The 71,993-nt window shown below is 39.8% G+C and overlaps 4 protein-coding genes and 1 long non-coding RNA gene across 6 annotated transcripts; 2 read left to right on the forward strand and 3 right to left on the reverse strand.

The window, feature by feature from the left end:
• Window positions 1-6,566: 6,566 nt before the first annotated feature.
• On the reverse strand, window positions 6,567-27,745 carry LOC307161795 (uncharacterized protein; the record flags this gene model as incomplete). Its single annotated transcript, XM_079876739.1, has 9 exons — window positions 6,567-6,698; window positions 6,862-7,154; window positions 7,294-7,414; window positions 25,661-25,723; window positions 25,812-26,092; window positions 26,233-26,308; window positions 26,398-26,623; window positions 26,807-26,941; window positions 27,552-27,745. 9 exons carry the CDS (start codon window positions 27,743-27,745, stop codon window positions 6,567-6,569), a joined length of 1,521 nt encoding a protein of 506 aa, XP_079732865.1.
• LOC307162363 lies at window positions 23,665-24,639 on the reverse strand. The gene is made up of 3 exons (XR_013821914.1): window positions 24,490-24,639; window positions 24,157-24,362; window positions 23,665-23,715 (listed from the first exon to the last, which is right to left on the reverse strand). It is a non-coding gene; the product is annotated as an uncharacterized lncRNA (long non-coding RNA).
• Window positions 27,746-29,780: 2,035 nt separating the features above from the next.
• On the reverse strand, window positions 29,781-30,739 carry LOC307162270 (zinc finger BED domain-containing protein 4-like). The gene is made up of 3 exons (XM_079877482.1): window positions 30,462-30,739; window positions 30,110-30,329; window positions 29,781-30,004 (listed from the first exon to the last, which is right to left on the reverse strand). Exons 1-3 carry the CDS (start codon window positions 30,690-30,692, stop codon window positions 29,838-29,840), a joined length of 618 nt encoding a protein of 205 aa, XP_079733608.1. The 5' UTR covers window positions 30,693-30,739; the 3' UTR covers window positions 29,781-29,837.
• Window positions 30,740-52,593: 21,854 nt separating this feature from the next.
• aqp1a.2 (aquaporin 1a (Colton blood group), tandem duplicate 2) lies at window positions 52,594-58,774 on the forward strand. Its single transcript, XM_079876205.1, has 5 exons — window positions 52,594-52,988; window positions 53,879-54,043; window positions 54,187-54,267; window positions 54,554-54,731; window positions 58,257-58,774. The coding sequence occupies exons 1-5, from the start codon at window positions 52,623-52,625 to the stop codon at window positions 58,274-58,276; spliced, it is 810 nt and encodes a 269-aa protein (XP_079732331.1). The 5' UTR covers window positions 52,594-52,622; the 3' UTR covers window positions 58,277-58,774.
• Window positions 58,775-63,992: 5,218 nt separating this feature from the next.
• LOC307161772 (uncharacterized protein) lies at window positions 63,993-68,830 on the forward strand. Of its 2 annotated transcripts, none has more exons than XM_079876713.1 (5): window positions 63,993-64,024; window positions 64,774-64,899; window positions 65,391-65,582; window positions 66,678-66,809; window positions 67,170-68,830. In XM_079876713.1, exons 4-5 carry the CDS (start codon window positions 66,746-66,748, stop codon window positions 68,459-68,461), a joined length of 1,356 nt encoding a protein of 451 aa, XP_079732839.1. In that variant the 5' UTR covers window positions 63,993-64,024; window positions 64,774-64,899; window positions 65,391-65,582; window positions 66,678-66,745; the 3' UTR covers window positions 68,462-68,830. The 2 variants fall into 2 exon arrangements, with proteins under 2 accessions (XP_079732839.1, XP_079732840.1); XM_079876714.1 differs by having other exon boundaries at window positions 64,001-64,024; window positions 65,320-65,582.
• The last annotated feature ends 3,163 nt before the right edge of the window (window positions 68,831-71,993 follow it).

Genomic DNA, 71,993 nt, shown 5'->3' on the forward strand with positions numbered 1-71,993 from the left:
TGTCATCATTTCTGGTGTATTGAGTGGCTACTTACAACTGCCTGGGGTTCTGTTGGGACAGGAAGCTCCAAAAGACAGATATTATCATCAGAATCGGTTGGGACCAACAAAAATCCCAACCCAAAGTAAAATAAATTGAAATATCAAAAATAGCCTAAATAAAAAATTACACATATGTAAACCTCTTACATTTTATGAAGGCCCTTGGATCTTTGGGAGTGGCTCTGAAGTCCCTCCAGGAATTCCCTCAGCCAAAAATGTTGCTGCACTGCTAGACACTGGATGCTATTTAGTTATTTAATATGTCACATGTTTGTAAAGTCAGGTAGCCTACACCCATACTATGCTCAAGCCTTACTTGACTAAATTATGTTTTTATATTTCATTTTCAGCTGCTGCCATGTTCTTATAATGCCTGCAGGATTGCACCTATACATGGAAATTAAAATTAGGTTGAATAACATACTGTTCTTCCAGTTTCACCTCTGATATTATAACAGTTGGGCAAGTTACTTGTATTACTAACTACAAATGACATCTTCAACAGTGTAATTAGATTAATGTAATAATGACTATCTTTAGAAATTATTGGTCTACTTATTACTAATTGCTAAATCCCATGTCAACCTTAAACACTTGAACAATACAAGGAGAGACAAGAAACAGCACTTTTAATGCTTTCAAATAAACAATATACAATTGCATGAATTATTATTGAATTGACCAAAGTGTGTAGAAGGTTACATTAAAAATATAACTTTTAAAAATGTATGTTAAATAGGCTATACAGAATTGTTCTACAGTCTAGTACAATTACATCAGATTTAACTTTAAATTACAGAAGAATTAAGAGTAATCCCTTTAATTAAATTACAGTATTTAGATTACTTTGTAATTAATTACACCCATCACTGTATAACAGTAATTAAAATGTGAAGAAATATGAAGACCTCTTTTTGTCTGGCGCTGTTGCCATGGTGACTCATAATATCTGTGCTCCATTGATAATGGCTTTTTATAGTTGTGGTGCACGAGCTTAACTCAGAGTCAGTCAACTCAGAGTTGATTGAACTAACTCATTTCAGCTGTTCTGAAACCAAAAACTCAGAGTTTCCCATCTCAGGGTAAGTCAACTCAGAGTTCAAGTTTTAACTCAGAGTTGGTTGAACCTCCTTATTGAAACAGGCCCCAGATCTTTTACCTGGATGTTGCTGGGAATAACAAAGCCAAAACAGCTTTTGGGTTTTTCATGGATGGAGTAGAAAAAAATGGATGGCCATCAAGGTCTTAGACTAGATAGATCTTAGACAAGATCTTATGACTACAGTTTAGACATTTCATAAGGTATCCAGAAAAAGAGCCACAATGTTATGTAGCGTTTACGGTAACAATCGTAATTAGGTCATATATGAAATATTAGCTCGAGCAATATTCAAATTTGGGGAAATATTAAAATCATAACTCATAGTCATAATTCATAAATTTCACATATGCTATTACATTACCTGCTAATTATCAAAAATATTTCGTTCTATAACTGGTCTCTCATCAGTCATTCGACCAGCGAATACTTTGATTATACCAGTTAAGAAGGAATATTTATATTATCAAACCTCAGACAAATTCTCTCCTGGCCGTGGATGCAAATTGCTGGGCTTATGAATCAAAATAAAGAGCTAGTAGCCAGATCTTATCGCAATTTCATTGACAATTAAATTGGTGGGATTGTAACACAGAGTCAGTCACAGTATAAAAGATTTATTTAATCAAAAATGACACACAAAGGATTATATGCATATAGGAAGTAATATAGGCTAATCTACGTACGTAAAATTACACAAGACACACGAACGTTTAAACAAACAAACATAAAACATGACTTGATCAGAATGAAAATAGGAAGAAAGTGAGGGAGAAAGTGTGGTAATTTACAAACAGAACCTTTTAAGACACAACGGGAAAGCAGCTTCGAGAGATTGATCATTTTTATACTTGCAAATTGTTCCTTTGTCTGTTTGTGAAGCTGGCGGAGCCGGATCACGTGCGTTCTTCTTCTGGATCGTGTCTCACCGATTTGTGCTGGCGTTTCGCGAAAGTTCTCAAAAGCTTACTGAACGTAACATTACCGAGAGGTACGGAAGTCTCTTCCCGGTGCGGGAAGGGCGAGAAAACTTGGTTACAGGACGAGACTGGATTTTTACATCCGCGGTTCGTTTGGATGAAGGCCCTGTGCCTTCTCTCGCTCCGCTGCTCGTGGTGCAGGGAGGGGTGAGAGTGCAGAGTTCAGAGTTCGGAGTCACGAGGGTGAGAGTGTATGAGAGCTAAGAGAGAGAGACGTCTGCTTGTGTTGTGGTTTTAAAGCAGCGCGGGGTAACGCCCTGTTTGATGACGGGACCCAATGAAATCTTTCGGTTCTGAGGCGGGAGCGTTTCATTGTTTGTGAAGGAACGCCTCTTCTGATCGTACACAGAAAAATGCATTAAAACTTTAATACCACATTATGTCTAGGAATAAACATTTGTGCGGAATATAGTTTCTATTTCTGTATAAAGAAGCTCATTACGATCCGTAGGATATCATACCCGACATTAATATCAGTTAATGAAACAGATACATCTCAAATGTATCAACACACGTGTCCATTACATCTGCAGAAGGGCATAAATATCTCAATTTATCCCATCACATCCCATAGACAAGAAAACTACATAAAAACATTTTGATAATGATTCATGCGTGTGTGTAACTTGTGTTTTAGGAGTTTCAGAGTGGTTTGGTGTGTGTGTGTGATTCAGAGCGGGTTTTCTGTTGAGATCGGAATGTCAGTAATGTCTTTGAAGCTCACACTGTGGAGAGGGGGGAAGTGAGTCGTAAAAGGGGGTTCAGTTACAGACTTTGCCAAGTCTGTGGGAATTAGAAAGTGTTTTCACTTTTAATTAGTATATAAATTAAAAGTCCATTTTTACCCATCGAGCCATAGTCGCTACAGTTACAAACCTTTTCTTTCAAAGGAACATTGTTAATAAAATATCTGTATAAGATCCTTTTCCATATAAAAACTTTGTTTTTACCCTTTTTACAGATTTACTGCAGAGTAATCTGTAAAAAGAGTATCTTACAAAAAACCTTTTTCTTCACAATATTTATGCTCATAGTACCCAGTCATAATCAGGTACTGGAACCAGTGATGCGCGGGTTGATCCGAAATGAGCGGGTGCCTGCGGTCACCCGCGGTTACCCGCGGTTACGAGTCATCCAAAAATATTTTTAATGATATTCGGGTCGCGGTCGGTCGGGTCGTTTGAAATAAAGATGCCAATTAAACCTTCGTAATTTATATAGTACAAGAGAGCATATGAGCGGAGTGGAGCGGTGAGAATCTCCGTTCATCATCGCTCACGGAAATGTTCGCTCCCCCGCTCAAAGCTACATCAGGCCGCTCCGCTCAGCGCTCAACGCAGTTTGCTCCGCGCTCCACTCAAATCGCCCCCCGCTCGCTCCAAAAAACGAAAAAAAATAATAATAAAATATCTACATGTATATAACTTTTAGCTTAGACCACAGCCTTACCTCCTAAAGAACTAATGAGCAACAACAACATTTTTCAAATAGAAATGTTTTATTTCAAATTACAAATTAGACCTATGTAAGAAGGAATATAGCCTACGTACACAAAGTCCTGTAAAATTAAACGAATAAATGGGCCTAATAATATAAATAACAATTATATAAACAAAAATATAGCCTACATAAAAATTTTAAAAGTAAATTTAGCCTACTATTAGGCCAGAATTTTGATAAGTGAACTTTTGCGCAACGCGCACGATTAAAATTTAAATGGGCGTATCCATTGTACACACAAACTGCTGTAAAATAAAACGAATAAATGGGCCTAATAATATAAATAAAATTTATATAAATATATATAATTTATTTATATGAAAAAATATACATTAACGTTTTAAAAGTAGGCTAAATTAGCCTAACTATTAGGCCAACATTCTTATAACTGAACTTTTGCGCAGCGCGCAGGATTAAAATTTAAATGGGCTTGTATCAATTGTTTGAATATTACGCTATATTTAATTTACTTTGTTACAGGTTACCATAGGCTATTCAATTTGCTAACCTTTTGCTTTCTTCCCAGCGTGTTCACATAACACTGCATGTTTACGAGAGATATGTCTTTTTAGATTCCAAAATTAATCTTTACTGACTGGAATGATGTCTCCACATTCGTTTTCTTCTACCACATTATAGTTAGTTTTATATTATAGTAGCCTACACCTGTGACTTTTTATTTTCCTTTTTGAAGTAGCCTACTTTTTGAACTCCATTATTGAGCCGAGTTTTGACTTAAAATAGAATCCATCTTGCAGTCATCAACAGTAGACTGAGTCAGGCTTGACTGAGCATGCTTCAGAATCGTGGTGTGCGCGGAGCGAAATTGGAGCGGGAAATAGGGCGACGCTCCGTCCTTTTAAAAATGCCGCTCTGCGCTCTGTCCAAAAATGCGGGTCAGGAAGCGGGTCGGGTACAATATTTTCTACTTTTCTTTTTGCGGTCCGAGTTGCGGGCGGGTTAGTTGAAAACGTCGGTCGGGTGCGGGTTGTTTATACATTGACCCGCGCATCACTGACTGGAACTGCCCGTGCTATAAAGATTGTTTGAGCCGAGTTTGGTGATGTGACTATCGTGGATGTGCACATCACAATATCGATGTTAAAACAATACATCGGGCAGCCCTAGGTTGTAGATTTAAGGCTCTTGGCTTGAAACCAACACATATAATACTTCTAATAATCAAAAACTGCTCTTTCTGACTGTTTTAGAGTACGAGCAGACCAAGGGGTTGAGAATGTAGACATTGCTCGGTGCATGTTTACTGTGCGAGGAATTGGCCGTGGCAGCTTTATTGCTGGCAAAAGCGTGCATAACCAGAGGTAATTAAATAGGAGAGCATGGTTAATGTATTTTTCTTATACACTTTTTTTTGCACTTGATATTTTTTAATGTAAACTTTTAAAATGCTGTTAAATCAGCACATTACACTTTTTGTTAGACTTTGTACCCTGTAACTCATTTACTATGAGGCTTTTATTCACTGTGACCTATTTATTGTAGAGTTGTTTACTGTTACCTATAGGAAATATTTGACTGCTCTGATTGCCAATCCTTATATTTGTGAATGTTTAATAAATTTATAATTGAGTACATCAGTCCCATTTCTGTTCCTTCATTGGACATAACCTGCCTAATTATCTAAAAGGGGAGCGTGGGTTTTTGGGGTTTTTATTCTAAATATCCAAATTGTGCGTCTGAGCGCCCCCTAGGGGTCACATCTGTCTTAGAGTGGAACGGCTATGGAGAGATGTTTGGACTGCTGTAACATCAAGTTACTACAATGTTCTCCACAGCTTGGAAGAGGAGGGATTAATTGACCTGTCTAATGCTGTTCACCTATTCTGTGTGAGATATGTTTTCATCCCCAGAATACACACAGATTTGCAGCATTTCATAGAGATGTGGAACTGCCATCCCTTGCGAACGGAGGGAAATTTGCCACCGAATCAGCTTTGGAATATTGGGATGTTGCAAGCACCTGTGTCAGAGCCTGATTTTGCAGAGGTATGCATTACTTAAGACAGATAAAATATACTGCCTTATGGTACTTTGTATGGTGATTTTTCTTGTAATTAATGCCTTATGAAAATAAAATTTCATATCCCCAATTGAGTAGTTTACTCCAAATTCATATGGATTAGTTTGATCTCTTTATTAACATTTTGAAGCGTTCAAAGTGGTAGTTGTGTAGCTGTCAATGGAGGGACAGAAATCTCTCAGATTTCAATAAAAACATCTTCATTTGTGTTCCGAAGATGAACGAAGTCTTACAGGTTTGAAACAACATGAAGTTGAGTAATCAATGATAGAATTTACATCTTTGGGTGAACTATCCCTTTAAAAACTTTGCAAAGAGTAAAGCAAGTAAAGAGAATGCTTTTGTTACATTCTCCTCCCAGTCTAGGGGTCAGGAGGGAAGTAACAAAGAAAAAAAGATGATATGATTTAAAAAAAAAGAAGGTAACGTAGAGACGTAAATTAAGTGGAGAACACACTTCGGCCTCAGCCCCAGAGTGAAAGCAAACACAACTTCAAGTACAAGCAAAAGTATTTATTTCTCTTATATATATGTAGTTAACAAAAGATGGGAAAAAGTCTTCAGGAGAGAGCATGGCCTAAAATAACAAACAAAAACAGGGGCAAACTAAGGTTTAAAGGAGCTATTTACCCTGTACAAAAACAAAGATGAAAATCAACAACAAAACTTTCCTGAGCTCCCTCTCTAACCAAAAACAGGAGAAAAATGTATTAAAATAAAAAGGCACCCTCTCCCTACATTTCCCAGATAATCCACAATGAACAAAGCTAATAAGATTTCATACACTACCTTTTAATTACCCACAGGTAGAGAAATCAACACTAGAAAGCAAACTCGATCACTTCTTAGCACCAAACAAATGAGTATAGGTCCACTCCTAACTCAAGGATAAGCACAGTTCTCACTAAACACACAATCTCAGTCTGAGGCTGGGGGAGAAGTGTTCCTCAGCACAGGCTTCTCTGAGTGCTGCATTAATACTGCTCAGCTCAGACTCAGGCATGCTCACAACAAGTTGCAGCTGATGGTAATTAACCTGAGTGAGAGAGAGTGAGGGAGAGAAACAGAGCACAACACAGGGCACACAAGCATTTTCTCAAAACATATTATATTAAAAAGACCCTGGGACGTAACACGATATACATGAATCAATGAATTGTGGTTTTCTATGGTAAACAATTCCAGGAAATTTTCTACACTCTGTCAAAGCTCGCCCCATATGTAACAGCAGTTTGCATGAGTATTTTGAAAGACTCGTAATCTACCATATGGACTACGGGTAATGTTATGGTATTGGTGCAAGCACTGACAATTGGGTAACACACAGTGTGGTTTGGCATGTGCTGTAGACAGCAATGGTCAAATTTAAACACTATTTTAAACTTCTCCCTTTCTGACACAAGCAGATGCCTGTGAGCTTGCCCAGTCATCCACTGCATTATCTTTGGTACAGACAAGGTTTCTCCTGCTGCTGCGTCTTCTGGTTGTGTGTCTTCAGAAGAAATAAAGAGATGTAATGAGAATTAATGTTTTAGTTTATTTATACTCTTTTACATTGGGAACTACAGTAGCATATTTACACCGGGTTATCAAATAACATAGCACATTAGAAAAACATTTTAAGTCCATACCTTCAAGTTCAAGTAGGAAATCTTGAAAGAATTCCATGATTTTTGACTCTTTCACTTGTTTAATCGAACCAGTTGGGCTCATCTCTGGGGCCAGGTGGGATAAAATGTAATGGGAGTCAACCTAAACACCAAAAGCAAAGCATAAAAATGGATTTTAACATTTGTAATTTGTGACATAATACAAAAAAACTAAAATGCTCAAAACAGAATTTCTACATTCTACATACATCAAAGAGATCATGACACTCCTGTGGCTTTTTCTGCATGACTTTGATTAGATCGTATATCTCAAGGCCCACACACAGTTGTTGCAGCATTGGGATGCGTTTTGTAGTAATATGTAGAGCAAGAGCTCTGGCAAAACAAGAATAAAGACAAAAATAAAACATTAAAATGCTTAATTTTAAAAAAGGGCATTCAAAACAAAGCAAATTATACAATTTATTTGCATAATTGAAATGAATTCCTTTTTGTTTAAAGAACAATTATAATGTATGAGTCTGTATATATAGAAAGACTCATAGCTCAAGACCCATCAAACAAGTCTATAATTGTGAGTGTGATATGTAAGCAATAAGGTACGAGAGGCTGTGCTGTATCGTGAATAAGTCACGGCAGAAGGGCGTTGTTAAGTGCCTGCAACCCCTTCAGCCATGACTTATTACCGATACAGCACAGCCTCTCATACCTTATTGCTTTTAGAAAATGGTTACCACACAATACAAATATTAAAGCAGAAAAATATTTATCTATGCAACTATCATGAAGTAAAATCATTTAAAGCCTTCCTTCCGCTGGAAAAAATAGTTCCTGACTGTAAACAGCAACAGAAGTTACATACATTATTTCACCAATAGATGGCGGCAAAGACTGTCTTATTGAGTGAGTCAGTAGAGAAGACTTTTATATTGAAAGGACTCAAACGTGTGATCACAGAGGGAAGACGCAACTGACAGATGACTATCCACCTTATTCTGCGCCCGTTCTATTTCCCATGAAGTGTTTCTTTACATGGAATGCTAGTACTAGCGTAAAGGCTATGGTGATCGTTTGTAGTTGTAGACAATTTTTCGGTCAAGATGGGAAGTAGTCGGTGGCTACAGACCGCCGATGAAATCTCAAAGGATCGTGAAGGCAACCGTATCAGAGTGCCACATCCCTCAAAATTGACAGGTTGGGTGGATGACATGAAGCTATGGCCAGGAGTTAGCCACAGGGCCTGAAATTAACTACCAAACTACAAAACTTAACTACGAAATTAACTACCAAACACCCCACAATATATGTCACATGCAGAATTTATAGATAGTGTAGACAAAGACCCAACAAAGCCACTTTTCCTGTCAGTCTATTGGGCAAGTGTTACAGTGTAAAACCAGTAGCGCAACCCTTTAGCCTTGCAAATACTGCAGTAGGTGCAAGATTTTTAAGACCCCATCAAACCCATGCCGGTTCTGATGTCACATGTGAGACATGTAAAAGTTTCTATGAGTTGTATGTTCAAGTGAGCAGTGCACAGGCTTCTACTTTAGAATCTGAAACAAGAGAGCAGAGTTATTCCGATTTGTGGCACAATGCAAGAAAACTGAGAATAACTGCAAGTTCAGCTAAAAAGGTTCCTTCTAGAGCATCCAATCCTGATAAGTTTATGGCAGAGCACCTGTACCCCTCCTTTCGTGGCAACTATGCCACAAATGATGGTAAGGAGAATGAGGTGGTTGCTGGTAATGCACTTCGAGAGCAAGGCATGAGTATTACACATAGGGGCATCGTTGTTAGTGTCACAGAGCCATGGTTGTCAGCCAGCCCAGATGGGGTAATTGACTCATCTGTCCTACTCAAAATAAAATGTCCCATCCCAAGTAAACTCCATTCTACCCTCTTGGATCAACTTGACCATAACTGCAGTGATATCAAGCTAGTAGATGGAGTACCACAACTTCAGAAAACAGGTAGCAGAGGATATTACATGCAGGTACAATAGACATGTTTTGTGCCGGTCTGAAGATAGCCAAGTTGTTTATCTGGAGCCCAAATGACACAGTTATGTTCACTGTACCATTTTATGAGCCCTATGTTCTGGAGAGAGTAGGATATCTGAAGAGATTTTATTTCTCAACAATGTTGCCCCAGCTTGTGGATGAATTTGTTGGTCAGCGACTGCAGAAACTGCAGAACAGATACATGAGCATAATGAATTCATAGAAAATATCGCTCAAAAGCATTTTATTCAAATCACAAAACAACTGTTAAGTGCTGCTGCTGTTAACAGTATGAAAACTCATTTTTTACACAATCAATTACATACATTTAAAAATGCTGAGCATAAGTATTGTTGTACATAAGTGAATATTTACAAATCCAGAATGTTGTTCATGTAAAATTGTACAATTTGTTGTTAATGCAAATCTGATAAAATCTATTGTACACAAACTCAAAGAATAACAAAAAATTTCATACAAAGAGTATATATAAACAGTAAAAAATGACAAAAGGCAGCGTCAATATGAAATATACAGGAGCAATTTATGTAGATGTGTAAAGGGTGTGTGTTTGTGTGTGTGTGTGTGATAGAGTGGGACACTCTGAAGGGTGTCAGGAGAGACCAGATAATACTGGTCTGACAGTGTCCTTTGACAGGGCTCCGGTCAGAGAGGAGGGCACGGAGAAATTATTCCAGCAAACTTTATTATTGAAGTTTGGGTACAAGCATTGGTGTACAAATAGGTGTGTGTGTGTGTGTGTGTGTGTGTGTGTGTGTGTGTGTGTGTGTGTGTGTGTGTGTGTGTGTGTGTGTGTGTGTGTGTGTGTGTGTGTGTATGGTCTATAAAAGAAACAAAGAATAAAATAATATTAATCACAATGTACAAAAGTATAAAAAAATATGTACAAAGGTATACAGTAATATCCAATACAATAATAAACATTGAATCAGAATACTGAAATATAATAATTTGGTCAAATAACCTGAAAAGAGTCATAAACAACTAATATACAGGCATACAAAGGGTTAATGAGGCAATTTAGAGATACTAAATGGATTTGGTGGTCTTCGCTTCCCTCTAGTGGAAGCGGGCGCAAATAAATTAGCAATAAATTTGAATCCCAAAGGAAAGTCTACTTAGTTGGCGTCGTCTTCATCCTCCCAGGCTGGCAACCGCACAAGGCGCACGACTGGCCGTAGGTAGGTCTGTCCCTTGATCTTAACTTCAGCTGCCCTGACTCGTCCATCCGAACCGGAACAGGTCTTCACCACTCTCCCGATGGGCCACTGAGTTCTGGGTAGCTGCGAATCAACCACCATCACCACCTGGCCAGCAGTCAGATTGTCTGTGTCCTTGTGCCACTTTGACCGCTTCTGAAGGTCCGGGAGCTGGCGACGGATGAAGTTGGACCAGAAATGGTCCGCCAGGATCTGGCTGTGGCGCCATCTTCTTCTGCTGAGAAGGTCACTAGATGCGTAGACAGCCTGTGGGAGTGATGCGTCGCGGCGTCCCATCAACAGTAAATTCGGTGTGACGGGATCTGGATCCGCAGCATCGGAGGAGATGTACCCAAGCGGTTTAGCATTGAGTATTCCCTCCACTTCAATCAGCACAGTTTGCAGCACAGGTTCGGCGACGGTGTGGTCCTGAAGAATGACTTGGAGAGCTGACTTAATCGACTTGATCTCTCGTTCCCACGTTCCCCCAAAGTGTGGAGACCCAGGGGGGTTGAAACGGAACTCGATTTGCTGTCTGGCCAGCTGTTCTTGAAGAGAAACTTCTAAAGCGGCAAAACTGGCTTGCAGCTCCGCAGCTCCACCTCGGAAGTTGGTTCCTCTGTCAGACAGGATCTCAAATGGCTTGCCGCGGCGAGCGATGAAGCGGCGGAGAGCCATCAGGAAAGCATCAGTGTCTATGCTCTCCAGTAGGTCAAGATGCACACAGCTCGTCGTCATGCACTTGAAAATCAGACCCCACCGCTTCTCTGTGCGCCGGCCTACTTTGACGTTGTAAGGGCCGAAACAATCGACTCCAGTCGACCAGAAAGGTGGCTTGTATAAGCGGAGTCTGGCAGGGGGTAAGTCTGCCATCTGAGGCACCACTGGAGTAGCGCGCCATTTCTGACATTCAACACAGCCGTGCTGATGACGCTTGATGGACTCTCTTCCCCGGAGGATCCAATATCTTCTCCTCATTTCGGCGAAAACCCGCTCGGGACCAGGATGTAGCAGTTCACTGTCATATTTCTTAATGAGCAGCTTCGTAACATGAGATTTGGGATCGAGGATGATAGGATGCATCGCATCTGGGTCAAGATCTTCTGAACTCTGCGTAGTCTACCTCCCACTCTCACCAGGCCAACAGCTTCATCATACTCTGGAGCAAGCATGAGCAGGCGACTCAGTCTCGAGATGGACTTACCAGCAGCAAGAGTTTCCACCTCTTCAGGGAAGGACTCACTCTGGGCTTGTCTGAGGACATGTAGCTCTGCTGTTTGGACATCAGCTGCTGTCATGGTAGGGCTGCTCTGGTCATCAGCCGCCCCGTGAAGGCTCTCATGGGTAGCCTTGAGAAGACTGTCCCAGTTGTCTATATCAGACCTGAGTGTCGTGGTCGGAGAGCAGGTGGTGGCTCCACAGAACAATGTCTTCCGAAGTTCATCCTCGTCAGCTTCTTGGGCTTCTATTAACTGAAGCACTGGCCAGGAGTCTGGATGTTGTCGGAGGAATGGTGGACCTTGGCTCCACCGGTTCGGCTGGCTGAGCTCGAGCAAGGGTTTGCCGCGAGTAAGGTCATCGGCTGGATTGTCAGTGGTGCTGACATACCGCCAGGTCGAGTTTTCAGTGAGCTCTTGAATTTCTGCGACTCTAGTTCCTACAAAGACCTTGTAGCGACACGAGTCGTAATTGAGCCATGGTAAAACTGTCATCGCGTCAGTCCAGAGATTGACTTGCTGGGAAGGGAGTGACAGTTCTGTCATAATGACTTTAGCCAGCTGGGCTCCGGCTAAAGCAGCACACAGTTCGAGCCGTGGCATGGATAGTTGTTTGCGAGGGCTCACTCGTGACCGAGCCATCACAAATGCAATGTGGACTTCACCTTGATTGTCTTGGGTGCGGAGGTAAGCGACGGCCCCGTAGGCTCTTTCAGAGGCGTCGCAGAAGATGTGTGCCTCTCGTCTGGGTGGCCCAGTGTCTGCTACTGATGTGACATAGCATCTGGGGATTTCCACTTGTGGAAGATGGACTAGTTCACTCTCCCATTGTGTCCAGATATCCAGCAGAGCCTCTGGTCTGATCGGTTCATCCCAGCCAACTCTCACTCTCCACAGGTCTTGAATCAGGATCTTCGCTCGTGTGGTGAATGGAATTAGGTATCCGAGGGGATCATATTGCGTTGCCATCACCTTATAGACGTTCCTCAGAGTTGGCTGTGAATACTCTACTGGTCTGTGGCGGTAACCAAGGCGATCGGTAAGGCAGTTCCAGCGAAGGCCTAAGGCTGGCTCTTCGGGATCTTGTCGAGGCTGAGAGAGCCACAACTCGGTGCTTGCTGCTTTCGCTTCCAATGGAAGATGCTCAACAACTGTGGGGGTGTTACTGGCCCACTGCCTGATGTCAAAGCCTCCAGCTGAGAGCAGTTTACGCATCCGGTTGATAATGGTCTTGGCTTCATCAGCGTTCGTGACACTGGTCAAACAGTTGTCGACGTAGAAGGCAGTCTCCACAAGGTGTAGGATGTCCTCATGACCGCTGCTGTTATCCTTCACATGCCGCTGAAGGGCGTATGTGGCACAGCAGGGACTGCATGTCGTCCCGAATGGCAAAACTTGCCACTCATACACCGTTGGTTCCTCCTCCCTCTTCATACCTCTCCAGAGAAAACGGAGAAGGGGCTTGTCTTCTGGTAGCAGGCGAACTTGATGAAACATCGCTTTGATGTCACCACTGATAGCCACACTGTGTTCTCGGAACCGAAGAAGTACACCGAGGAGAGTAGGACCTAAGGTCGGACCGGGCAACAGTTGGCTGTTGAGACTTTGACCGTTGTGCTGGTAGGAACAGTTGTAGACAATCCTCGCCTTACCGTTGTGGTGGACAACGTGGTGCGGCAGATACCAGGACTCTGTGGAGCTGTCTACTGTGTCAGGAGGTAGAGGTTTGGCGTAGCCCAACTGTTCAAGCTTCTGTATTTCTTGACAGTAGGTGTTGGCTAGAGCAGTGTCTTTGGCTAGACGGCGTTCTGTGCTCCGTAGCTGTGGGAGCAATGTGTGCTTTGGAGCCCAGAGCGTGAGGCTAGCTTTGCGCCTCAGTAGTGGAGTAGCATACCTTGTTACTCCATCCACTTCTACCTTGACTGTGCGCTGTTCCAGCAGTTCTAGGGCCTGCTGATCTTCTTTGGAGCGGATCACAGTTTTGGCGTTGGCATACGGGGTTATGTCAACTTCCCACAGTCGTTCAACATGCCGCTGCAGCTCTGAGTTAGGAGACATGGTGAAGTAGCAGTGAGAGTGCTCACCAGTAAGGTTGAGGTTGGCGGGGCCTTGCAATGTCCAACCAAGAGCAGTACACACAGCTACAGGACTCCCAGGAGGACTCCCAGGAGGACCTGCTCGGACCGGTTGTTTGGGAAGCAGCAGATGTGGAAAGTCAGAGCCTATCAGCAGAAGCGGCTGGACCTTGTCAACCTTCGGCAGAGGAAGACCTTGCAGGTGGGGGTATCTGCGCATGAGTGACTTGACAGGATAGCTATGCTCAGACAGGCTCAGCTCACCAGCAGTGAAGGCATGAAAGATGTGGTACCTTTGTTTGGGAGAATGAGCTGGGGATATGTCGAACGAGACAGCGGCTCCTTGTAGATGGATCACCTCGTGGCGGACAGTATGCAAAGGCAAGCTTTCAGGCTCTTTGGCTAAATGGAGATGCCGGACTGCTGAGGGAAGGATGAGGGTTCTCTCTGTTCCGTCGTCCAAAATAGCGAAACCTTCCAGAGAGTGCTCGGCATTGTACAGGCGCACCTTAACTAGCTTCAACATGACTCTCTGCGGATGACTAGGACGGTCAACATATATGGTGTTGGGAGCAGCACTGACCATTAACACTTTCTTAGCCTCTTGGGAACACACTTCGTGAAGCACGGTCAGGTGTTGCTGTTTGCACACTTGGCAAGGCTTCTTGAGAGTACATGCCTCAGGTTTATGGTTCCTGCCACACCTCCAAGAGCCTCTGTCTTTAATCCAGGTGGAAATCTCTGATGGAGTGAGCGTTTTGAATTTGGGACATAGGCTGAGGTAATGCTCACAGGCGTCGCAGTACGGGCAGTAAGGCTTCACACTGGGTTTACCTTTGGGTGACTTTGTGCTGCGAGCAGGATCTGGAGGGGCTACCTTAGCTTGGCTCTCAGTGTTGTAAAACACATTGGATGAAGGACCCTGGGATTTCCTTTGGCTCTTGACTGGCTTAGGCTGGTCTTGGAACATCAGAGCTGCTCGAGATGAAATGCGCTTTGCTTGTGACTTTAACTGAAGCCAAACAGAGAAGTCTTCAAGCGTGTAGGTCTGATCAGTGCCGGTCCTCAGGATGCCTCGGTTCATGCTGTACTCCACAAACGCGTCTCGATAGTTAGTAGGCAGTTTGCTGAGCAGCCTGTCGACGTGGGAGCCGCATCGCAGTTCGTAGCCATTCTCACCCTCGAGGGAGCAGAGCATGCCAACTAGACCTTGTACTGATAGGGCAAAGTTGTCAAATGCCTCTGGATCTCCAGATCTTACGTGAGGTGAGTTTAAGATGGCACCTATCTCGCTCTGCACGAGCTGACGCGGTTGCCCATATTTATCTTGGAGAGCCTGGAGGGCTGAGGTGTACGGCTTTGGATGGTACATGTAGGCTTGGGCTAGCTTGTAGGCGCTTGGCAGTTTCAAGTGATCGAGGAGGACTTGATATTTGAACTGCTCTGTGAGGTGAGCATGTGTATTGAGCAGATTGTCCAAAGCCATCTTGATCAGGGCAAAGTCTGACTCTTTACCTGAGGTGAAGTGAGGTAGAGTAGGTCTAGGAAGGCCATAAGATGTGGCAACTAGGAGCTCCATGAGGTCTGTACCCAGCGCTGCCCTGTAATCTAGAGGCGCTGTGCCCTGTCGTGGCAAAGGTGGCATGACGGGGTAAGGATAGGACAGCGTGTTAGCAGCTGATAGCACTGGCTGTAGAGGTGTAGCAGGTGGAGGCACATATTGGACCTGGGCTTGGCTATAGACCATCTGTGGCTGGCGAAGTGGGGCCATATACTGTTCTACTGACAGTGGCGGAGCACATGAGGTAACGGCACTCACGGCTGGTCTGGGAGCCGACTGCGGAGCGGGGTTGATGATTGCAGGAGGAGGAAGCTTGGTAATATACGTAGGCTGTGGCTGGGCGAGTATACTAGTAGCAGTATAAGCACTCACTTGTGGAGCGGGCTGGACTGATGGAAGACTGGTCGAGACAGGTGGACTAATGACTGCACTGGAGACTGGTGGCAGAACATGAATAGATGGAGTAGAATGGAGCAGTCCATGTCCACCTTGTGAGTGGAGTAGGAGAGGCTGAGCTTCTGATGAGGACCTTAGGTTGTACTCACATTCACTGAGGGGCCTGGAGGAACTGGGACTCTTAATTCCTTCTTCCTTCAGGAAAGACGTGATAAGAGCTGCTTGCGCCAATTCCATCTCTTTCTCTTTCAGTCGCTGTCGCAACATCTGATGCCTGGTGATAGCCTCTTTACTCTTGTATGCCATCTCTGCTTTCTCCTCCAGTCGACGTCTCTGCCGTTCTTGTTCTCTGAGAAGTTCCTCCTTCTCATCGAGGGCGTCTCTGGCTTCTTTGTCTAGAAGAGTACACTGCTCATCCACTAGCGTCTGCTCCATAATCTGCCGCTGCACTTCTGCTAATTCCATCCGCTTGACCTGTTCCTCCAACATGGCACTCTGTAGCTCGGTTAGCCCTTCTGCAACGGACCTCTTGGTTGATGATGCAGCACTAGCTCGAGATCTCGGTCTGCTACGATGAGAAGATACCAAGGATCGACATGACTCTGCTCTCACAAATGGCAGTGAATATGGATCAGGGATTGGAATGTCGTGAGCTGGGGCTGCTGCTCCGAGTTCCTCAGCTTCGGTGGAAGGAAGTACTGTGACTCTCGGTATGTACCCAACTTCAAAGTTTCCAAGGGATGCTGGTAACTGTATCTCCCGCTGGGGTCGAGAACGCACTGCTGGATCTGCAGATGGTTGTCCTAGCTCCATATTGTCTCCAGAAAGCTGTCAGATCTGGCTCGAAGGACCATGTGATAGAGTGGGACACTCTGAAGGGGATAATACTGGTCTGACAGTTTCCTTTGACAGGGCTCCGGTCAGAGAGGAGGGCACGGAGAAATTATTCCAGCAAACTTTATTATTGAAGTTTGGGTACAAGCATTGGTGTACAAATAGGTATATGTGTGTGTGTGTGTGTGTGTGTGTGTGGTCTATAAAAGAAACAAAGAATAAAATAATATTAATCACAATGTACAAAAGTATAAAAAAAAATAAGTACAAAGGTATACAGTAATATCCAATACAATAATAAACATTGAATCAGAATACTGAAATATAATAATTTGGTCAAATAACCTGAAAAGAGTCATAAACAACTAATATACAGGCATACAAAGGGTTAATGAGGCAATTTAGAGATACTAAATGGATTTGGTGGTCTTCGCTTCCCTCTAGTGGAAGCGGGCGCAACTGCACCCCATGCGCCCAGCACGTGAGGGGCGCATGGCCAGGGAGGGCCAAACTACACTCTAGGTGCGTCTGACGGCGACACAGAGGCTAAACACGATTTATCGGTAGGACTAAAGGGCATAAGAAATTAAATATAGTACTCGAGAATACAACTTACGGCTGAAATAATATAAAGGAAACAATCTCCAGTCTAACAAGGCTTATAACAGTCATGTGATACCTATTAACTAAAAAAATACACACGAAAGTAGCAAAACCATGTGTATAATATACTTAACAGGAAAACAGGTGAAAGTAGACAACATCTAAACAAGTCCGATGGCAATATTTACATCTTAGTGCAGGATGAAACTTACTTTCGCTTAGGTTACGCACACGAGAGCCACCATCCCACCGAATGCGGAGTCGGGAATGAGGAAGTGATGCGCTCGGAAAGGTAATGACATCACTACAGTTTCAAAATAAAACGACAGGAAATAAAAGACTTTCCGACAGTGTGTGTGCGCGCAGATGCAACTTCAACCTCAGAACATCACCGTTGTCACTTATCCCTCACGGATGAGATCACCCCTTAAGTTGGCGATACATACACAGAGTCTGAGTATTTTTTCAATTTTGGGGGTCATGTTTATTGGTATCATTTGAGACAAGATCTTGTATACTTTAAGTCGCCTGATTGCCCTCTCAACATGAATCCGCACATTTGCAACCCTGCGAGTTGCTGTGACTTGTTCCTCAGTTAGCTGAGCACCCCCTCTAGTGAAAGCAGGAAGAACCAATTTGACCTTTTTTTCAAAGAGTAAATCACGAATCAAGAACCCACGATCTGCCATGACTTCGTCTCCAGGCCTTAAATAGGCTAAGATACCAGAGTTCATAGTGAAATATTTGTCACTGGCACGTCCTCCATATCCAGTTGAGATAAACATGATTAAGCCACATGGGGCAACAGCAACAAGGTATTTGATTGTGTTGTGCGAGTAGTAATGGCTGTAGGACTCCCCTCTAGAGTCAAGATTTTTCGCCTTCTATAACAAACTTTCGCTGCAGTCAATGACACAGGTAGTGTTGGGAAAACACTCCTTGAATGCAGTTGGCATAGTGGCCTTAATGGTTTCTTTTGGGAGCCAGATAATAAGAGGGCGCAAGACCTCCTCCATTTTATCAATCCAGAATGAGATAACCTTACTGGCAACACTCTGAGGCACATGAAACTGCCTACCAAGGTCACCCAGCACACGATTTAATTTAAATTTTATCAGTGTCATTAGTATCTGGTCACGCACTGACAAAACAAAAGCCCTTTCAGCAAATCCATCTAAGGTGGAAACAAGAGAGTTGAAGGTTTCCAGTGAGACTCCAGTTTAGAAGAACGAATCGGCATCACTCTGAAGCATGGAGTAGCTGAAATCTTCAGTTTGTGTTGTGGCATCTTTGGCCGTCTCGTCAACACCCTGCTGTTCACCATAGATGTGGTCCCAAAGCGATGGATCTTCCCACTGGGTGGATCAATAGTGCTGTATGATGATTGTGGCACCTCAGGTATGCCCTTGCCCTCATCCTCCTGGTCTGTCACTTCTGCTGTTGCTGTAAAAAAAAAAAAGAACACATAGGCTACATGTTAAACTCTACAGTTTCTGTCCATGTTTCTCACACTGACAACATTACAGTAAAAGCTTATGATAAATGGTGATGGAAGCTCTTCGTCGCTCAGGCTAACAACTACCTGTCCCACATAACGATAGTAGCTAGCTCTACGATAGCCCTCAGTGGAGTTCATAGGACTAAACCTACAGTAACATTCAGTGGACAAAGGCATTAATGGCCATGTTTTTTAACGCATTTACTCATAATGGGCTTATTGTTCATAAAAATGTAGGTTAGACAACCCACAGACAACACGAAAATGTTTGTAGCAAGCCGGTGGAGCTCTTAAAAATGTAAACAACCGGAGGTAGCTAACTAGGTTAGCTGTGAAGTGGTGCTATCGCTAACCAGCTACACAATTTAACATTAAAAGTGGCTTACCTGTCGCTTCGACACAAACAATTGCACGTCTCTTCTTCACCACTGGTCTGTCATATCCAAGGTATAATTCCGGGTTGGGATGGTCATCCGTGGGGCGTTTGTCAACAAAATGGTGCGAACAGACATACACCTTTTTCGGTGGATGTTTCAGTTTTAACACAGCTAACCACTCTAAACGTTTACTCTCTGGCATTGAATGTATCTGATACGGAACCGGACATGGGCATTCTCTCCTTCTTATCTTATGCTCGAAGCACTCAGTTTCTAAAAAGTTTGAAATCTTCTTTGAATTGTTAAAACAACCAAAAACAGCACATGTGGAGCCTGAACTCATTCTCTCGCTTCTAGTAGCCTACAGGTCGAGTGCTACGAACCGGAAGTAGGCAACCGGAGTCGTCGTCGTGGCAGTGCGCATTGTTTAGAGCAGAATAAGGTGGATAGGCACAGAAAACTCCATGACTGTTAAATGGACAAGATATCACAGCGGACTTATTTTTTTATTATGAATATAGGACTGACCTGAAGGAAAATGCTATGTCTACTGTAAATGCAGGTACCCTCGCTTACTCGATCTCTCACAATACTCTAGCTTTAATGAACAATATCAATGAGATCAATCATGTTTTTAAGTTGCTATGTGTGTTTGCTAGGGGTGTTGTGTAGTGAAAAATGGAACCTTGGGGGAAGCGGTCATAGCCGTGTTTTATTGTGAATAAAACAGCTATTGACCAATCAGAATCTAGGACTAGAACTGACCGTTTTATAATGCTCAATTTCATCTGCTTTAAAATGTACCATATTACGACACAGCAGGCATTGTAATTCTGTTCAGAATTGATACTTATGTAAATGAACCATAACCTTTTTTTTCAGTGCTGAGTCTGACATACCTTAATATGCTTTCCTTGTGGTCAGTGTTGATCGGTCCAGTGTAGCCACAGTCCAGGATTTCTTTTGTGAAGTTGGACAGGTCGGATGCATCTTCAATCTACAAGTAAAATTTTACCTTTAATAAATATTAACATGCATGGTTCACTGCTGATTTTTAAAGCAAAACCACTTTGTCAGTGGCTTTATAACATGATAACAGCAAACTAATTTACTTATGGATAATAATTAATAGAGAAATTGTATCTAATGAAATTAAGTCAACCAGACCTACCATTTTGATTAGTGGTGATATCTCCGTGTCATGTACACCATCCCTTTTGATGTTACCGGTAACAAGGTTCTTGCATAAACTCTTGCATAAACCGTGGTGGCGGTCCTCCTTGCGCAATGCTCACAGCAAATATTTCACCTGCAACTCTAGAGATACTGTTTTATATATGGACAACAGTTCTTGGCACTAATATAGAGTGGTATACTTGTATAAATGTCTGTATAGAAGTACTATATGTTACTTCAAATAAAGAAAAGAAAAATATTTATTTACTCTTGGGCAATTCCAAACGTTTCTTTCTTTTACAGGATTTTCATCTGATTTGTGTATATTATAAAATACAGTTGAGTTTTAAACCTCATTGATTTTTATTATATGGACAAAAACAGCTGAAACTTTCTTCAAAATATATTTTCTCCTGCAGAAGAAATAAAAGTTTGGAATACCACCCTCCAAACTTGGTATTCCAAACTTTTCTTTCATCTGCAATGATTTAGAAGGAATTGTTTGAATATATGGTTAACCCAAAATCCAATGGCAAGACACATACTTGAACAGCTCATTGTCCAGATCATTGAGGGAGTGCTTCGGTGTTTTTCCTTTTGTGGCAGGATGGGTTATTACCCCTCCTAATTTGGTAATTTGAGGTTTGGCCAATGGGCTGGGACCATGGGTGTATAAGAGCACGGGCTGCCAGTCACAGGTGTGCGTCACTTTCCGGGGCTGTGACATCACCTACGCGCCCTGCTGCTTGTGCTGGAGTACAGTGCTGACATGTGCTGTTTACTGATGTTACCTGCTGGAGAATCAAATGTGGACATTTGATACGGTAAGGAAAGCATGTACGACGACGGTTGTGTAATGAGATTACTATGGGTTGCTTTAATCGAGCGGGTACTAATCTGTATGCCTTACGTAGTCCAAAGTTTGTCCGCGCTCTCTGTCGACGAGATATCTGGCTCCGAGCATCACTAGGAATTCGGGATGGTCACAATAGTGACTGTAAAAAAAAGTTTCATTTCTAAGGCTATAAAAATGATACTAAATTATCTATCAATGCATTTCCAGCAGATATTGAAATAATAAAGGGTCTCAATGAAATATGTGCAGTGTCGCATATTTACTGTAAATTGTCACATGACAATTGAAGAAGAGGATGGCAGCAAGAAAGCTCCCAAAGAAAAGGGTGGTAAAGTATGTTAACATAAAGATAGGACATAGATTTTTGGTACATATCATGTTTAAGGTGTCTAGTATTGATATATGCATTTGCAATTACTCAACTTTGTTTAATGTGGTCAAAGAACTCACAAACATGTCAACGGCAACAATAGTGACCGGTGGGATAACCCATTGTATCTACATACTAATACACATAGGCTAACTGTTCTACCTTACTTTCTACCTAATTTTACACACACACACACACACACACACGTCTGGTTCACTATCTTTGTGGGGACTCTCCATAGACGTAATGGTTTTTATACCGTACAAACTGTACATTCTATCCCCTTACACTGCCCCTGCCCCTAAACCTACCCATCACAGGAAACATTCTGCATTTTTACTTTCTCAAAACAACTCATCCTGTGTGATTTATAAGCCTTTTGAAAGGGGACCGCTGGTTGGTCCCCACAATGTAGGTGATCTCAGGTTTTACTATTCTTATGGGGACATTTGGTCCCCACAATGTAATATAAACAAGGGCACACACACACACACACACACACGGTCACGTCTCTTCTGATGTCTGATCTCCACAGACACACACAGAAACACACACACACACACAGAAACACACACACACACAGAAACACACACACACATACACAAACACACACTCACACATGGTCACGTCTCCTCTGATGTCTGATCTCCCCACACACACACACTCACACACACACACAGACACACAAAAACACACAAAAAAAAAACACACGCACAAAAACACACACAAACACACTGCATAGGTCAAATAGACCTATATTAAATCAATACAATGGTTGATACAACACAGTATCCCACCGGTCACAATTGTGACCGATCATAAAACACACTTTTTCACACACTTTTCCATGAAAATTTCAAAAAATTATGACTGATTGTTTCAAAGGGATACTAATGACACATGATTTGGATATTTTTGTGTCTGGGAAAAATTTGGGATTAAATGGGTTAATCCCGGTGCAACATGTTCTATCGTGAGTATATTTGTTCGAGCCTGAAGTCAGGGGAGAATGAATGGTAGTGTAACACTTTCTGTTTTGTTAGTAGGCACATGACAAAGGCAACGGCGGCGTTCTGGTCAATTGTTATATGCTCCGTGCTTCGTCATAGAGTTGCTGTTCGCTCCGTCTCATCATAGTTGCTGTTCTGTTTCCATCGGATTCTTCTGTTTCTACGAGACGCTCTCAACAAGTTTTTATCTGTTTCCACAAGACTGAGATGCTCTCAATGAGTTTTCATCTGTTTTGTGCTTCCTAAGATGTCTCAGTGATATGCTTTGAGTTTCTTTTGTTTTCCTTATTGTGTTTATTTCTTTAATTGATTTCAATGGTTGGGTATTTTTGAATTTGTATTTTGGTTTCAATTCATTTATTGTGATTATTGAATATATTGCTTTCATCTAACCATTTCTACAGTTGAGCTATACTGCCAATTTATTTAATCACTTGTTTATATTTAATTTGAGTTTATGCTTCCTTTTGCTATTTTTGATCTTGATTTGTGACGATCCGGCCGGAACCGAGAAGTTGGTTCCTTCCCGGAACTACATTAAGTTACTTTTTTATGTTATTTTGTTTATGCATATCTCTGCTCTCTTAACGTCTTTTTCTTTCTGGTTGTTGGCAGGACCTGGGCACCCGGGGGCAGACGAGTGACCTTTTGGTGGTGACATCCTTCACTGTGTGTCGTGGTCTTCTTCTTTGTGTGCACTGTGATTTTCATTAAGGGTGATATTCTGAGACTGCCCCTGTTGGTAACCCTGGGTTCCTTTGCCACTAATGATTGAACTTAACAATTGAGATGCACTGAAAAAAATTCTTCATTGACTTAGTTGAATTTACTAAAAAAAATTGTTAATTGGTTCCACATAATTGATTTTAGCTACATTTAAACAAATGCATTAAGTTGAACTAATTAATGCATTTGTTTAAATGTAGCTAAAATCAATTGTGGAACCAATTAACATAATTTTTTTTTGTAAATTCAACTAAGTCAGTGAATCATTTTTTTCAGTGTGATTGCTGGTCAATGCCTCTTTTAACTGCTAATAAAATACTTTTGTACGATTACTTATGTCTCTGACTCCAATGGTGATTAGGATCTGTGCGTGCCTTTAGGGGTTGAGCTTAATTCTTGGGGTGAAATTCCCCAGGTGGCGTAGTCGGAAATTATATCAATTTGAGTCAGCTCGCGCTCGCTCTGCCACACTTTCTTTGCATCACCTTCAAAGAGACGTTTTTCAATGCCAGCAACCATTGCTAAATCCCCCAAAAAAAGATTAAATATCATTAGGTTCCAAACCTGTCCTGGAGTACCCCCAACACTGCACGGTTTCTTTATCTCCCTAATCAAACACACCTGATTCAACTCATCAGCTCATTTAATCAAACACACCTGATTCAACTCATCAGCTCATTTAATCAAACACACCTGATTCAACTCATCAGCTCATTAACCTATGTGATAATGAGCTGATGAGTTGAATCAGGTGTGTTTGATTAGGGAGAAAAAGAAAACGTGCAATGTTGGGGGTACTCCAGGACAGGTTTGGGAATCACTGGGCTAGAGTTAGGGGTATTGTAAAAAACAGTACAACTGTGATATTTCAGATACAGACTGTATTTTTAAAATGAAATCTAGAAATATTTTTAAAAAATTGTACATGTCTACTAAATGTATGATTAAAGCAAACTACCCACTGGACAGAAATTCTTTCCTCAGTGCCCCTGTGTCAACTCCTGGCTCTCCCAGGAAGATGATTTTCAAGGGCTTGACAGGGCTTCCCATTTTTTGACGTTTCCACAGCTTCAGACCTCTCTCAACAATGTTATCTCGTGACACACAGATTTCGAAGGTCTTTGTGGTATTTATCTGTGCTGCTGCATGACGAATCACATCCTCCTCACTGAAAAAAAATAAATAAAAAAATAATTATATATATATATATATATATATATATATAATATCCTTTGCAATTTATTTTAAGAGCAATGATAATTTAGAGAAGCAATGAACATAGTCAGGTAGGTTACCATGAGATATGATCCAAATCAGAGCAGGGTATTTTTTTTTTCTGGCACTCCATCTGGACTAATGTATAAAAAATATATTTATATATATATATAACAATTCATGTATATACTCAGGTTTTAAACATTTCATCACTTTTAAACATTTTCAAACACTTCAGCAATAGTGTGAACAAAGATTAAAGAAATATTATACCCACAGAAGATCGCTCAACCTCATGCCATTCGCCCACAAAATAAACACAAAATAAAACGTGGCGCTTTTCTAACCGGGTAAAAAGGATTTTTTAAAAAGCGGGTTTCTCCACAAAAGCTGGCATGCAATTCTAAGTCAGAAACTGGAAAGGTTCCTAAGCATATTGGGCATCGGGTCTCAAGTGCCTAAAAGTTAAAGACAAAATGTTTGCAGGGCCAATTTTTTTTGAAGTAATTGATAATTTACAATGGCTACGTTTACATACAACCAAATAATCCATTAGTAATCGGATTGAATTCGATTTAGCTTGATCCAAATGAAATTTCGATCGGACTGAAATGGGTGGTTTATTCCTTTTCTAATCTGATCGAGAGAACATGTAAACACTTTATCGGATTGAAAAACGAAACTGGAAAGGACTGCGTATGTGCAATGACGTAGAAATGGTGCAATGGCGTACGGAATGAGCTGCAGTTGTTAAATAAAATGTCATAAATTATTGTGTTTTTTTAAAAGTCCTCCACCACTCATCGTCTGTGAAGTAGAAGAGGACATTGTTCCATCAGTCCATCTTTCATACTCATCCACAGACTCTTTATTTTGGGCGTTTTTAATGTTTGATAAATATAAGCAGCACTGCATAACAGTTCATGTGCTCATCATCTCCTAATCCGAACCCGAAATAGATCAATATTATGTCTGCTCTTTAAAACAAAGAAAAGAAGCAATGTAGGAGAATTGTATGCGCAAACAGCAGGAAACACTGAATATTCGTGCAGTGAGCGCATTTAAAATAATCATGATTTGAAGCTTGTGGCATATTAACACACACATCAACCCAATCACTTTATGTATCGTTCATGTAAACTACGTTCGGATTCATCAAACAGAATGACTTCATTCCAGTTGAAACGCTTGTGCATTAGAAAGGCGTCATGTAAACATAGCCAATGTTAAATTTAGCTTTTGCTTGTGTACTTCCTGAGGGTGATGTATAACATTAGATGATGTTGCCTCCTCTATAAACACCAAATCTTCTTCCTGCAAAAAGAAAAGAAAAAGACAATTTCTATTGTCAGCGGACAGTTCTTAAAGATAGTAACCTAAAGCCTACACAACATAGTTTTATCTCAATTTCAGAGTTTTCTGAGTTTTGCATGCTGTCACACTGGTCAACATGCAAAGCCAGTGTCTGAAGTGGCATCAGAGTGTTGCATTTTTTACAAGTTGCCTTTGGCATTCGGGCAAATGCAGGTGCATCTGGTGGCAGTGGTGTCATATCAAGTTCATCCTGCAACGGCACGACGTACAGCAAGTTCTTCCCACCACTAGAAGCACTTTTGATTACTGATCCTGTATACCCCTCTGCCTCCAATGGTATTACAGATAGTCTTCTCCTTCCATTCCCACCTATATAAGCAAGTAATACAACAACTGAAAAAGAGAATAACTCTACGGTATAATGCATTAATGTTTTCTGTACTGAATGGACTTATTCATATTACTGAATTTTAACACCAAATGTTGATAAAAGTTGTGAAAAAGCACACCTGCAGCTTTGAAAAGAAGCCACCTGTCTTCCAAATGACTCATCTTTGAGTATGCTTCCCGCAGCAAACTTGATAACTACATTAACGTTAAAGAAAACCCTTAAAACACAGACACAACAAATAATGCTATTAGAATATGTGTTTGCTTAAGATCGGACTCCTCACCTCTGCATGTGTTGTATCTGATGTTAAGGACAGGGTCCTCTTTCCTAGCCCTGCTTGCATGAGCTCCAGCTCTTCGGATATAGATGGGGTCGTATCAGATTTAGAGCCCAGCAAAGACACAGAACAATCAAAATATTTATGCGCCTTTGCTGGTACTGTTGGCCTGTGACATCTGGCAAGATTTCTTTTATTTTTGCCAGCATTTTTTAAAAATCCAGGAAAAAATCTGCAAATTATAGAACAGGTAAAAATATTAATGTGTGTGTCTTCGGTGTTTATTTTTGAGTAGCAAGAAACACTATGTTTAGCTGCTGCATCCTATGCCAAACTTATATCGCTATAAAAAAGGAATGTTTGACTATTCTGTGTAACACCTGAACTGGCCCTTTTAAATATGCTTGCTATCTACCTAGCCATTTCATGTTCCACAGTAGGTCTTCCTGACTGCTGGATCTGGCTCTGAGTCTGACCCTGCCTTGAATTTTCCTCAGTGATTGCTCTGGCCACCAAGGAAATTAAATGTTGTGCTGCTTCGGTTATCATACTGGGGAAAAAAGGTTTAGGTGCAAAACACTAATATTATAATACTGAGCAAAACAAACTGTCATCTGATTAATTTGTAGAAATAAGCTAATAGCTTACCTGTGGTTGTGATCTGCCTGTTTGGTTTTCAATTCTGCCATTAAGTAAAAAAAATAAAATAACTCAAATTCAATGTAAAACATAAAAAAATAAATAACTCAAATTCAATGTAAAACATACAATAACTATATGCAATACAGTGAATACACTATGAAAATCAAAAGTACAATCCATGTGGCTAGATCAATTTACACACACTCACACTACCAGTGACGTTAGTCCACGTGTCCTTTGGTCATAGGTTGGAACTGCCTGCGTAAACGTGGAGAAAACATTAGTCATTATTAATACTTGCTCCTTACCATCCCTTGAACGCTCCAGGAAAGTAAAATCAATCGCTAGAATTTGATTTGGTCTTGCAGCAATCAAGTGTCCCATTGGTGCCTTCACAGGAGGATGTGCTGATTTAGCCAACGTACAACGTTCACATTCCTCACACCACTTCTTAACTGCTTTATACATTTCAGGCCAGTAACACCTTGAAAGTACAAGCTCAGTCGTCCTCTCAATACCTTGATGACCGTGCCCCTGGTGTAACTGCTGTAACACCTCCTCCTGTAGTGATTCTGGTAATACTAATTGTAGCACCTCTTCTCCTCCATCGGGACGAGAGAGTCTTACGATACCTGACCTCCTCCCTCTCCACCAAACGGTCCCATTGTCGTACCAATTCCAATACAGCCTTGCTCAATGCTTGTCGTTCCATGTGATCTGGCCTTTATTTGTTTTGCAAAAACTGAAAAAAGGCACCAATTATAGCATCTTCTTGTTGAAGATTAGAGAGAGATCGCTCACGGCATAAGCTGGTAAGACAGATATTTCTGACTGGTAAGCAATGACTGGTGTCTGACCTACAGCCTGCTCCAACCGTACTGGAACCGAAGTTCCTGGAAGAACCTGATCCACCAGAGATCCCCCATCAGGGGAGTGCTGTCTTGACATGGAGTCTGCATTTCCCTTGGCCCGTCCTGGTCGATACCGGATGGTATGGTCAAACGCTTCCAACTCTGCTGCCCACCGTAACTCTGTTGCTCCAAGTTTTGCGGTGCTCAAATGACTCAGAGGGTTGTTATCAGTCCAAACGATGCACTTATGGCCCAGCAAATATTCTCGAAATTTCCCCACCATTGCCCATTTCAGCACAAGAATCTCGAGCTTCATAGAACTAGTTTGGCAACCTCTTCTCAGTCCGACTCAGTGTACTACTTGCATAAGCAAGAGGCCTCACTTTCCCTTCTTGCTCTTGCGACAACACTGCTCCCAGCCCGTTCTGGCAGGCATCTACTTCCAAAATGAAAGGCAGTGAAAAATTAGCATAAGTCAACACAGGAGTAGTAGTCAGACGCACCTTCAGATCTTGAAAACTCTCCTCACAAACCTCAGTCCAAGCATTGCTCACAGGTCTCCGTGTACCCTTTTTGTCCTTACTCCCGCCCAGTTCTCCAATTAGATGATACAAGGGAGCCGCAATCACTGAGAAACCTTTAACAAATTGTCTATTATAACTAGCAAACCCCAAAAAGGATTTTAGTGCTGCTACATCCATTGGTCGGAGCCAATTGGCTACAACAGCGATCTTTACAATGTCAGTAGAAACTAGGGATGTCCCGATCAGGTTTTTTTGCCCTCGAGTCCGAGTCCGAGTCATTTGATTTTGAGTATCTGCCGATACCGAGTCCCGATCCGATACTTCTATAATACATAAAAAAAAAAAAAAGAACAACGAAAAAACAGATCCAAGATGTTCCTTTCCTTATTTTTTTTATTTAATTAATCTTATTTTAACATTCAACAACTTTGTTAACAAACAGAGCACTTCTGTGAGGTAGCTTGAACAATCAAGTAATAAATAACATAAATTCTTCACTTTTGGACTTTGGTGCAACAGTAAATATAAACAAAAGTCTAATATAAAAACAAATAGAACCTCAACTTAAAATACCCTGCAGGCATGTAAACAAATAAAAGTGCCACAGTGTTTGCAAAGCTAGTAAAGTGCTTTTAGGAACTGCACTCCTAACTCTTACTGTCATCACAGTAGTAGGTTTCACAGAAGGAAATGTATGTTTTTCTTAATGAAAACTAACATCTCTACCTTGTCAGGTTTGAGCCTGTTTCTGTTCTCATCAAGGACATTTGCAACAGCACTAAAAAGTCTCTCACTGTCCACAGAGCTGCAGGGGGCACTGAGATACTGGGTTGCAATAGCAGCCATAGAGGGAAACTGATTAGCATGTTCTTTCCAGTACTGAAGTGGGTCGCTTTTCTTAGGGGTGTTTTTTTCTGAGAGGTAGGTCTGCACTTGAGTTTCTGCTGATGTGGTACTCACGGACCGTCCCTGTGACTGCCTCTCTTGTAAGATTTCCTCAAAGGCGATGTCCAGGCTGCTACATGCTTCATGACGTGGTGCCTTGCTCACTGGTTCTGCTGCAGCCTCATTTTCCTCTGGCACTGCACTGACAGCCCTCCTCCCCTCTATCTTTGCCACCTCCTGGATAAGGTGTTCCTTTGCAAGCAACAGGTTGGCTGGCATTGTGAAAAAGCTAGAAACAGATAAAAGTAACACAATTCAAAACAATAAGACAAGAAGAGACACCACATAGCACAGCTCTTCAGTTAGGCAACTGCCTACACATGTACTCAATTAATAAACAATAAAAAAAAAAATCTAACCTTAGAACTAAATTACCCAAAACTAAATTAAAAAGGAAGTAAAAAATAAATTGGCTTAATACTGGTGTCTGGTGATGACTTGACTTTATATAAACATGATGTACAAAAGGTGCATTTTAATTTTACTATACTTGCCCATCTTTGTATCTGGGATCTAGAAGAGTGGCAATGTAGAAGAGTGGCTCAGTTTCAACATCAGCAAAGCGCTTCTCCACTGCCTCCAGCAGAGTCCTCTTCATTGTTTTTATTCCCTGGTCATCATCATCCTCCCGAGACAGAACACGTCTGAGGACTAATGAGTGAATGAATGACTTAATGAATGCATGGGATTATAGTTGGTTTCAAACAACATCAATAAATGTTACAGTATAAAGTTATACATAAAAATACAAATTACCTGTTATGGCAGGGATCACATCAGCTGCAGTTGCAGTCTCCCTGCTCACATCCCTGGTCAGCTCTTCAAAGGGGGATAGCACATCAGCAGTCTTATTCATCAGCTCCCACTGGTGAGCTGTCAGTGTTGCTGGTAGAGTGCGCTCAGCTGCAAAGACACTAAGAGCACGTTTTTGTTGCAGTAGGCTCTGCAGCATGTAGAGGCTGCTGTTCCATCGTGTCTGCACATAAGATAACATGATTCACTTTATTTGTTGTGCAAATTAGGTGCAGAGCACATAAAGTATTAGTGGCTTACTAAATCAAGTGTATGGAAAATAATAATAAAATAGAAATACAATAAAGAATGTTACCTGTACATCCTGCTGTAGGCGCTTGATATCCATATTTAGGTCAATCTGTATGTCTTCTAGTCGAGAGTAGGCCAACGGGGAGTGTTTAAAATGGCCTACAATCTTCCTTGCGTTGGCCAGGGTCTCTGTCACACTGCGCTGAGACAGCAGGCCCTCATGCACACAGAGTTGAAAGGAATGGGCGACACAGCCCACACTCGGCACCCCCATATCCCTCATAGCTTTCTTCATATTTGCCGCGTTATCACGCAAAATTACGTGGACCCGTTGCTTTTCAATTCCCCAGTTGTTTAGCATATTTTCCATCGATTGCTGGATGCGCTCTGCGGTGTGCGATCCGCGAAATTCCTGGACATGTAGGGTCGCATGGCGTAAAACAAAACTTGAGTCAATCCATTGTGCGGTAAGGCTTAGTAGAGACATGGGAGCTACAGACGAACTCCAGATGTCTGTGGTGAACGAAACATAAGGTACATCTGATAACAGGACAAGTAGTTTGTCAGAAATCTTCTTATAAAGGGCTGGCAGAGCTTTCTCTGTGAAATAGTGGCGAGAAGGCATTTCAAATCGAGGTTCTACGTGCTCCATAAGCATAAGAAATCCAGGGTTCTCTACAAAGGCGAATGGCAGGTCACTCATTGCGATCATTTGTGCTATCTTGGCTGTGATGTCCTGCGCCTTCGCGCTGTCACGGGGCATTTTTTCTCTCCTCTTCAAACTCTCCTGCAGCGTGAGCTGACTCGTCTTCGGCTGTGTTGTCTGGGTAAACTCGCTGTATTGTGTCGGGTGTTTGTTTTTGAGGTGCCGTATCAGGTTTGTTGTGTTAAATGTAGCCTTGTCCTTTCCACCTCTTGCAATCCCAAGTTTACATATCTGACAGTTTGCTATGGCAATGTTATTGTCGTCAACTTTATAATAGCTCCAGACCGCAGACATTCTCGCGCTTTCTGCTTCAAGCTGCTTCCGTGCTCTACTTTGCCGGCATTTAACCAATAGTGTCTCTGCAACAAAATGATGTCATGCCGCACGCGTTGCTGTTTCGGTGTGGAGTTAAAAGGGTCTAACTCTGTGCCACCGCATAACTATAGATGTGTTAAACACTAATGAGAATATATATTTATTATTTATATATATAACTTATCCGAGTCCTGATCGGGAGGTAACGTCCGATTCCGATCGAGTCTGAAACCACGTGATCGGGCCCGATTTCCGATCACGAGATCGGATCTGGACATCCCTAGTAGAAACCCCCTGATTGGATATCACATGTCCCAGATACTTCACCTCAGTCTTGAAAAAACAGCACTTCTCCAACTACACCTTAAGACCTTCTTGATGCAGCCGACTCAGAACATTTTCCAAACGGTCCAAATGTTGATCTATAGAGCAGGAAAAGACAATAACATCGTCGAGGTAAAGCAACAGAGTTTGGAAGTGCTGAGACCCAAACATGCGCTCCATGAGTCGTTGAAATGTACTTGGTGCATTACATTAGAGACCTGGGACCCGCGGGACCCAGCGCAGCCGAGTGCGGCGCGGGACAATATTTGATGGGTGAATGCGGGTGCGGGCGGCAAGATATTATTGTGTGCGGGTTGCGGGAAAATAAAATTATTTGCGGGAAATATCTAACAAAATAAAATAACTAGAAACAAATAAACCATTATTTATCTAATGTACAAGCAACAAGGATAACTAAAATAAAAACGATTTACAGGCGCAAGGTCGGAAGCTAACTCTCGCGTGGTTCAGAGGCGCGGAACAGCCAAGCCTTGCACCGCATTACTCAGGTGGATCGTTTAGTGTTACAGATATTAGTTTGTTATTAAAGAAAGGAACATGCAAAACTACAAAACCAAACAAAGGAAAATCTGATATTTGGAAATGTTTTAGTATGCGACAGCGATGGAAAGCACCTTCCTTTTGCGAGCTGTGACAAATGCAGCAAAATACTCACAAGTCTGGAACTTCAGGTCTGAAGCGTCATGTGTGCACCGTTTTGAAAGGCCAAACTTCCCTGACGTTTACGGCAAGTCAGTCGAAAGTTTCAAGTGCACTAAAAGATGTAGAATATGCAATGTATTTAAAAAAAATAACTACTTATACGTTTACCCGCGGGATTTTGCGGGCGGGAGCGGGACGAAACTTGATTGTTGCGGGCGGGAGCGGGAGAAAATAAAATATATTTTTCCGGGAGCGGGACAAAATCTTGCCGGAGCAAAAATCCGTCCCGCGCAGGTCTCTACATTACAAAGGGCAAAGGGCAAACGATTAAATTCGAAAAGCCCAAAAGGGGTACAAAAAGCAGTCTTACATTTATCCTTCTCTTCAACAGGCACCTGATTGTAACCGCTTGCCAGGTCTAAAGTTGAAAACCAGCGGGCACCTGAAAGGGCGTCAATGGACTCCTCAATTCGAGGGAGGGGAAAAGCATCTCTCCGAGTTTTGCGATTAAGCTGGCGATAATCCACACATAAACGCAAAGCACCATCTTTTTTCTTCACTAAAACTATTGGGGATGTATAGAGGCTGGAACTCTCCCTTATTACCTGACTTTCTAAAAGTTGATTTATATGTGCCTTTACAGCATCATATTCAGCAGGTGGAATGCGCCTATACCTTTGTTGTACAGGTACCTCATCAGCTAAGGGGATTTCATGACTAATAAGGGTAGTACAACCTAAATCTCCCTCATGGGTAGCAAACACTGACTGATACTTTGTCAATAGACAAATAACTTTACTCTGCTCTGACTCAGAGAGGGCGGACAAGTCAACTGACTGTATCAACTGTTGTATTTTACCAGCTTGCACTTGTTGCATACTAACTGTTGCCTGAACTTCCCCCGCCCCCAGTGAAAACGGAAGCCCCTCAACTCCTGCAGGTAAGCTAACTATTTGTGCTGGCTTTAACATCCCTAAGGCGCTGCGCGAAGGAACGCTAGCATCAATACTGCCAACATTAATCACAGGAACATAAGCTGTACCTTTAAAAAGCTGCACTACTGCAGGGATTACTAGCACTCCAGCAGGAAGCACAACATTAGAAAATGGCTCAAAAACAACAGTCTTAGACTGGTTAATAAGGTGATGAGAGCAGGTAGCCGCCACTAATTTCATGGCGCCCCCTGGTAAGTGGACAGGGTGCCTACCCCCAACTCTTGCAATCCCGGTACTGGACCTAACTGACGAGGGAGTATTATGACAAAACTGGAGAGCCTGTTGTCACTCCTTAGGGGCCTGCTGGACACATGAGAGGCTGAAAAGAGAAACACCATGCTGGCTGAACAACAAGTCATAACACTCACTGATAATATTCACTCCAAGAACACCTGGAATATTTGTCTTTGACCACAAACTAGGGGTGTCTTTTACCACGAGAATCCCCTTATTCGGAATAACTTTTCCGAACACCTCTACATTCACCTCCGCATACCCAAAATATGGTATATCAAGCCCATTAGCTGCTTTGAGTTGTAACCAATTACACAAATGAAGTTGTTCACTAAAATTTTGGGGGGAAAAAAACTGATACTGTGGACACCATTGATCCAGTATCCAAAAGGCACGATACCCTAACCCCCATGAGCACCATAACTGACGGGCACGGCCCCACTAATTTCGGCACACTGAGGGGGCTTACCTCATTAGAATTACTTAGAACGACTCAGGAGTTAGTTTTCCGACAGCTGCTGGGATCCCACCCCCCGTCTGAAATGAGACTGTGATCGAGGTTCAACACGTTCATTATCACAGTGGCTAGCAAAATGGCCAGGCTGTTGACAACGCCTACACACAACTTGATTACGATGTACAGGGGGCAGTTTAGGAGGATTGTGTAAATGGGAAAGCTGTTCCCCAAGCTCATTTAACTGTTCTTGTTGTCGTTTCAACAGTGCTTTTATTTCAGCTATTTCAGCAGAACAATTACCTGTTCTAGAAGTGTTTGATGTAGTGGATACATACGTAGCACACAATGAAGGCACAGAATAACTCTGTGCCCGCCCCTCTACAGACAACCCCTCCCACTCCCATCGAATAGCCTCTTTAAGAATATCTAAAAGTGTATGGCTTGGATGGGCTCGGATAATTTGTTTCAGTGCCCTTCGAAGGGCTGGGTTAGTAACATGTTCAACAAACTGATCTCTCAACAATATGGCAGAGTTAGGCATTGCATCGGGGGCACTTTCCAACACCTCATTTATAGCCTAAACAGAGCATGAGAATACTCCTGTAATGATTCACCCTCAAGTTGTTTACGGGAAAAGAATTTCTCTTGTAATGCAACATAAGACTGAGGACACCCATACATTTCTTGGAGGGTAGAAAGAATCTTTTCTGGATCCTCCCTCTCTGCTCGAGACCTATATTTGATTTCATTTTTGGCTTCCCCCTCCAAATGATCATAAATAAAGTAAGCTTGATCAACAGATGTTAAACCCCGGGCCCGCACACTTGTGCGGACCTCATCTAACCATTCGGCTATTCCGATTCCCACAGTACCTCTAAAAACAGGGCACTTCCTTTCCCTGGGACAGCACTACAACCAACCAGAGCATTTTCGCAACAGCGGAGCTAGTTGATAGATTAAACTTTTGCTGTATCTGGCCGCCAAAACTAAGAACTCATCTTCCTGTTTTAAGGATGACTTAAGTGCCGTTCTTTGTTCTTTTCTCAAAGAAAAGCTTAACTCCAAGTCCTCCAGAGTCACGGACAAAGCCGTTTTGAAAGACCGCTGTTCGCCAGCAGCAGCTCTTTTTTGTTTTCAAGTAGCAGGTAATTCACGTGGAACAGTCACAACTCTGTCGTCATTATGTAAAACCCGCCCACCGACTCTATACACGATGTGATTGGCCTGACTAGAGTTTGGTTTTTCCAGCTCGAAAGTCAACGGAGAGTTGCTAGACTACCCTGTCTGCAAAATAAATTTTGCTGCCACTAGGGTGCGTCTAGATTTCTAGGCTAGAATACTGTAAAAGAGGGATCACAATTTAATAAATATAGACATTAGGTCAATTATTAAAATCACAACCCACCAGTCTTAAGACAGGAGTGACCAAGCCTGTGGAAAGAAGAGAAAGAGTCACTGGGCCACGGACCCGCAGCCCTAAGAGCACACACCACACGGGCACAGTTCTCAAGATCATTAACCAACCACTTCTAAAGAGAAGTGTAGTGAATAATACAAACCACTCTACACGCCCAAATCAATACCCATGCAGTGCAGGAAATCTCACGCCACATGCAGTGAAGGGAGGAAAGGCCCAGATGACCCCAGAGGAAAGTACTTCCACACAGGCTGGCTCCTAAAACACAGAAGATATGAATTAAAACTCCCCTTTACACATCACATAAACCTCAGCGGTTGGTCTAAACCAAACTCAAATAGTAAAATCAATTACAGACATAAACAAGAAATCAATTCAAAACAGAAAAATCAGTATAACCATAAACTTAAGATTTGCATAACAAAAATAAATGATAAGCAAAACAGCAGGGCCTATACGTCAGAGGTCCACATGCATAGAATTCCACAAAGAAAGATCTGCCAAATAAAAACAAAACAAAACATAACATAAATACCAAACAAACCATATTCAAATCTGAAATACAAATACAAATAAACTACTTATGACGCAAATCCCATACAGAGTCATAAACATTCAAAATACACAATTGTTAGATAACCAAATAATTATACATAAACGTTTATCAATGAAACAATCCTAACAATCTGACACACACACACACACACACACACACACACACACACACACACACACACACACCTCTGCCATAATCCAAGGGTGGAATAGACTGGGTGATACAGCTCGTTGCTATAGGCTAAACACGGCATTCATCACTCGACACTAGCCACATTAATCACGGACGTGCTCACACTCGTGTATCGAGGATTTCCTCCCTGCGTTCAACACAGAATCAACAATGTAAATAAACTAGAGGTGGGCATAGATTAATTTTTTTAATCTAGATTAATCTAGATTAAAATGGCTCATTTGAATTCTGCCGAAGGCATTCAGAATGTGTGCGCTACCCAAATAATGACTATAAAAGTAAGTCTTGGAGAACGGGTTTCTCAAGCCAGGTGGCGCATTAGACCAGGGGCTCATCTCCTGTTTCCAAAATGCATCACAAACTGCTTGAGAAAGCTGTTCTACTCATAGACTGTAAAAGGTTACTACTGTACTGTTACCGTCCGTAGGCAACATTAGGTAGGCCTATGTTATTATCAACTACTATAGGCTATCAATTAGGGATGGGATGCAAAACTGTAAGTATACAACATAATTTTGCAGATAAATAAAATTTAAGTACACTAGCTGCAGAGACTTAAGTAGGTCTAATGTTTATTATGGCTTGGAGCTTATGAAACCCCAAATTTAAAATTAGAATATTGTCTAACTGATGTCTTTTCAGTTAAAAAGAAACACAACAACGATTCTTAAAATCGGGCGCAGACAGAGATTATGTGCTACACCCACTGATCTATATAGAATGACATGTCATTATGTGTATATGTCATAATGTCATTATATAGATCAGTGGCTACACCACTAAGATATATTGGGAATAATACGCGCGCGCTGGTATTCAGTGATATCATGTTTCGTTTTGAATTTGAGGTGGTAGAACGGATTAGTCGTGTGTTAACTTACCGAACTGTGACCCCACACACTCTGTCTATAGTTTGCTGCTGCTCGTCGGATGGCTTAAATCCGAACCAAGTCCAAATAATGGATGTTGCACGGATCTTTTTCACCAGCTTTCACTTTCAGCAGTTTACTTAAGATGACGACGAATATGATGCGTTGCAGCCGGGTGTACCTCGCGGCCGCGGGTAGATTGCGTCATAATAGCTTGTGTAGTATAGAGCCAGCTCCCACCCAACTTTGAGAATAGATTAACGGCGATATTTTTTTTTATCGCGCGATAAGTGTCTCGTGTTAACGCAGCACGTTAACGCCGATAACGGCCCACCACTAAAATAAACTAAACGTCTTTATACATTACAGCCATAGACTGTAAAAGAAATGGACACAGCGACCCCATTGGATTCAACAGAGAAAAGTGAAGTCAATTAGAAGCACTCACTTCCTGATGGCTGACCGTACTGCGCAGACTCAAACTGAGCTTGACGACGTAGATGTGACGTGAGCAACCTGTCTGTCTTCTAGTAGCTGTGCCAAGAGAAGTCTGAATCATTCCCTTCCGAAACTTGCAGAGACGGAGAGTGTGAGTAGGAGGTGTCCATGAGCTAGGAGCAGGAGAAACTTTTGCTAAGTATTCTGATTAATTATTTTGTCATTTTGCCTCCACGTCCCCCCGATTGCCCGCGAGCTTCTCCATACGGTAATCTCTCTACTGTGCGACAGAAAGTCGCGTGGTTATGACGCAATCGTTAGCCTATTTTTACAAAAACTGCTTCTACGGGGCCATAACGTAAGATACAAGGTCATGGAGCCTTTTATACATTTTCGTGTTTCTTTAGAAATAAATAATGGACAAATGGAGTCTTTAAACGCCTCAGATGTAAAGTTATTCGCTGTCAAAGTGACGCCAAAATGAATGGCCCAGCAAACACAGAACGTTGGCGCAACGAACCCAACCTTCTAACAACGTTTTAACAACATGGCCAAAAGGTTGCTATGACTACGTTGTGTCATGAAGGTTGTTACAGCGTAGTCACAATGTTGACATTAAACGTTGGCCTGTCTCATTCTTCATCGAGCGAGGATACGTGAGGATTGCGTTTAATTTACTTCAGCTAAATAAGATACGTAATTATTCAAACACAACCTACAACTTGATTTTTTTTTTTTATGCAGTCTACAATGCTGGTGTTTTTGATTTGGACTGGGTTGCTGACCCTTCCAAGCTCTACACTCAGCAATTAGATGTCCCGCCTTACGACAAAAAACATACTCTGTCTGCCTTTTGAATGGAAATTACACTGGGACGACTGTCAAGGGGCTTATGAACCAGCTATTCACTTTTTTGAAAACCTACTTGTGAAGGAGCATCACGATTAATAAAGGTGGCCTTATGCAGAAGCGCAAACTCGTCTGCGAATATGGCTGCCTGCTGTAGGGAAACAATCTTTTTTTCACCCAGATATACAGCAGTACGTTCTGGCAAGCAGTTCTTAAAATCCTCAAGTAAGATCAGCTCATGTACAGAGGCCACATCATCTGCTTTACATGCCATACACCATCTATCAAAGAGGATTCCCTTTTCACGAGCAAAATCTGTAAATGTTTGATCGTGAGCTTTCCGTAGGCCACGAAAACGCTGTTGGTATGCTTCCGGCACTTACACATAAGCTCTCATAATAACACTCTTAACCCGGTCACGAAAAATAGGCACCAGGGAAATATATTTGCTCACATCATACCCACTGGCAGACTGTGAAGACAACACGCTAGCAGAAGTATCGGGGCGAGCAGCGTCAATATTTGTCTGCAATTCCAGTTGTCTCATTTTAAGTGTTGTATCTGCTTCTAATTTCTTTAATTCCAGCTCTCGACGGAGTTGGAAATCTCTCTCCCTCTCTTCCTTCTCTATCTGAAGCCGCAATAAACAAACTTTTAAACGGCTATCCTGCTTAGAGCCAGGAGATGACTCAACTGAGAATGGCACAAAATGGGGCATTGTTACAGGCTTCCCTATCTGTACCCCCCCATTGACCAGCAGGGGTCCCATTACCAAGTTGGTCCCCCCCACACACTCTGCTCTGGGTCAGGATTGCTCATAATTACCGGTAATGTGATAACCCCTTTACTGATAAGTCCATTTAAAACCACCGCTTTAAGTTCAGCTTTCCCTAGGGAAGTGGACACAGAAATATCATAATGGTCTGCAATGTCATGGAGTTCAGTTTTCTTACATTTATCTAACTGGTTCAAATCTGGACTGAACACAAAAGCATTAAAGTCAAAACCTGCCATGACAAAAACACCTAAAATAAGCTAATCCAATGATTGATATTAACCCCTCTCACAGGCAAACCGCCTCCCTCCACAGAACAAAGCTCCTCAGCACCTGCCTCACCAAACTTACCTATCTATCTTCAGAAGCATGCCGGGCTCTAGGCGACTTACAGGCAGTACATCAGCGGTCGAAACCCTGAAACGCCAGCCCCCTTTGGAGAAACATAGTCTCCGCCCAGGATTTACGTCCAAAAACAAAAAAGGTAAAATAATAAACTAGTGCCCGATGGAAAGGCTGTTTCAGCCCAGCTGGACACTACCCTGTGCTAAGCTGAGGAAGCAGTTCAAGTGGAAATTCACTCGGGGTAACATCAATGATTTACCAAACAACACACAAAAATAGTCACAAATATAATATGAAGCTAAATCACCATACATACAACATGAAACATGAATCAAGTATCCTGGTTTTCCAAAAATATCCCGGATGAGCCCCCACTTTGTTACGTCCCCGGCTTGTCTAGGGGTGTGGGACTAACAAACAGATATACCCAGAGTGGAAAAAACCAAGGATGACTCAAAACATGTGTCAAGTTCATGTATTTATTTATTTCAGCCTTATGTAAAGTAAACTACAAGAAAATAATACTCAAAAAGTGCAACACAATATACAGTCTCCACGGCTCCCACCGCGTTACTGAAACGCACGCAGAGATTGCCCGCCGCTCACCACGCCGACACCCAGCTGATTGGGAATCCCGATCCGACAGCTGTCTCCACAGAGTCACTTGACAGAGAAGCTAAAATCAGCACCCAGCAGATCGCGCTACAAACCACACAGTAATCCACACAGTAATCCACACAGGAGTTCACACAGGAGTTCACACAGTCTGACGCGAGCCGCCCAGGAAAAGTGAAAGAGTCGAGAGCACTTCACTGGCTAAACTTATACAACCCACTAATTGCCACTGATCCGCTTCAGCTGCGGGATTCTCACCGCACCAGATTCAAGACACCTGCAGAAGAGAGACAGAAAACACCCACAGCAACACACAAAACACGCACACAGACCTCACGGGTCGTAACACTGTGAATAGACGCAGTTAGATCAGAATAGCCAGTTGCACTGAAGGATACAGGGCAGCATAACAGCAGTGATCATATATCAGTATGTACATGAGCACAGCGTCAGCAGCCGTAGCAGCAACAACTGTGAATAAATGCAGTTAGATCAGAATAGCCAGTTGGTACACAAGTGTAAATCAAGTAAAGTTATTTATGCACTTGCAGATACTTTCTCCAAAGGACAGTCATCTGAGAGGGTTTCTCCACTGTCCTGTGCAATGGAAACAAATAATTGGCATTACAAAGTGTTGCACTTTCTTCCCTTTGATGTAAAAGGTTAGAACTGCACTTACTGCACATGCTTCAGCAACTACTTGCTTGGGAACAGGTAAAAGTGTTGGTGTATTGTATAAAACTGCACAAAAGAGGAAAACACTGTCATTACAATGAAGTGCACTGGGGGAAAATGTGATTAATAACTCATGGTGTAATATTTTTACATACATGCAGTGTTCACTTTCACAAGTCAAAGCAAAGCAGCATCATTAAAGCAGTCTGGTGTGAAATGATGGTTGATCGTGGGGAATCCCCACGAGGGAATCCCCGCGTCAAAGCTTTGGGAATATTCCCTTCAAAAACAAAACTCAGCCACTGTGTCTTCAGCGGTTCAGATTTAGGAACATAACAATTACTGCTGTGTTCGTTATTACACCCAAGAACAGAACACCACAATCGCTTAGACGCCATTCTCCTCATAGACAGTGCTCCAACGTTTCAACAATGACTATGATTGACAGCTCACTCACGAGCGAGGGCGGGTCTGTGTTGAAACGCTGTGTCAATCAACAATCGTGGGAGGGGCGTCGATTTTGTGACGTCACTTCAAGTCACTTTAGTGACTTGATTTCAGAGAAGGTAAAATATATAAGGAGATTTTAAAAAAACCACCTGATGGATTTTTATTATTTTATGATGGTTGTGTACAGGCACTGCCAACACACATTTCAGTACAATCAACTTGTAAAATTGCATGTACCATTATATGACCCCTTTAAAAACAAAGTGTGCGCAGTTGCACAACTATTTACATAAATACATCTAATATATCCTACGAGTTATGAAGGAAGAGAACAGCACAGACAGTTGATGGTTTCAGCGCCGCCGTCCTCCTCTGATTGAGAGGTTGTGACTGAAATAGTGCTCACGGGAGCACATGCGCTAAACAGTTTTGTAAAATGATATATGTAAGGGATAATCCACGGCTAGCCATGCATTAAAGAATTTTAATGCACAACGTAGAGGCGAAGAACCACCCGACGCGAAGCGGAGGGTGGTTGCCTCTACGAAGTGCATTAAAATTCTTTAATGCATGGCTAGCCGTGGATTATCCCGCTTATACCTTGGTTATTTGCCAAGTTAAAAATAAGTTAAAGCTGTAACTGATGTTTACAGTGTAATTTTTTAACAGACGTGTAAAAATGACGGTTATTTCTTAAGTTTAGGCTCGTCAGTTCTTGCACTCCGTCCGCTTTAAATAAAGTAGAGCCATCGGATTGCTTTTATTTGAATGAATTCACATTTATTTAAATTCATTATTAAAAGAGAGAGACAGAGAACTGAAGGAGAAGGAACAGAGAGAGAGAGAGAGAGAGAGAGAGAGAGAGAGAGAGAGAGAGAGAGAGATGCGTGCACGAGTTAACGTTACCTGTGTGCGTCGATCTCTTCTTTAAAGTCTAGCAGCTACAGTCCCCTCGTTGCTTAAGCCTACCTAAACGTTTTCATATGCGTCTCTCACTCTGCTTGCAAGTGTATCTGTGTTACTATGGTTACCAATGTAGCGGATTAATTTCGAACTGTAATCAAACTGACTGGAACTACCTGTGCATTAAACGGTTTTACTGCACACCTTCCAGCCAATCAGAATCGAGTATTTAAACAGCCCATGGTATAAGATAAAATAAAAATGATTCATATATCATTTTACAAAACCGTTTTGCGCATGTGCTCCCGCGTGCTCATATTTACGATCACAACACAGCAAGCGGGCAATCACACGGCACGCAAACTATATATATGTAGGCTATAGCCTATATAGTTTTTCTTAGTGACAAACCCAAACCCGAGGCTATTCATTAAACATTAACCCGAACCCGACCCAAAACCCTTGAGTTTTGAAAATGTTATTACTTTTAGTGTAAATGGCGATTTATAAGCAACATAACACGACCCAGAGTGTTGTTTTCCTGAATACCATCACGATTGAAAATGTGACTCTGATACAACAGTTTAATAAACATGTAGTTAATATTAAAACCCTTACATTTTAGAGGCAATATTGATTGGTTTTGCTCTGTTTCAGCTGTGAAAATAGTTCCAAATAAAAATCACAGCAGAACCTTTAAAACAGCAGAAATATTTACTGAATGAGTCAGTGTTTTGAACGAATCGGTTGAGTCAAAGATTCAATGACCCATTCATAAACAACTGCCTCATTCCTGAATGAATCATTTGAATGAATGACTCAATGACTCATTAGGACGGTCACTTGCACCACCTACTGGTGGTTTAGTTTCTTCATGGTTAAAAGTATAATTCTTTCCCCCAACATTTCTTATTTGTATGTTCAAAAATAAATCTCAAAAATATATATCTATATATATCTTAGGAAATATGTCTCATAACCTAATTTAATGCAGTTGTAATTTTTCATTGTAAATTATTTTATTTTAATTGGTAACAGCCCTATTGTGTATTATTCTAAATAAATTTATTTATCAAATTTAAAAATTTTGAAATGAAAGATGAAGCATATATTTAATAAGATTGGGGGGGGGGGGTACCTTGTGGTAAATATAACAAATATGCAGATTTAAATATTTTAAAGTTGATGAGAATTTTGTTTTATATTACAAGATGAAAATCCTATATTTTCCAGAAAAGCAACTTTTTTACATGGACAAGTGAATGACCGATTTAAGCACGTTAATGGCTTAATGTCGAGCTCTGCTCAAAAGCACTTGTTGTTAATGATATAATTACACTGTAAACCCTAATAAGTTGAGACAACTCAAATTATTTGAGGAAAGTGGTTGCGTAAGTAAAATTGAGTAATGGCAAAATTGACAACTCAATTCAATTAAGTTGACCTAATGTTGGTCTCTTCATTGAATTAACTTAAATGTTCAAGTACAGATAACTTAAACAGGGAAATAGACTTAACTTAAATTTTCCAGTTTTATATGGTTGTTTACTTGTTTTAATTATTTATAAATGATTTAATACAAATATTGTTTTTCCATAAACTGCTTTATTAGGTTTATACATTTACATTAAAGAAACATTGCTCACAACATTAAGCTCATATTTTTAAGTCACATTAAAACATTCACATCACATCACATTTTAAGTCTCATTTTAAAAGACACATGAGCAAAACAGTAAACTCGTATTTTTAACAGTCTCATTTTCAAAAGACCATGTGCAATGTAAATGTGTTGCAATTAAAAGTGTGCCATTTTAACCAAACAGCCGGTTTGCCAACGACTGTGTTTTAGGCTGCAGGTCAATCTGCCCCAAGGAAAGTAGAATGCGCTGAATGAAGTCAAACGTGTATCTCAGCGACTTTGGGTAACTCAGGTGCAATGCATAAATTAGTCCGAACAGAAGGCACATTGCTTCAGGAAGGTCATGTTGTCCATCACAAATTTTCCCTTGATTACTATTCCAATCAAAGAGGGAGACGAATGCTGAGAGTTGAGGGGCTTAAGAGTCGTCCCATCTTCAACTATCACAATCACCACTGGCACATCAAGAATTGAGCTGTGATCATCGGACATCTAGTGAATAAACATTAACAAATTAAAATAAATTCACATGCATGCAAGCTCATGTACATTTCAAAATGTGCAATTTAAAGGGTTAGTTCACCCAAAAATGAAAATTCTGTCAGTAATTACTCACCCTCATGTTGTTCCAGACCTGTAATACTTTCATCTTCGGAACACAAATTAGGATATTCTTTTATATATATATATATATATATATATATATATATATATATATATATATATATATATATATATATATATATATATATACTTTATTTTTAAAGGTTTTACTTTTTTTTTTCCATTTAAACCAAAATGAACATAAAGTAACAAACAGATAGACCGACCAATGAAATGAAACATTATAATGTAAAGCCATAATACAATGAAACATGTTCCCTAGACACCTGTTAAATGAGATATTTGTATATATTTTATAATATAAATGGCATCTACTTATCTAAGAAAGTTTTCCATTTCTTCCAGTAACTTTCCCCTTTTTCCGAAGCATGCCTTAATGAAAAGGTCAGTTTCTCCATGTTGTATATTTCGTTTGTAATTTCAATCCACTGCGATGAGGTAGGAGGGTCTATGCTCAGCCATTTACGTGTAATGGCCTTCTTGCTTGCTGCTTGTAAGATTTGTAGCAGATATCTGTCTTCCTTTCTTGTCCCTTTTGGTATATTTCCAAGGTAAAACACAGAAAAGGTCTCTTCTAGTTGTAGTCCCAATATCATTTTTATATATCTAATAATATCTGTCCAGTAAGTGGTGATCTTAGAACATCCCCAAAAGATGTGAAGATGCCCTGCTGATTTCTGTCCACATTTCCTCTAGCAATTGCCATGTTGAGAATTTTTAGTCTGTTGTTCTCTGATCTTTGGAGTAATAAAGTACCTTAATGTATTTTTCCAAGTAAATTCTCTCCATAAGTCAGAGCTAGAAGTAGTAGCAATGGTTTCACATATATTTAACCAATCATCCTGAGTTATGTTCATTCCAATCTCATTTTCCCATCTTTGTTTAATATACATGGTGGAAAACCTTTTCCCAGATTCTAGAAGAGAATATACTGCGGAGACATGTTTTTTAGTGAGCTTCCCCCTACATACATTTATAAAAAGCATAACTAAGGGGCTGTTCTCCATGTTTTAGGACCTGATATCTGCATTAAAATGGTGTCTTAATTGAAGATACCTGAAGAAATCATCTTTCCTCAAGTAATATTTTTCCGATAATTGTTGAAAAGTTTCTAGGCCATTATCTATAATTATTTTCCAATATGCCGTAATACCCTTATTACACCAGTTTTTGAATCTTGCATCATTTTTTGCAGGTGTGAAATCCCTGTCATATGCTGGCCAGCGTAAGATCTTTGCAACTCTTTCAACTCTCTTGTCTCTTAATTCCGTAAGCCAAATGCTTAATGGTGTTTTTATCCCGAGGGATACTTTGGATAAAAGTGATTGTAATAGTTGTTTGTCCCCTAAAATGGAGGGGAGAGGAGTGCGGATCTCTGCCTGATCCAATTCTTTCCACTTGGCATCATCTGACGGGTCACACCATGCTATCAAAATCTTAAGTTGTGCTGATTTATAATAACTCTGTAAACATGGGAGAGCCCTACCACCTTCCTTTTTGGCTAGTTGCAATGTCTCAAATTTTATTCTAGGCCTATGTTTACACCAAATAAAATTAGAAATTATTTTGTTCCATTCATTAAATTGCTTAGAGGTCACCTCATTTGGTAATGCTAAGAAAAGATAAAGTAGTCTTGGTAGTATAATCATTTTGACCAGTTCTATTCTGTTGTACATGTTCATTGGGAGTATTAGCCAACGATCCATATCATGTTTTATATTGCATGTTAAGGGGGTATAATTGTGTTTATATACTTCTGTCAGTTCTCTAGGAATATTGACCCCTAAATATTTAATTATGTTATTATTCCAGTTACATTTTAAATGTTTTTGTATCTGTTTGCTTGGTTTATAGTTAAACGTTAAAATTTGAGTTTTATGGAAGTTTAATTTGTATCCCGAATAAGAGCCATATTTTTTAAGTAGGGATATTAATGTTGTTAAACTACTATCAGGTTTGATGAGAGTCATCAGAATGTCGTCTGCATACAAACAAATTTTGTATTCTGTATTGTATACAGTGACTCCAGTAATATTTTCTGATTCTCTGATGGCTTGTGCCAATGGTTCAATAAACAATACAAATAGCGTTGCGCTCATCGCGCATCCTTGTCTACAGCCTCGTTTTAGGGAAACACCATCTGATAAATCTCCATTAATTTTGATTCTTGCTGTAGGTGAATTGTATAGGGATTTTAGACAATTGATAACCTGACAATTAAATCCGAATCGTTTTAAAGACATATATAGAAACTCCCATCTCACAGAATCAAATGCCTTTTCTGCATCAAGGCTAAGCACGACAGATTCTGTAGGTTTCATATAATTTATGATTTTAAACGCTCTTCGTATGTTGTCATGCGTTCTATTTTTAACAAATCCTGTCTGATCTGTATCTATCAAATCTGGTAATATGTTTTCAAAACGTTTGGCCATTATTGTGGTAAATATTCTATAATCTATGTTCAATACTGATACAGGTCTAAAGGAGCTACATTCATTTGCATCCTTCCCTGGTTTAAGTATTACTGAGATAAGGGCTTGATTCCAGGATATTGGGATTTCTCCGCCTTCCAAAACCTGATTAAACAACTTTTCAAAGTCGGTACTATCATTTGCTTGAAGCACTTGTACCATTCCGATGGAAACCCATCCGGACCTGGCACTTTATTCCCCTTTAAATTTGATATCGCTTTTCCTATTTCTTCCTCTGTTATTTGTTGTGTAAGTTTTTTATTCTGTTCTGTGCCTATAGACGGTAAATCCAATGAGTCCAAGAAACTTTCCACTATATTTATGTCTGCCGCTGGAGGCTGGGAGTATAAATTTGAATAGTAATATACAAAAGACTCTTGTATATCTTCTAGATTATATCGTACCTCATTAGTCTGTGGATTTTTTATTTTATGTATGTAACGACTAGCTTCTTGCTTGCGTGCTCTCCACGCAAGTAATCTCCTGGCTTTAGGTCCATTCTCATAATAGGTTTGTTTGATAAATTTAGCTTTTTTGGTCACTTGATTTTCATAAAGTTCATTTAAAGTCTTTCGAGCCAAATTTAATTGTTCTAAACTATCTGCATTATTATTTCTTTGATGCTCCTCCTCCAAAATCTTAAGTTCCCTAGTCTTATCAGCAATTATTTTCTCTTTTTCTTTTTTCCTATTTGATGACCACATTATCAATTTACCTCTGAGAACTGCTTTAGCGGCATCCCATAATACACTTGGTGAAATATTTTCCTTATTATTATGATACATGTAATCTTCAAACTCCTTCTGAATGTATTGTTGAAATGCTGTCTCGTTAAGAAAACTAGAGTTTAACCTCCAGATCAGGTGTCACCAACCCTGCTCCTGGAGGGCTACTGTCCTGCAGACTTTAGGTCCAACCCTGTTCCAACACACCTGCCTGTAATTATCAAGCAACCCTGAACAGCTTGATTAGCTGGTCCAGGTGTGTTTGATTGGGGTTGGAGCTGAAATCTGCAGGACTGTAGCCCTCCAGGAGCAGGGTTGGTGACACCTGCTCCAGATCCTTTCTTTTCGTTTAATATCTAAATGTATTATTAAGTAAACCCCTGCGTGATCCGAGATGTCTCTGACTCCTATTTTACAATCAATAATCCTATGTCTATCAGAATTGAGCATGAAAAAATAATCTAGTCGAGAAAAAATAGAATGAGAGTGGGAAAAAAATGTATAAACCTTTTCATGTGGATGTATGTCTCTCCAAACGTCCATAATGCTTAGCTCTTTCATTATTTTTTTAATATGTAGTGCCTCTGATTTTATCTTTTTCGTCTTAGATGAGGAGTCCAGTGAAGGATGCAAGTGAATATTCCAGTCCCCCCCGCATATCACCACCCCAGACATTTCCATACATAATAAATCAAAAACTTTCCTAGTAAATTGCTTATTATGCCCAGGAGGTCTATAAATGTTCACCAATGTAACCTCTTTATGATCAATGAATCCTTTTACTAAAATGTATCGTCCATCAGCATCTGTCACCTGTGAGGTAAACTGAAAATTTACATGATTTGAAATGAGTATTGAAACTCCTCTTTCATTACCATGTTTAAACGAAGAATAATACGAATTTTTAAACCATTTTTTAAGTTTTTCATGTTCGGTATCTGAAAGGTGCGTTTCTTGCCAAAATATGACATCCTGCTTTTCTCTCTTCATTTTAGCTATAACTTTACCCCTTTTTACAGGATTGTGTAAGCCATTTACATTAAGAGTAATAAAATTATATTTCTCTCTAATCATTTTATTTTTTAGGGAACGTTATTATTATTGAACAGCTTGAATGGCTAAGAAAAAAAGTATAAAATGTCGGTCTATCAAAAATAAAACATAAAGAACAAATGAACAGGAACAGAATCGACTTCTAAAGGTGAAGTGCCATAATCACTTCTAAGCTGAAAGTGGAATCCTCTAAAACCAAAGGAGTCCCTCTCAATGCGAGTCGTATCCTCTGACTTAAGTCAGTCAGAGCAGCTCGCGTGGTAGAGAAAACAAGCAAGCATTTCCCAGCGGCAAGGTCCAGATTACACTTAGAGTTAAGGAAAACTGTTAAGAAAAATCTCACCGGTGAACATCATGATATTGACCTTAGCTAGTGGCGTCTACGTTGCGGCGAAATTCTTTTAATTTTTCTTGAATGCCTTTGATCCTCTCCCGTTGACGTCGTGAGGTACCTGCATTTTGCCACGCCGATTTCACCATCCTTGGTCCAGAAGGGTCCTTGTATTTAGTCACTTGGTTGAAAGTTTTGGTATTGATAACTCCTCTTCCCTTCAGGTCGTTCGCGGCTTCTTGAAGATCTCTGTAAATCACTGTACCGGTTTGGAAGTGAACACGGAGACGCGCTGGGTGTAACGTCTGGCAGCGAAGATTTTTTTCTTTAAGAGCTCTTCTAATGGGTGCATAGGCCTTCCTCTTTGCCAAAATGTCACTGGTGTAGTCTTGTTCGAAGAAAATGCGCTTCCCGTTGTACTGAATATCTTTTTTCTTCCAAGCAGATTGAAGCACCCGTTCTTTGACTTGAAACTCTAGAAAGCATAGGACGATTGATCTCGGGTTAGCCCCATGAGGAGGTTTAGCAGCAAGTGAGCGATGACACCTCTGTATTCCGAGAGGGGTGTCGGGAAGAGCTAGTTCTGTTTTGATAAATCTCTCCACAAAACCCGTTATATCGTCTCCTTCGGCCTCCTCTTCTATGCCGTGGATCCGTACATTGTTTCGACGTGAGCGTGCCTCTAAGTCTTCAAGCCGTGTCTGGAGTTGTTCCTGTAGTTCAAGTTAGTGGGATAGCATATCTCTTGCATCCGTGCTAAAGGCCTCCATTTCACTGATTCTGTCCTCAGCCGCCTCCACTCTAGTCATTACGTCTTTTATGTCGGTCTCAATAGCGCTCAATTTGATGTTCATTTCTCCTCTAAAATCACCAAGCTCCCTTTTGAGTTGGCCCGTTGCTTCGCTGATTTCTTTAGAGATGTCCGTGTGTATTTGTTTTATTTCGGCAATGATGCTGACCTTCACAGCCTCCATGTTATCGGCGCTTGTTAGCTTGTCAGCGCACGAGGTACTATCCTTGCTGTCACTCGGTGATAAAACGTTCTCTTCTGAATTAACCGGAGTCTTTCCTTTGTTTCTTGATTTCCGTCCCCCTGGCATTATCTCTAGTAACTTTTATATCAATAAAATAGCGTTCAACCTTGAGGGGGATTCAACCCCGCCGGGAGCTTTAGAATTATGCGACCACTCGTCTCTCCGCCATTACCGGAAGCCACAAATTAGGATATTCTTGATGAAATCTGAGAGCTGTCTCACTCCTCCATAGGCTTCTCTGTAATTTAAACTTGCCGGCCCAGAAAGTTAGGAAAGACATTGTTAAAATATCAGTTCAGTTGGCTCTGATAGCTTGTGTGGAAAAAATTTAATTGTATTAAATCCAACCACTTGTTATTAATACATTATTTTTAAGGAATTCATAACAGCCTTTAAACATTTACTCAGAGATCAACTATGAAGTCTATATTGCAGTTTTTACAGGTTTCATATCAATCTACTTTCTTCTATGACATATCTAGGATACATTTTTGGGACTTCTAACTAACCTTTGTTTGCATCAGAAGGTTCATCAAGAGCTGACCAGCAACTCCCTTTTTGGCTCTGAAAATGTCCAAGAGGCACGTACTATGTTGGTCAAGGGTCTCGTAAAATTCCTTTTTCAAGTTCTTACCAGCAATCCTATTAAGCTTGTGACTTTTAGTCTTCAGGCAGACCTTGTGGGGGTGAGATGTGGATTTGTGGTGAGCTCCGGATTACCAGTCGGGGAATAGTGCTGCCTGGTTACCCTGGAGTGGACGACCGCATCTGACGAGACAAGAGGAATCACTTGGGGCTACTGCAAGCTAAGTAAACACTCCCACTTAACGCGATTGTTTGAGTTGTAGAACATTTGAAATATACCTCCAGCACTTGCCCGTCTCCCCCCTCATTTATTGTGATCAAAGTCTTGTTAATTAGTATATGTCCAGTATAGACAGATCACCTGTATAGTAGCCAACGACCCACCAGCCCCATTGTACTATTCTAGCGACTTCCATACTGGATGTGCATTATTGCTGCCGTGCCTGTGTCGTAGCCAACGACCCACCAGCCCCACTGTACTATTCTAGTGGCTTCCATACTTGATGTGCATTATTGCTGCCATGCCTGTGTTGTAGCCAACTTCCATGAGTGCTGTTGCATTGTCCTATAAAGCCTTTGCATCATTGTGCTTTGCCATTACCAGTTTGCATTACAGCTTGAGGCCTCCAGCTTTTCGCTCTAAGTGTGTAACTGTAACCCCACCATCCAGCTTGCCTCACCCCTGGCGTGTACCCGACTGAATATCGCACTCCAGCACCGCCGACGTCGCTGCCTGCCTGCCACTGTCCTGAGTCAACCGCCTGCTGACTGTTGGTGTGAAGATTGCGGTGAAGTCTCACTTGAACCTTGGTGTGTTGTGGTGTTTTCTTTCAAAGTGTGTCCCATGTTTGCAGTGGATTTCCCCAGGCCTCATTGACGGGGCCGTGTCAGAACGAGCGGCCAGCTGAAGTACCTGGGAGCGAGCCGGGCACACCTTACCCCCAGGTAATAGCCTGTGTAGTGTGCTAGTGAATCATTGCAATTCAACCATTGGCAGCCATGGGCTGCACCAAAGTAACCTCTTGTTTCGCCTTTCCAGTTCATCTGCTGGGGGGCCAGTTCATCTTCCAGTCGAGTAGTGGCACCCTCTGAGTGGGGGAGTGTGGGGGGAACTTCCGACTAAAGCCAGACCCAGAGATACACTGTGGCAAACTGCCTTGCTTTTAGAGATGCTCTTAATTGTTCAACTTCAATAAATTCTTTATTTTAAATTATTTTGTGGGCCTCTAAACCTTATTGGTGGGTGTGGTCTGCTCCTCAGGGTAGTAGGTTGGGGTGGTCGTGCATTAGTGCCCCCCCTCCTGGTCACAGAACTTTATATCATAATTTTGCTTGCTGAGCTGTTAATAAATGTATACTTGTTAAGGTATTTGTTCTCCCGAGTCTTTCTGGTAGAAATTTAAGCTTTAGCGTAAGTTCTGCCGGGACGACTCAATCGTTACGTCACTGATTACCTTCTCATTATCCAATCGTGCTCTAAATACTTGTAGTATAAAAGATCGAAACTTACACATGTCTGAGTTTGCAGATGCTGATGCCTACATTCACCACCATCCTCCCCCACCACCACAAGGATGGTCCCTTCCCATGCCTCCCTGGGGGTCGGCTGCGCCCCTGCCTTCGTCTTCAGGCAGGAAATGCAGATTCCGTACCCTCGGAATGCAGCTACGGACGGGGTCTACGCCAAAGAACTTTATATCATAATTTTGCTTGCTGAGCTGTTCATTAATGTATACTTGTTAAGGTATTTATTCTCCCGAGTCTTTCTGGTAGAACTACAATTTAATAGGGTTGTTGTGTGACACTAGCTCTCGGACAGTTAGCAATTAACTACCTCCTACCGTTTTCTGGTCTAAAACTGTGGTTCCTTTGTTAAAACCAGTTTCCTGTCAGTCATCTTTCACTAAGTGTTTATAAGTGGTAGCTTAGCAGGCATTTTCATTTACCAGTTAAAAGGCAGAAGAGGAACAATTCTTGTAATGGCACGAGAGCTTAAAAGTTGGTCCTTTTGGCGGGCAGTATTGGCCGAGTTTGTTGGGATGACCATTTTTGTTTTTATTGGTATAGCCTCTGCCATTGGAAACAGGCATAACAGATATCCTGACCAAGAGGTTAAAGTAGCTTTAGCTTTTGGTCTGGCGATTGCCACACTGGCTCAGAGTTTGGGGCATATCAGTGGAGCCCACTTGAACCCAGCTATTACTTTAGGACTTTTGGTTAGCTGTCAGATCAGTTTCTTCAGGGCCTTCATGTATGTCATCGCCCAGATGTTGGGAGCTGTGCTGGCAAGTGGCATTATGTTCAAAGTTAGCCCTGACCCTGACACAACACTGGGGCTCAATATGGTAAGTTGCTTTATACAGAGTATTACATTTCAACCACTAATACTATTCAAAATTGTATTACATGGTTAGTTGTCATATGGGGATATTTTAGTAACTATAAGTTACACAAAAGCTGTGATTTTTGAATGTTGATTTCAAACTCAAAATTGTCTTAAACTAGAATATTTTCTTTCTTTCTTTCTTTCTTTCTTTCTTTCTTTCTTTCTTTCTTTCTTTCTTTCTTTCTTTCTTTCTTTCTTTTTATTTGGGGCTGCAAAAGGGTTCTATGGAGTCCATGAAAAAGAAAAAAACGAAGTTAACGTGCATTTAAAATATTAGGGAAATATGTTTAATGTAATTATTTTTATACATATACATAATACATTTTCATAAGCTGTCAACTCAATAAACAATGTAAATATTTTCCAGGTAATATTTGAACAATTTGCTTTAGTGCCATAACAAAATACAAAGGCAATAATTAACTTTTCTTATCTTTTAATGTTTTAATTTCCATTTCTGTTGGCCAAAACAATTGTTTGATTTTGTTTATATTATATTTTCCATTTTTGCTCTTTCTTATTTTATTTCATAATTGTTTTACTGTTTAAATTTTACTATAAAAAGTCTACGATATTTAATGGTATAGGTTCCCACTGTGACAATTTTTCCCATGTAGTGTGACTACACTCCCTGCTAATGGGGGTAAATGTTTGTTAAATGAGCTGTCTTTTTCTTCTAACAGTAATGGTGCAAATGTTCAAATTTCAATCAGATGTTAGGAGGTATTCTTGAAATCACATTTATTATCTTGTCTTATGATTGTAATATGACAGTAGTAGTATCATGTTGAACTTTTTGCATCATTGCAAGGTAATCCAATATTTTTTCTTTTCTTATTTTCCTTATAGCTGAGTAACGGTGTGTCACAGGGACAGGGATTTGCCATTGAGCTCTTTGCAACCTTTCAGCTGGTCCTCTGTGTCTTGGCCACAACAGACAAACACCGGACCGATGTCACAGGCTCTGCACCCCTAGCCATCGGACTATCAGTGGGCTTAGGGCACCTGGTAGCAGTAAGCACTTGATAATTGACTTTTCATCAACCAAACGTAAATGATACGCAATGTTCTTAGATCAGTAGATTTCCAACCAAGCTTAGTCAAGACTCTTTTCTGCTGCATGCATAACCTTACAAGCTCATCATTCTCATCCCCAGATCAGTTACACCGGCTGCGGCATCAACCCTGCTCGATCTTTTGGACCAGCCGTCATTCTTGAATCCTTTAAAAACCACTGGGTGAGTTCGCACCTCATTTTATCAACAAGGTTTTTATCAGAACAAATTGCAATTGCTGTTTGAGTGAAAACAAAAATGAATGGCAACTTAAATGCTTTGCTGAGGGTAGAGAGTAGTCATTTTATGATTTGGATATATTTGATTAATGCATTATAAACATTGTGACATAGTATTACTTCTTCAAAAGCATTCATAGGCCAGAAAAGAAAATGTTTGGTTCTGTTCTTTTGCGTACTATGTGCAAAATAAAATTTTTATCAAATGTAACAATTATTTCCTTGTATAGATATACTGGATTGCACCCATGATCGGTGGGGTGGCTGCTGCTCTTGTGTATGACTTCTTGCTCTACCCAAAAAAGGAAGCGTTTGGCAAGCGTTTGAAGGTTCTGAAGGGCACGGCTGATCCGGACGCCTCGGCGACAGAACCCCTAATCGAACCCCGAACCCCCAGATCTGGGTCTGGTCAGTGGCCTCGGCCCTGAAATGTGTCTTTAACCTTCATTAAATGTCTACATACATTACCAAAATATACAACATCATTTCTTTTGTTGTTGTCAAAATGATTGTTTAGTCGGCTTCTTCTAGTGTCTTACTCTGTGTAGCAGCTTCGTTCTGGCTAAATTGACTACTTGCACGGCTACTTCCAACACTTAAGGAAGTGTTCTGCCGTCTTCTAACATCTCAGGAATTTCCTGTAACAGCATTCAGCGCACTTACAGATTTATTCTTGGGGAGGCAGATTATTTTTGCTTTACGGGCTGGCAGTTGATTGAATAAATTAATCTTGTTTTCAGCATTACCGTGACTTATCTTGACTTTTGAGTTATCTATATTTATTTTCCTATCATTTCTTATGTAATCAGTCTCAAATGGTAACTTGCTGGCGGCCCTATACTGTAAACATACAGTTGTGGTTATAAGTTTAAATAAACCTTGCAGAATCTGCTCAAAATAATTATAATAATAATTATAATTTTAACAAAATAAGAGGGATTATAAAAATTGCTTGTTTTTTTTTTTATGTAGTAGTTCCATGAATAAGCTATTTCACATAATAGATGTTTACATATTGTCCACAAGACAAAACAGTAAATGAATTTACAAAATGTTCATAAGTTTACATACACTTGATTCTTAATACTGCATGTGTCTCTTTACCTGGATGATCCATGGCTGCTTTTTTTTTCTTTTTCGTAGTTGACATGATTCCCTTAATTGTCCTGAGCAGTTAAACACTGTTCTTCAGAAAAATCCTCTAAGATTTGTTCATCTTCTTTGGTTTTCCAGCATCTTCTGCATATTTGAACAACCATATTTTCCAACATTAGACTAAATAAGTACAACTTACTCTGATCATCCTGTTGTTACCCCTCTTATTTAGTTAAAATTATTAACATTATTATGACCACAACTGTATAATAAGGTGATGTCGTTTAGATCTTCTGTTCTTCTCTCTCTTAGATGCATAATGGGTTCATGAAGTCTCTCTCCTCTCTCAGACATTGCAGCATTATTAGACTGTGGTTGTTGAAGACCTCCATGTAAACAGTAATATTCAGAATATTTCTTCTGTGTTTGAAAATGTATGGACTGTGAACAGTATGATTTTAAAGTGGCATTTTACAAATTAGACAAGAACCACATTAAGTCCAATTAAAAGTACAGAAGTTTCTGTGGCACTAGCATATCAAATTTGCAAAACAAGTTTCCCCAACACTATCCCCATCTGCCATTGATTGAATAGAGGGTCCAGTCAGGCTATTTGGTTAGACAATGCTGTTATGTCGGCCTAACTGGGATAATCAAACAAACACAGCAAAGCTTTGAAGAAGTTAAAAAGCCACAGTTTCAACACATTTCAAAAGTCTCGCATTATGAATGCTGTCTCTTGATATTACACTGGGAAAGAGGAAAGTGTTTTAACATTGAAAGAATTAAGCATTTGCAAATCTGTAGCAATATATGCTCAGCTTTGTACTGAGAGGTTTATGAGAACACTTCTGCAAAGAAGTTAACAAGTATAACCAAACCGACCTGATGTCAACTTCTGTATCACCTCCAGACTAACCGATGCTAAAGCTGTCACACAAGTCAGCATTTTGTTGACTGCCACGAGTTACAAAGAATTGAACAAAACTCTTTGTTGGACAATGTCACAAACTGAATGTCTCATGCTGTTTGCTCTGTAATAACGGTTAACATAATTGAAATTAATATATCCACTAGCACATTTTGAAAGGAATGATTGTGTTTCCTTTTTGGCGCAGTCAGATGTATTGCATGCATGGATGCCGCTCACTTAAGCATTTATCATTTTAATGAGCACTACAGCAAACCCTGTCAGGTATCTACAATAAATCTCTTTTAAGGAGAGCATTTCGTTTCCGAGAAATAATCATCAATGCTTAGCATCTGTTTTTAAATCAATAAAAAAAATAAATTAAAAAAAGCCATCCCAAAATGCATCAGAGTGGATCTGCATTGGAGCATTGCCAAGAATTTAAGGTGCATGCCTAAAATTCTTGGCCGGCATTCAAATGGTAAACCATAACTTTTGGCTCGGTTTCATTGGAAAACTATAATTTCTGTTTTATTGTCTTATGAGGTAGATAAAAATTAACACAGTAAAGGAGATCTGATTTATTAGAGATGCAGATGGTGGTTTCGAAAGTCAGTTTTAGTCTTTTTTCAAATGATTTTCGACAATATTTGTATATCAAGTATAGTGAAAAATAGTTTCCAACGATTGGAAACAGCACAATCTAATGGACAGGTGATGACCAAAGGCATTCGATTACCTGTTCCCTTTACTCAAAATACTTTTTTGGGCCTCATTCATAGAACATGTTGCATATTTGCACATGTAGTCTCTTTGGCAATTGTTACAAGTAATTGTAAAGCAACCCTTATATATATTCGTGCAGAATCTGTCAGAATGCAAATAATTGTTTGTGAAACAATTCATAAATTGTCACAAAAAAATATAAATTTAAGTGAAATTCTTGTGGTAATTTTTTGGATACTTTACATGTTCTGTTTTTTGTTTGCCAGTCACAGACTATCCATCTATCCATCCATTTTCCAAAGCATTTGTCCTCTGCAGGGATGCTGGAGCGTATCCAGTCATCTCAAAAACCATGGAGTGATAATGGGAATTGCAACATTTTTTAAACTTGCACACTCAAAGATAATTAATAAAAAAAGAATAATAATAATAGTCATTCTGCAACTGAAGAAAAATTGTAAACCAAATGTGTTATGAAAATGTGCTGGCTTAAGAGCTTTTAACTTCCCCTGCAACCTAAACACATAGAGAAGAGTTTATACTGGTGGCTTTGCTGAGGGTGGAGTGAGACTTTTGAACAACATTTATCAAGTGACAGAACTGCAACACCCAAAAGTTCAGTTATCAGTTTCCTCACATTGTGCTGATGAGGCATAAACAAGCACACACTGCAGATCTCCTCGAGCACACTTGCAAATGCAAAGCAAATTCAAGGAGTCTCAGGGGGACTGTGAGTTCATAGAGTGAATTTCAAGGGGGGACCAGTTCAACTTCACAATGTAGAGGATTTACATCTTTTATCCACATAATACCATCCAAATGCTACGCAAATTTCATGCATAAATATAGTGGGAATCTATGGTTTAAAAATAAAAAATATACCCCCACCCCCCCCAGTGAATCTCAGGCATTCCCACCACTAACCCTAAAGGTGTCTTGAACAATGTGAGCCGCATGAGCCGCAATCTATAGGAGAGAAGAATGGGATCGGGATTCAAACTCATGATGATTGACAAAATATCTGACCTCCATCCTTACTCTCCACACCACTATTCCTGTAACAGACTCTTCTTTTTATTTGTTTTGTTGCCAAGAGTGTAATTTCAGGTTTTGTTTGTTTTTACAGAAATACAATAAAAATGCATAAAAAATTGTTATTGAGTTGTTATCTGACTTGTTTGTCTTTTTTGTTTTTGTTGCAGGAGGTCTGGGAGCTGAGTAAACATGGATTACAGAACAACCAGGCAAACTCCTCTCTTGAAAGATTTACTGGATACCCAGCAAGCAATAGCCTAATATAGACCCCATATAGTCTGGCTATGAGTAAACCGCTTCTAGCCAAAATAACCTTGAATTTGGTTACATGCCGTTCTTGCCAAAATAACTTGCGAGATGTATGATATTCCACCATGTAAGCAAAGTCAACAGTGATTACAATGTGTTTGGTTTCATTCCTTTGACATGTGCTATGCGTAGCCTGTGTGTCTATTATTGGGCTATGGTTAGACATCTATTACATTTTCAATGACAGCCCAAATTTTGCCTTGTTTTAGCCTAGACGTCAGGACTGTGTTTGGACGGCTATTAGACATCTTTTAAATGCAAAATAGCTTGCTGGGTATTAGGCCTAATGCATCTTTAGTGAAAACTAGTGAGTGTTTCCATTTTTGATTGTGCTTTTTGCACTAAGTCTGTATTAAATGAAATTTGCGACGAACTTAACTTCTGTATTGTGATATTTTTGGGTGAAACAGCTTAGGAGCCAACCACACAGAAAAGATCTCCACTGCTCTGCTTTTTCATTGTTTGTCTAGCATGTAAACACATACAAATGTGTTTGACCATTGCGCTTGCTCGTGCGCATGACGCTGGGTATTAAAAACATGGCGCTCAAGTTAAAATAAGTTCAAATTTTTAAAAAAGAGAGGCATGATTGTTTCCATAATTTGTGATCTTTACTGAAGCAAACAGCAGACCAGTGGCCCACCCAATCAAAAGTTATCCTTTTTCCAAAGATGTATGAAATAATTTAATCTACAAATAATAATTATATTGAATGTATACCTCCTTTTTTTTTTTTTTTTTTTTTTTTTTTAGAAATGAAAATAATGATTAAATGCAAGTTTTCATGGTCAATTGTAGGCGATTTCCTAGTTTGCCCTCTCCCTAGGTGCATAACATAATGTCAAAATAAAAATTAAACAGGCTTTAATTCGTCAGTTTCTGTTCATCCCATCCACAATGTTATAATTCTGAGAAATGCACATTTGTGGAGTTGAATTTGGAAATGGCAAAGTAAATATCAATCAGTTGAGACTTTAAAAAGCCTAAATTAGCTATCCCAAACGTACTGCTGCGCTTCAAGAAACCAAGGCTATTCCTTTAACGGGATCTGACAATTATTATGAGTATTGATTATTATGAGTTCATCTCCGTTCTTAACCAGAAGTCCATCGTCTCAGACTAATGTTCAGGGGTGTAGCGCTGGTCTGAAAGGTGGTGGTGGGGGTTCTGTCAATTTTAATATGAAATGGATTATCAAAATTAAAACAACACAAAAAAACATAATTTTTCATGTATATGTTGCCAAAATAATTTGTTTCATTTGCATCATTTTTTGTGAGAAAAATATATAAATCCAGAAGTTTTGTAGACATATGTGTAAATGTTTTAAATGTGTCACTTATTATATGTAATATTTAAAAAAAAAAAATAGTAAAAAAAAACATACACAAACTTTATGTATACTGATAAACTGTTTGCAGATATATAATGTGAGCAAAGTATTACTGTGAACTTATATAATTTGAGACCACTAAAAAACTATTGTAAATAAAGAGATTTCCAGTGGACCAGCAACTACACAGTCACCGCCTGTTAAATAAAGCAACATGCAGCAAATCAGCAATGTTTGTAGATCTTCTCCTGGACTGAAGCACAGGCTCTACTCTTCACCACAGTGGTGACCAAAAAAAACTGCATTTTACAGTAAACTACTGCCAGTATAACCCAACTAAAACAAACACTGATCACCATACCGATGACTTACAATTTGTGAGTTTCTCCTTCAGTTATTTTGTTTGTTAACATCAGGTGTCTTCAATGATGCTCAATCATCACTCAATTAATCACTTAATTATCTCATTAACTTTAACACTGCTTCAGCGTTACTTATAACACTCTGAGTGTGTATATATAAACACTGAACAGTGTTAATTTAAGGTGTTTTTATCAGTATCAATTCACTCACTTCTTTTCATTCAAGCGGACTATATTAGTGAACTAATGTAGGGAATAGTGAATGAGGGTATAGGGTGTGATTGGGAAAACAGCCTCTGAGCGTCGACTTTGAGCGGTGTTAATTCACAGTATATTCCTGTAGGCTATTTTTTCCGAAAATGACAAATATAACTACGGGATATTACTGTTTTAATGGAAAATGGTATGATGCTGTCAAAACTTGGCCTTTTTTTACAGCAAGGGTTAAGAGTGTAGGTCAACTTTAGATCATTTTAAACCAGATTACAAAGCCACAGTTTAGCATTAGTTAGGCTGTCTGTTTAGACCCTTTTCTGCTCCACAAATAATAATTAAGGTAAATAAATTAACTGACACTGTATTCCAAATGAGTAAAACAGTTTAGAGATGTATAACTATGCCTCCTTCTTTTCAGATATCTGAGAAATTCCAGCATATTAAGCTGACTTTTCATACTAAACTGAACTCTTTTAGGAGGTCTGCGCAATCGGGGCCGTTCCTCTATTGTGCACACTTGGATGTTTGGACCCCAGACAATAAAACAAAGACTTTTAAAATAAAAATGACATTATGACATTACCATTATAACCAGTCGATGGCAGCAGAGGACACTAATTTGTAGTTCCTAATGTAGTACTTTTCACATTTTGATTTTGGATTTATTATAAAATAGCTATAAAAAAAATCAAATAGGTCTATTTTTAAACATTGCTTTTAAAAGGACACGTAAAAAAGAGTGCTTTAAAAATAATCTTTAAAGCTGCTCAAAGTACAGAGCCAACACAGACTTGTTTTCTTGTTCTCGTCTATGTTGCTGCAAATATTGAAATGAAGTGTTATTTTTATGTGTTTTTGAGTAAAGGGAAACATTTGGTAATGTTTAATGTTCAGTTATGTTTGACATTTGAAAGAGTTTCTATTATGTTCGTTGATCGTTATCATTGTGCAGAAGAGTAGGGCTTATGGTTAGGTTGTGAATAACTGTATTGATCATTAAGCAATAACTTTGCTAATAACAAGTTTGTGTATGTTCTGTGGTAGTAGCATACAGTGTTTTTAATTATTCAACATAACTCAATGTCACATATTGATAGGTTATTTCCATTCATTCAAATTCACACGATTTTGAGAGTCAACTTAAAATACACAAGCATATTTCCCTAAAAATATGAAATTCATTGTGTAATAGAGTAAATAATTTAGGGGATTTTACATGATTTATTCAGGTAGATTCCATGAAAGAAATCAAGCCTTAACTACTCAAAAATATCATGTGTAATATTTTTACCTTCTTTTTTTTTTTAAGTAAGTAGCACATAACATTTTTTACAGTGTACTATGCCCTTATTTTCTGATGCACTGCCGTCACTATCATCAATACTTCTGGAAAAGGGACAGCTTTTCCTCTCTGTCTTCTATAAAACTTACTAACATCAACCTAAAACACAGGCAATACTCAAGAAAATATGTATCCCATAAAAGGACTTTGTCATTCATGCATAACGCAGAGTTTTTGGTCCTTGAGTTATTGATTTATTCAAATTGGCGTTAAAATTTACCAAAAACTTAAAACTCTTTTTTTTTTATATGTATTTCCTGAATAAACTCACAAAGGAGCCTTGACAGCATGTGACCTAACATGTGCTAATGTCTCCTTTACTTCCTTGTTGCAACAAATGTCAAGCACATGGCACATAGAATTTAATTTTATTGGCTATGGGGAATGTCAAATATGATAATCCAAAAATGTAAAACATTTTTTGGTTGAATATTATTATTGTATTTTAAATGCAATTTTAATCTCTGTGTCATTTATAAATGACGATATACCATAGATGTATTGCTCAATATTGGCAACAGGTGTTTGTGAGTGCAACTCCCCAGATCTTATCATTGTTTTCCAGCATACCATGGAAACATGTGAAAAAAAGAATCTACAAACTTTGCAAAACACAAAATGTATGTCACTGCCAAATGTGCCAATAGTTTTTGTAGAGCTCTGTAACATTATCATCAATATCATATATTTCCTGTTGCTTCATTGGAATGCCAGAAGCTCGATCGCTAATGGACAGGATTTTAAATATAATATAGAGGACAATTAAAGTATTAAAGTTATCCGTGGTCAGAATTAACAATAGATATTTTGAAAAGGGCCATGGGAGAAATGTCAAGCAAAATGATTATGTGTTGATTTTAATGCTCATAATGGTGATTGGGGTTAGCAGGGTTACAGATAAAAATGGGGGATAGAAGAATCCATGGAAGAGAACTCTTCAGTGGGTCTAAATAATGGGAAACCAACTAGAATAGTCAAAGATGGAAGATGGAAAGGTGGAATGTCATGTTTGGATATCACAATAGTGTCAGCATCATTAGCTTGTAAATGTATATTGTCAGTATCTAATTATAAAATAGGCAGTGATCATTTTCCAGTGACCTGTGAAAAAAAAGTAATTATTATGGTGTAAGATGGGCATATAATAAGGCAGATTGGGAGAAATTTTGAATGCTATGTGAAGAATAATTCAATCATCTGTCAGTAGAGGGTAGTGTTGATAACAGTTATATAGTAAAGTGGTGAATGGCTTTCATTTAGCAGCTTCTCAGTCTATCCCACCATCATGGTGTCAGTTCTCGGCATTATGTTGGTGTTGTTCTGCTACCATTGTGTAATTTCACATTTATCTGAAGTGTTTTGAGTTTTTGTTGACTTGTGTTTGCAGCCTTTTGACAGCTTCAAAAGGATGTGTAATGGAGGACAGAAAGTCAGCTATTACAAATAAAGAAAAGGTCATTTTCGTTAACGCTAAAACACAACGCAATGAAGTTCAACATTCAAAATACAGGTAAAACACCTTTAAAAAATAAATACGGAAAATACCGTTAAATTAATACAGTGCCCTATTTTTACGGATTTCAGGAGGAAAGAAAGATCGGAGAAAAATGAAAAAGATCATCAAAATATTACTGTTAAAAGCCTCTTAGAAGGTCATTTTAAGACTACTGGGATAATAGAGAGAATTTTCTTTCTTTCTTTCTTTCTTTCTTTCTTTCTTTCTTTCTTTCTTTCTTTCTTTCTTTCTTTCTTTCTTTCTTTCTTTCTTTCTTTCGCCTGCTCCACACTCCAGTCTGGTAGGTGGCGGCATAGATATCATATAAAGGCTAGATGTCTTAAGGCGGAGTCACTTCCGGCATCACCGGCGGCCATCTTAGGACAGGACTCTGTGAATTAAGGTGAGTGAGCAGCACGCACACAAATCCTCTTATCTCGCTGAAATCTGGACAGATTTACAAACGGTTTGGTTTCTTACAAACGTTATTAACGTGGCTATAATTCTGAATGCTTAAACATTTTGAACATAATTATTCATATGTATGCAGTATAATAGCTACATCTCTGACGTTTATAACAAACCAAACCGTTTGAAAATCGGTAGAAAATTGAGCAAGTTATGGTTATTTAAAAGTACATGCACCATGTTATGAGTGAGCGAGCATCCTGTCGTAAGATGGCCGCCGTGTGCGGATGTCGAGCTCCATTGGCCAGCAGCGCGGACGAGCCATCTAGCCTTTATATGATATCTATGGGTGGCGGTAACGCGCCTTTAAAGCTGGTTGCCAACCGCCAATCAAATCAGAGGAAGAAGAAGACGTCACCACTAGCGCCCGCCCCTTATGTTACGTCAGTGACAGACTCCCCTGAGCTGAGGTTAGTTCACAGCGCTTCTCATTTTTACACACTTATAAAAACACAGTTTGTTCAGGGTCATTTCTGAATTGTTTTCAGCTGGTACGGCGCTATTTGTGCGTATTTTCTTCCGGTGCCTTCGGATCATTTCGACCGTATTTATCATCACATATGCGCTTTTTCATAATTTTATTTTTTGTTTTCATATCACTTTATACAATAAATCCAAAATGAATAAAAAGCATAAATATGCACCTTTTTCGCTACACATATTCTTATCCGTCAGTTTGACTGAATGATCTGTAAAATTTAATTTGATATAGCCTATATTTCATTTTTTCAGACGTCAAGAGAATAACGTAACTTTTGGTATTTTAATGTGACATGATATATAACAAAAATATATGGCAAGAGCTATTCTCAGTCTATTCTCATTTCGGTAACACTTAACAATAAGGTTTTATTAGTTAACAAATTTAGTTAACGTGAATAAAGAATGGACAAAACTTGTGCAGCATTATTATTAGTTAATGTTAATTTCAACATTTACTAATGCATTGTAAATAAAAGTTGTATTTGTTAATATTACTTTATGCACTGTAAACTATTAACAAACAACTGTATGTATTAACTAACATTAACAAATATTAATAAATAATGTAACAAATGTATTGTAAATCTCATTGTGCCCAATTTTTGTAAATTATTATTATTATTGTGTTCATAGAGTGAATGATTCGCTGATTGTTTACAGTTATTTTCATAATTAGGGCATTGTCAAGGAAGGCCATGGGGTGATAGGAGTGCTGCGGTAATCACTTATTTCTGTGGGACAACCTGGAAGTCATCACCCTGGTTCCCTCAATATTGGCTTTTTGATTATTGCAGAATATAAGGTATATATGACTTAACAAAAGCTTTTGATTCCTACATGTTTTGTTTATTGTGATAATCTTCACAAATAAATACATATTTTATGAATTTTGAAGCGTAATTACAATCGGCAGAAGTCAAACTAGGCTATAAACTACACCACAGTCACACTTCAACATCACCATCACTTTTCAGTCTTTAAAAAAAATTAAAATCCCTGAAAGTTATAATAGTTTGCAAGAACACAGTTATAAACACAAGAGGCAGTGAAAGCAGACTATAGTGAGTAGAAGAGTTTTACCTGTTAGTGGAGGTGTTGCTAGACCATTTTTACAGTAAAATCTTGCTGTGCCTTAGTAAAATTCCTGATAAATAATTTTCTGATGAGGTAGATTACATTAGATACGGATGAATAGGCTTTCCTATTCATTGAACATTATTAGGGATGGGACCTGTTTGCTAAACTGTACAGCCAATCAGAGTGATCTCTCTCTCGTCGACGGCTCCACTGCAGATTCGACATGCTGGATTGGGCGAACTGCCGCCGCCGTGAGCCCGACTAGAGCCGACGTGTGGAAGACGCTCACCGATGGCCGGCCATCAGCCTGGTGTGTCACGGCCCTTAAACTGGGACTTGGCGGTGTGACTCTTATTCTGCCTGACAGACTGGACTGGAGACGGAGCGGTTTGACCAATCAGATGAAAGGTGCGTTTCAGCGCCGAACACATGCAAGAATGAAATATCGAAGCTATAAACCGATTTGAAAACCACCAACAAAAAATTGAGAAATCGAGCCGAAATCTAATTTTCCGTTTGTTAAACGAAAACACAATCCATCTTTCCATTTCTCTGCATTTCTTTTCAGATAAGCTTTCAAACGGGTAAACGCACATGGACCTCTGGCATCTGTTTGCTGAAATAAACATTTAGCAGGCAACGATGTGATGAACTTCAGAGCAATGCACCGATATGAAAATTTAGGCCGATAACGATAACCGATAAATCTTTGCATTTGAAATCCGATAACTGATACATTGGCCGATAAATCTGAAATTTTTGAGAGCCTGATTACAAAAACAAAAGTCTTACCATTAAAATCCATGTCCCAAGCACACAATTATAATGATATTTTCTTATTTTAATTTTGAATATTTGAATGAAACCAAAACCATCATGTTGAACAGTGCACATCTGAAGTGTCTCAGTTAAAAGGAAATAATCCACTATTTATCGGCTTTAATATATCAGCCAAATTTTCTTATCGGGCCGATAACGCTAACGTTAAAAATGAACCTACAATTTTTCTTCAGTGTTGTTTGTTTGTGTATAATTTTCCAAATTCCAATGTTTGTTAAAGTTAATGCTACACTGCTATATGATGCTTTCATTTAACTGTGGTTAATGAAACGGTCTCTCATCTCACTAAAGGACTGTTTCGGGAGTATTTCTTAACAGAGCCGCTGATAAACAAATTTATTTCATGTCAATAGTCCCCATTTTTACTTCATTTGTCATGCTGATGTCAACAGATCACATGTAAATTGACACTTACAGTTCATTTGATTGATGTCCATAGATTGAGTCAAACTATAAAGTCTGTGATAAACCACATTTAATGTTTTCAACAATAAAACAATAAAAACAATGAACAAAAACTCAGCTAAATTACAATATGTGAATATGTTTTAAAGCAAATAAATTTACATTTTGATAGTTAGATCAATGAACACAGAACATGCTTAAAATGTGACAGTGTGGATTACTCAAAGCATCAATTTAATAACAGATTTATTTGTGCAGATCTGCTCCTCCCACAGAAATGCACCAGTAAAATCAGCCTACAAGTGAAGAAGAGCTTATGAAAGAACATGGAGAACATAAATTATCCTGAATCCTGCAGAATAAAACAGGAAGATATTGAAGAACAAATAGGTTGGTGTTTATTCTTGACTCTTCAGTTAGGTTATAAAACTTCAGGCAGTTTATCAGATTTAGTGGTTGCCGTTAGAAAATCATAAGAGCTATGAAATGATGAATACAATGGTTTGAGGTTTATTGGTACCTGTTAGAGGCATTCAGTTTATCAGAGCAGATGTCACCAATGACATGACTTGTACCTCTAAAAAGAAAAGACATAATATAAAAAATAAAGGCTAATATGAACAGGTCCATCATATTAGTTTTGACTCATTGAAAACAATTGCTTTAAAATTGCTTCTCATTTGAGCTTTTTTTTATGATTTCCTGGAAATAAAACTGTAGGAACTTATTGTACTTTTACTTTTATTTTAGACCTGATGGAAGCGAATAAGGAGATTGAAGAGCCGACTGAAGCGAAGGAGAAACATCATCATGTCAAAACTGAAGAAATGTCTTCGAGTGACTCACTGGAAGGAAAAACCCAACAATGTTTCTCCTGCCCTCAGTGTGAAAAGAGTTTCTCATGCGAACAAAATCTTCATTTTCACGCAAGATTGCATAGATTGCCGCACACGTGTGATCAGTGCGGGAAGAGTTTCACAATTAGAGGAAACCTTACTGAACACATGAAAATCCACACCGCAGAAAAGCCACACATGCGTGATCAGTGTGGGAAGAGTTTCCCTCAAAAAGGAGACCTTAATGATCATCTGAAAAGCCACACTGTAGAGAAGCCGTACACACGTGATCAATGCGGGAAGAGTTTTCTCCATAGTGGAAGCTTTACCGAACACATGAAAGTCCACACTATGGAGAAGCCACACACATGTGATCAGTGTGGGAAGAGTTTCTCTCAGAAGGGAAACCTGAACGAACACATGAAAGTCCACACTGGAGAGAGGCCGCACACGTGTGATGGATGCGGGAAGAGTTTCACACATAAAGGAAACCTGAACGAACACATGAAAGTCCACACTGGGGAAAGGCCGCACACGTGTGATCAGTGCGGGAAGAAATTCAAGCTAAAAGTAACCCTTAATGAACACATGAAAATCCACACCGGAGAGAAGCCGCACAAATGTGACGAGTGTGGGAAGAGTTTCAGACGAAAACCAAGCCTTCAGGATCACATAAAAATCCACACTGGAGAAAATCTGTTCACGTGTGATCAGTGCGGGAAGAGTTTCAGAAAGGCCGGTGTTTTTAAAGTACATCTGCGGACTCATACTAGAGAAAGACCTTATAACTGTGATCATTGTGGTAAAAGGTTTTTTAGGGCCGATGCCCTGAAGGACCACGTGAAGCTCCATACAAACGAGAAGCCTCACGTGTGTTCTTTGTGTGGGAAGGGTTTTAGACAGATGGGTAATTTAAAAATACATCTGAAAAGACACAGCGGCGTGAAGGATCATATATGCTCGAAGTGTGGGAAGTCCTTCATTAGAGATTCTGAACTGAAACTGCACCAGTCAGTTCACACTGTAGAAAAGCCTTATGAGTGTCCGCAATGTGGCAAGAGATTCAAACGGCTAGAATATCTGAAAATACATGAGAGGATCCACACTGGAGTGAAGCCGTATCAGTGTCATTCATGTGGAAAGAGATTCACTTATTTGGGTTCTCTGCTTGGTCATACAAAAAGCACATGTCCGAAATTACAGTAAGTAATTTATGTTCATATCCAATCCCAATGCTGCGTCCTTACCAAACATGACCTAATAACAAGCAATAAAAGCTCTCATAAATATATTTCACCCCACACGGCTGAGATTGTTATGGCTCTCTGTCTACATCATTTTATTTTTGATATCCAGTGTTGCATAACAATCCGAAGTTCATTTCAGATTTGTTCTGGTCAGTTGATTTGCACCATGTGTTCATCTGTAGCTTCATTAAGTCTGAACCAGAGAATGTCTAATATGGCGAGAAGTTTCACTCTCACTACACTTCCGGCTTCTGAACTGGTTGCAGTTCCACTCTGATTCCATATGAGGGCGCTCACAGGACGAGTGCAGAATGAATGGAGGTCAATGGCGGTATACCCATCAAAATCCACTTTTCTCAGGATATAATTTTTTGTCTAGTAATTTGAATGTTGTATTCGAAAGGAGATGCAAAGAAATTACACATTGCTGGGTGTTAGATTTTTTAGAGTCACTTATTTGCTTTAAAAAGTCTTTCAAAATGTCAATGACGTCAGAATGCTGACGTCATTAGCAGAATGCTAGCGTGTTATGGGCAACAACAACTCAACCTGTAAGAAATCAAAACGACATAAGTACTCGTTCATTCAACTTTCGACCTAAAATCCATGTTGAACTTGCAAAATCTACAATCAAACCTGAGATTTCTCAACGGCGATCGGGTGAAAGAGACAAATTTAGCCGTCTAGCCCCATTGACTCCCATTCATTTTGCACTCATGGCGATCGCCCCCAGTGGAACTCTGGTGGAACTACAACCAAAATTCGGTACAATAGGACTTAAAGGAGAACTCCGGTCAATTTTAACATTGAGCTCATTTTTTTGTACATTTGGAGTGCTGTCAATACAGAGAACAACTACAAAAAACGGTGTTGCCTACACCGAGTTATTCTATTTTTAAAATTTGCACCCTGTTGACTTCAATAGGGCAAGTAGTAAGCCTGCTTTTTAGCCTCTTAACATCCTTTAAGTGTCATTACAAGTGCACAGAAAATGTGAGTGATTCCTTCCGAGTGAACACGGGTGGATCTGACTGCAGTAGATGTTAGAGATATTAATAAAAACGAAGTTAATTCAGCCAGCGCTCATACCTTTGTTTACATCCTGTTTTCGGTGGAACGCAATAGTAATCGATTGTCGAGTTCACGCGCGTGATCATTGGTAACTAAACCTATGCGCGTGAACTCGACAATCGATTACTATGGCCTTCCACCGAAAACAGGATGTAAACAAAGGTATGAGCGCTGGCTGAATTAACTTCGTTTTTATTAATATCTCTAACATCTACTGCAGTCAGATCCACCCGTGTTCACTCGGAAGGAATCACTCACATTTTCTGTGCACTTGTAATGACACTTAAAGGATGTTAAGAGGCTAAAAAGCAGGCTTACTACTTGCCCTATTGAAGTCAACAGGGTGCAAATTTTAAAAATAGAATAACTCGGTGTAGGCAACACCGTTTTTTGTAGTTGTTCTCTGTATTGACAGCACTCCAAATGTACAAAAAAATGAGCTCAATGTTAAAATTGACCGGAGTTCTCCTTTAATAGGGAGTGGGCAGGCTCTCTGTAGACGGGCTCTGGTCTGAACAATGTTTTCAGCTAAAAACGGAAAACTCTTCATGCTTTCGACCGTTCATTTGCAGAACAGCGTTTTGGGGCCCTGAAACCGCAAACTTTTGAAAACGGGTTTCAAAGTGCATGTTTTTGAAACGATAATTTATTGTCTCCATGTAAACTACAAAAATTTGTGAAAATACCGACTTTATGCGCATGCATATTACGTGTTCAATCTGTAAGTGTTTCTTTACAAAGTTACATCGTCAACTACTGGCCTGGCAGCAGAATACAGCATCTTTAGTCATTTTCGTGGATCCGTGTGAATGGGGATCATTTTGACAACTTTGCAATCTGTACGCGAAAAACGCAAAGAAAAAATTAGTACATCGTTGTCGTGTACTAAACATCTGTACTAAACATAACAAATTTAAACAAAATTTAGTCATCAACAATGACTCATAGTCATTGTTGAGTTTCTTTTTTCAATTATTTAATAACATGCACATAAACAAGTACAAATATTACACAAAGACTATCATACAGAAACATGAAAAGAAATGCATGCGTGTACAGTCAGAATATATTTCTGTTTTTTTTAAGGGCAAGATTGACTCAACATAATGCATTACTTCTTTTTTAAACATTACAAAACATTGTTCATGTTTTGAGAATTTGCATTTATGTATATGTAATTTAGCCAATAAGAAAATAAAATCAATCAAATGTGTATGAATTAACTAACTAAACTAAACTAAATTTATAATGAATAATCAAGCCAGTGCTGCATATGGCCTTTGGCTTTTCCTGATTGTATTTCATCACATTTCATTTGTAGATCAGCTCATTTTCTTCTGATAAATTTTCTAATAAACTGGTTATGCCCCCAGCGATATTTCTTTCCTCAGCTTTCCAAGACTTGGCCTGTTGGCTGCCAAAAAATTAATGTTTTTTTATGTCTATGTGGTTTTTTTTATGTGCTTTAAGACCAACCATGTGTAAATTCATCAGTCAACACCATTGCTGAGTATTTTCTCCTTGAAACTGCAGTGAAACAAAGACACTCTCAAAAACACGCTTTGAAATCGCTGGTGTTTCTGACGTCACAAACTACCTTTGTGACCAATCACGTCAACGAGAAGGATCTCTGAGCTGGTGTGAGTGAGTGGAGGCGGGGCTCATTTGCATATTCATAGAACCCATATACTAAATGAGTCAAGGGTGTAGAGATACATTCAATATATTTTAAGGCATGACAAAAAAAAATTCAAGGAATTTTTTTTTAGGTCATTTTGCTGATCAAAGATGAGTTTTAAGGGAAAAGAGGAGGATACAACTGAGGGAGGAGCCAGAGACCCTGATTGAGACGCACCCTATGATTGTATTATTTAACATAATCATATATTGAAGGTTTGTGTTATATTCCAAGTTTGCAGTTCACTAGTTTTAATCATTTTGAGGAATACTGTTTTTGTGCAAGTCACTTTTATTCACATAGTGCTTTATACAGTACAAAGGTTTTAAAGCAGCTTTACAGAGATAAACAGGAAAATAACGATACAGTGATGCAAACAATTCAATTCTGCCGTAAAGCAGCTCAAAAAAGATAGTTGTAAACAAGTCATTATTCAGTTGAAATTAATTTAGTTTATTAACTGTACAATGCATTAATTATGAAATGAGTTCAATTCATCTATAAAAGCAGCTCTGGAGAAAACAGTGATGTCATCATCCAGCTCAGTTCAGCTCTCATCCAATACTGTATACGGTAATATAATAGCCAATAATTTTGTTGTATATTAAGTGTACGACGACGAGTAAATGTCTTCTCACATTTAGTCTTGAACTACAATAAGCATCATGTTCACACAGCGCACACAACACTCCTGATTTCAGGAGAGCTGTCGTCAATACATGGGAAAACAGTAACTTGAGTT

The sequence above is a fragment of the Squalius cephalus genome (assembly GCF_949319135.1).
Source record: "Squalius cephalus genome assembly, chromosome: 7".
Classification (NCBI taxonomy): domain Eukaryota; kingdom Metazoa; phylum Chordata; class Actinopteri; order Cypriniformes; family Leuciscidae; genus Squalius; species Squalius cephalus.

What these genes read in the sequence shown, in the direction of transcription:
- LOC307162270 (XM_079877482.1), bottom strand. Translation starts at nt 30,692, where the DNA reads ATGAAGAAAGCTATGAGGGATATGGGGGTGCCGAGTGTGGGCTGTGTC. An exon ending in GCCTACAGCAGGATGTACAG is followed by an intron (nt 30,330 to 30,461) that starts GTAACATTCTTT and finishes TCTTATGTGCAG; the next exon opens with ACACGATGGAACAGCAGCCT. An exon ending in TGTGATCCCTGCCATAACAG is followed by an intron (nt 30,005 to 30,109) that starts GTAATTTGTATT and finishes TTCACTCATTAG; the next exon opens with TCCTCAGACGTGTTCTGTCT.
- aqp1a.2 (XM_079876205.1), top strand. Translation starts at nt 52,623, where the DNA reads ATGGCACGAGAGCTTAAAAGTTGGTCCTTTTGGCGGGCAGTATTGGCC. An exon ending in CAACACTGGGGCTCAATATG is followed by an intron (nt 52,989 to 53,878) that starts GTAAGTTGCTTT and finishes TTTTCCTTATAG; the next exon opens with CTGAGTAACGGTGTGTCACA. An exon ending in AATCCTTTAAAAACCACTGG is followed by an intron (nt 54,268 to 54,553) that starts GTGAGTTCGCAC and finishes TTCCTTGTATAG; the next exon opens with ATATACTGGATTGCACCCAT.
- LOC307161772 (XM_079876713.1), top strand. Translation starts at nt 66,746, where the DNA reads ATGGAGAACATAAATTATCCTGAATCCTGCAGAATAAAACAGGAAGAT. An exon ending in AGATATTGAAGAACAAATAG is followed by an intron (nt 66,810 to 67,169) that starts GTTGGTGTTTAT and finishes CTTTTATTTTAG; the next exon opens with ACCTGATGGAAGCGAATAAG.